Source organism: Nicotiana tabacum, chromosome 12, assembly GCF_000715075.1.
Source record: "Nicotiana tabacum cultivar K326 chromosome 12, ASM71507v2, whole genome shotgun sequence".
NCBI lineage: Eukaryota > Viridiplantae > Streptophyta > Magnoliopsida > Solanales > Solanaceae > Nicotiana > Nicotiana tabacum.
This window is the reverse complement of record NC_134091.1, coordinates 10,608,154-10,669,101: the sequence shown is the minus strand read 5'-3', so window position 1 is coordinate 10,669,101 and position 60,948 is coordinate 10,608,154. Positions and strand designations below refer to the sequence as shown.

The 60,948-nt window shown below is 36.9% G+C and overlaps 3 protein-coding genes across 8 annotated transcripts; 1 reads left to right on the top strand and 2 right to left on the bottom strand.

The window, feature by feature from the left end:
* The first annotated feature begins 10,848 nt into the window (after window positions 1-10,848).
* On the top strand, window positions 10,849-14,101 carry LOC107783559 (AAA-ATPase At3g50940-like). Its single transcript, XM_016604541.2, has 3 exons — window positions 10,849-11,401; window positions 12,042-12,678; window positions 13,351-14,101. The coding sequence occupies exons 1-3, from the start codon at window positions 11,076-11,078 to the stop codon at window positions 13,723-13,725; spliced, it is 1,338 nt and encodes a 445-aa protein (XP_016460027.2). The 5' UTR covers window positions 10,849-11,075; the 3' UTR covers window positions 13,726-14,101.
* Window positions 14,102-14,319: 218 nt separating this feature from the next.
* LOC107783560 (phosphatidylinositol/phosphatidylcholine transfer protein SFH1-like) lies at window positions 14,320-18,243 on the bottom strand. Of its 3 annotated transcripts, none has more exons than XM_016604544.2 (12): window positions 18,066-18,243; window positions 17,900-17,985; window positions 17,038-17,284; window positions 16,908-16,958; window positions 16,672-16,771; window positions 15,683-15,949; window positions 15,508-15,585; window positions 15,307-15,408; window positions 15,036-15,085; window positions 14,844-14,943; window positions 14,686-14,764; window positions 14,320-14,591 (listed from the first exon to the last, which is right to left on the bottom strand). In XM_016604544.2, the coding sequence occupies exons 2-12, from the start codon at window positions 17,904-17,906 to the stop codon at window positions 14,584-14,586; spliced, it is 1,089 nt and encodes a 362-aa protein (XP_016460030.1). In that variant the 5' UTR covers window positions 17,907-17,985; window positions 18,066-18,243; the 3' UTR covers window positions 14,320-14,583. The 3 variants fall into 3 exon arrangements, with proteins under 3 accessions (XP_016460030.1, XP_016460029.1, XP_016460031.1); XM_016604543.2 differs by having other exon boundaries at window positions 14,320-14,587; window positions 18,066-18,242; XM_016604545.2 differs by lacking the exon at window positions 16,908-16,958 and having other exon boundaries at window positions 14,320-14,587; window positions 18,066-18,239.
* Window positions 18,244-19,547: 1,304 nt separating this feature from the next.
* On the bottom strand, window positions 19,548-24,738 carry LOC107783561 (bifunctional nuclease 2). Of its 4 annotated transcripts, none has more exons than XM_016604547.2 (11): window positions 24,410-24,738; window positions 23,460-23,768; window positions 22,802-22,972; window positions 22,650-22,699; window positions 22,492-22,548; window positions 22,351-22,416; window positions 22,170-22,244; window positions 20,818-20,936; window positions 20,376-20,467; window positions 19,891-19,946; window positions 19,548-19,754 (listed from the first exon to the last, which is right to left on the bottom strand). In XM_016604547.2, exons 2-10 carry the CDS (start codon window positions 23,749-23,751, stop codon window positions 19,894-19,896), a joined length of 975 nt encoding a protein of 324 aa, XP_016460033.1. In that variant the 5' UTR covers window positions 23,752-23,768; window positions 24,410-24,738; the 3' UTR covers window positions 19,548-19,754; window positions 19,891-19,893. The 4 variants fall into 4 exon arrangements, with proteins under 4 accessions (XP_016460033.1, XP_016460034.1, XP_016460035.1 ...); XM_016604548.2 differs by having other exon boundaries at window positions 19,548-19,794; window positions 24,410-24,737; XM_016604549.2 differs by having other exon boundaries at window positions 19,548-19,710; window positions 24,410-24,737.
* Window positions 24,739-60,948: the final 36,210 nt, after the last annotated feature.

The following is a 60,948-nucleotide window of genomic DNA, read 5'->3' as shown; positions in this document are numbered from 1 at the left end:
TTTCTCCAAGTTCTTTCTAAATTGCCTTCAAATTGCTACTTTTTCCTTGTTAGAACACTACTATCCTTAACTAAAACTTACCCCACGAACTCTAGCATAGAATCACGCTTCCCTAAGGCATATAAGCCGCCGAATTCCCTTTTTATGTATTCCAAAGTTTCCACAACAAAATAAAATGCTTACTCCGAAGAGACTTTATGTGAACCTAAAACTGTTTCCTTCACCTTCTTGATACTGAAATGCATAATTCACAATGATATAAGATGCCACGAGTCTCAACACCGTTCAATGCAACTCCCAGTTTTCTAGCCATATTTATAAATCTTGAATCCATTGTAACCATTCTCGAATTAACCGGCCAAACGGACCGAAACGACCTGTGCCCCATTAGCACACCAACACCCAAGGGAATACAGAGTAACCCACACTCCTACGCAACCGAGCAAATTCTCGCTCCATGCACGCTACATTCTCTGTGAATACCCACTCAATTATTTTATGGTCCTCCTATAACCATAAGATGTAATACAACTTATGTCCAAAAATTCCTTTACCCGAGTCATCCTCGATCTCGATCTCTGCAAGTCATAACTGATTCACCGGCATACCCCGAACCGAAACTAATACGACCCATAACCGTACAATCAACTCGTCGATAGCAGACTCCCCCACTTAGCCTTAAGCTGTAATTATATAAAATTAGAACCCGTAAGGATTTCTCCTTCTCAATTACCAAGGTCTCGCACCATTAACCTGCCAGACTTCTCGAAGTCTTTTATTAAGCCTTTCATGAACATTCTGCATCTCCAGCCAAAATCACACACGCGACCTCCTACCGGCTAGTAAGTAATATTCCTCGCAAAAGCTTCATCAACATCACGCCACTGCTAGCTGCACACAGGAGATAACCCACATGTGGTATTCCTTACCAACATCTTGCAATGACACTGCACTGGGTGCAATAACCACTAAATCTGTAAATTCTCCTGAATTCATGATCGCCCACCATTTGTATAAGTCTGCACTTTCCCTATTAACATCAATTGTACGTCAACAATACCTTCCGAACTCAAGTCATATTGCACCTGACACGATAATCAGATCTTCATGCATTTATTCATTTCAAACACACTCCTTTCTGCCATTTTCAATTTTCCTTTGTACACTAACCATCACTCCAAATAGAGTCTGCAGGCCGATTCACATACTAACACGATTCCAAACCATTCTACACTTTCTCAAGGCGCACGACTACCCCACTAGTGAATTCATATGCTAATCTGCCACTCTTACTTCGGTTAAATCATCTCCTTTAAGAAACTTCTCAACCTCTACTTCTCCTACTTGACCTGCTAGTACTTCAACCACCGCGAAATATTTCCCGTCATGTCTTTCCTCATACTTTGCTACCCAACTGCTGCATCAAATCGAAATGTATCTCTGTTGCACTTGAACCAATAAAATGTTACCGACTCTAAGTCTCTTCGAAAACCATCTTTCTCGAGCCATCAACATCAAAAATACCCATTCGCAACCACAATTACTACACAATCACTTACTCTTCTTGAGTCCAAACTCATTGACAAGACATGAGAATTTAATTTGCCCCAAAAATTTAACAACGTGAAAGATCCTTCAAAACATTCACGCACGAGACCGTACGTCACATCAAAATGAAAATCAAGCGCCCAATGGCCTTCCTTTACATTTCAAGGAAGCACTTCTCGTCACATTCAAATCGTCTTAACATATCTCGCAGTTACATCATACTCATCACAAAGCCATTCCACCGCTCATTAAGCCACGAATGACACTTGTAGGGGCATTACCGGACATATGAGTCCAAATGTACAGGTTACAACTGAAGCTACCGAGCCAAAACTACAGTTTAAACCTGGCCTCAAGTCCTCCAGACTAGCCCATCACCAAAACACATAATACACACCTCGAACCTCGTTTATAGAATCATAAGCCGGCGATGCACAACTGATACTGAGCGTTCATGTGCGCATACGAGATGCATGGAAGGAATTCAAAGAGTTATGTCTAAAGCTGAATAAATTTCGCATGATAGAATACAACAAAGTGAAATTTTCCTAAGAGTTCTGCAGCCCCTCGAAGATAAGTACAGACGTCTCCGTACCGATCCGCAAGACTCTACTAAACCCGCTCATGACTCGTGAGACCTATGTAACCTAGGCTCTGATACCAATCTGTCACGACCCAAAACTAACCCTGTCGTGATGGCGCCTATCGTGGAACTAGGCAAGCCGACTCATTTCCAAAACAAACCGATATTTCATTTTAAACATAATTCCAAGGTTATTTAAAATAAAACCTCCATTTAAAAGAGTTCAAATCAAGAAAAAAACAGAATTTGCGGAAAAGAAAAGCCCGACATCGGGGTGTCACTAGTCATGAGCATCTACTATAATCTGTTTAACAATATCAAGGCTAACTTAGCCTAGAAAATAGCTAAATACAACTAGAGGAAGATAAGAGGGAGAAGAGAAGGGGCTGCGATCGCCAAATAACTACCTTACTTTCTTCGAGAAAACCTGCAACCAGAACACTCAATAATTGCTACTGTGTCCAGCTACACCTGAATCTACACACACGGTGCAGGGAGTAACGTGAGTACGCCAACTCAGTAAGTAACAACAATAAATAAAGACTGAGTAGTAGTGACGAGCAATAAAGAATATAACGTTCATATCATGAAATCTCAGTAAAGTACAACATGCTTAAAAATCAGTGTTTGAATCAAATCGTCTCGTTTAAACGCGATTCCAGTAAAAATCATTTAAAGATATTTTTCCAATAATTTTTCAAACAAAGGCTCAGCAAATATGAGTAAAAATGATAAAATCATAAACAGCCCCTCGGGCAAACCTCACAATCACTCTTGCCACTCGGGCATAACTCACAATCACTCTTGCCACTCGGGCATAACTCACAATCACTCTTGCCACTCGGGCATACCTCACAATCACTCTTGCGACTCGGGTATACCTCGCAATCACTCAGGACTCGAAACTCGGCACTCGCACTCAGTAGGTACCTGCGCTCACTGGGGGTGTGTACAGACTCCGAAGGGGATCCTTCATCCCAAGCGCTATAATCTGCACGGACAACTCACATGCGATAATAATAAAGTATGCTGCAGGCGGGCAGCCCCGATCCACACTCATCCTCACAAATCAGGCCCTCGGCCGCACTCTGTCATAAATATTTCAAGCCACTCGGGCATTTCAGTAAAACAGGGCATTCAGCCCAAAACATTTATATGCATAAAATAGAGTCATAAAATTGAGCTATGCGGTAAACAAGGACAAACATGACTGAGCATAGATTTTTCAATCGAAAACAATGAGAGGATGGTAAGAAACAACCCATAAGGGTCCAAACAACATTGGCGCTAGGCCCAAACATGGCATTCAGCCCAATTTACATGAATTCTTTCTAAAACATATGAGTATCAAATGGTTTCAACAAGTATGCAACTTTACAGTTACTACGGGACGGACCAAGTCATAAATTTCCAACAGTGCACGCCCACACGCCCGTTACCTAGCATGTGCATCACTTCAAAATAGTAGAATGATACAAAAATCCGGGGTTTCATACCCTGAGGACTAGATTTACAATCGTTACTTACCTCAAACCGGTCAAATCTCAACCTCGCAATGCTCTTGCCTCTGGATTCGGCCTCCATATGCTCCAAATCTATTCACAATCAGTATAATACCATCAATATACGCTAATGGAATGAATTCCATAAGAAAAGCTTCAAATTTAGACCAAAACCCGAAATTGGCTCAAAATTGCCTGCGGGGCCCACATCTCGGAACCCGACAAAAGTTATAAAATATGAAAGCTCTTTCAACCACGAGTCTATCCATACTAATTTTACCAAAATCCGACCTCAACTCGACCCTCAAATGTATAAATCTTATTTCTAAATTTCTAAGTTCCAATCTCCGATTTACACCTCAAAAATCATGTAATCTAGTCGGATTATTCGATGATAATTCAATATTATGGAGTAGAAATGATAACAAGGGACTTACCTCAAGTTTTTCTTGAAAATATACCAAAAACCGACTCTCCTCAAGCTCCAATTTGTTAAAAATGGTGAATGGGACGAAGTCCCTTTTTTATAGTTCTGCCCAGACATCCTCGGTCTTCGATCGAGGTCCTCGATCCTGGACCTCGATCCTGGCCCTCGATCCTGATTCTCGGTCCTAGGCCTTCGATCATGCCTTCGATCCTGGCCTTCGACCGTGACCCTCGACCCTGGGCTCGATCATATCTTCGATCGTGGCCCTCAATTCTAGGCTCGATCATGTCTTCGATCATGCCCCTCGATTCTGGGTTCGATCATGTCTTCGATCGTGCCCCTCGATTCTGGGCTCGATCATGTCTTCGATCGTGCCCCTTGATTCCGGGCTCGATCATGTCTTCGATCGTGCCCCTCGATTCTGGGCTCAATCATGTCTTCGATCGTGCCCCTCGATTCCGGGCTCGATTGCTGGCAAAAGAAATTTCCAGCAGAAGGAAATTGCAGCAGCTGTTGTAGTTCAATTTTTGATCCGTTAACCATCCGAAACTCACCCGAGGCCCTCGGGACCTCAACCAAATATACCAACAAATCCTAAAATATCATACGAACTTAGTCGAATCCTCAAATCACCTCAAACAACGCTAAAACCATGAATTATACCCCAATTCAAGCCTAATGAACTTTGAAATTTCTAATTTCGACAAACAACTCCGGAACCTATCAAATCACGTCCGATTGACCTCAAATTTTGCACACAAGTCCTAAATGAGACAATAGAGGTATTCTAATTTTCAGAATCGGATTCCGACTCCGATATCAAAAAGTCAACCCCCCGGTCAAACTTCTCAAAAATAAAACTTTCGGCATTTCAAGCCTAATTCCTCTACGGACTTTCAAATAATATTCCAGACACGCTCCTAAGTCCAAAACTACCATACAGAGCTATTGGAATCATCAAAATTTAAATCCGAGGTCGTTTACAAAATAGGTTCATATCTGGTCCACTTTTCTAACTTAAAATTTTCAATTATGAGACTAAGTGTCTCATTTCGCTCTGAGTTCCTTCCAGACCCGAACCAACTAACCCGATATAACATAATATAGTTGAATAATTCAAAAAGAAGTAAAAATAGGGAAAACGGGGCTATAACTCTCGAAACGACCGGGAAGGTCGTTACACATAGCAAAAGAAGTACAACAAACCTACAAACAATACAGACGTTTGAAGATTTCATTTTTATGTTTTGGATTTTGGATGCACTAAAAATACTTTGTATTTCACATAAAATAATATTGACGATCGTTCAATTTTTCACACTTTCGTAATTTTATCTTTGTTCCTTACATACACATTAGTTGCCACTTGCAAATGTTAGAGTACTATGGATAATAACTTGAAGCAGGAATTTGATGGGTTATGAAAGCTAATTAAGAAAATTAAGGAGGAGGAACAGTGGGCTAATTAAGAGATAGTATTAATGAAGTAACTGTTGATATATTAGGCAACAGAAAGAAGAAAAGAAAGTGACCGTTGAGTTCTTCGTAATAATATTGCATATGTGATAATAAATAAATAAATCATTAAGTAGAGGGTAATTTGGTCATTCAAATTTTGACAAATTTTGAAGGACATTTTAGTTAAATAATTTAACCTAAAAATTTTCACACTTATAATATAATATAGTATGGTGATTATCTTTTTAGATTTAGAACGGAGAAAAAGGAAATAGTGCCAGCATATTGAGGCCATAAAGAGGTAGTATAATTTTGTATAATTCGACAATATATGCATAGTTCAAATAAAAATCAATTCATACGTAGATGTATCAATCTACATATATACATGAAATAGTAAGGGACCTTCCTAGTTTAGGGATACTAGGGACGGTTCAACTTTTCGTAAAATCTCAGTTAAAAATGAATAGCACATTTTAATGCAAACTGATGCGAAATAATCAAGTGGAGGGAGTTGGGACATTGTCCTTCACATAATCTTTGGACAACAACAAAAATAACAACAAAAAACAACGCGCAGTATAATCCTACAAGTGGAATTTGAGGAGGGTAGTGTATACGCAAACCTTACCCCTACCCTGGGGCCTGGGGTAGAGAGCCTGTTTCCGATAGACCCTCGGCTCCCTCTCTCCAAGAACTCTCCACCTTGCTCTTAGGTGACTCGAACTCACAACTTTTTGGTTGGAAGTGGAGAGCTCTAACCACTAAAGCAATCACTCTTGGATAAGTCGTATATATATATATATATATACCTACAGAAATAACCAGACAACTAATGGTCAACATGTCTGTCTGGCCCAAAATTATCTTACAGCTTGCCATAGCACTTAATATCGAAGGAACACGTGTGAGTTTGCTGCAACACTAGGCTCCATTGAATTTGTAATTTACACGTCAAGCATGGTTAAAGGCTATTATGATCAATAATAATCCACATAAATTTGTCATTCCACACACTCTCTTCTGTACATATTTCTATTAGAATGATTATTATGGGAGCCCCACTTAAATAGCTACTATTAATGATTATCATCTCACATCCAACCCTCCCTCAAACGGCTATCCTAATTAAACATTACACTAACTATATAATTTTAAAGTGTGTTACACATTCTTTTCTCTTGATTTAATGTTTAGAAGCAAGTAAATACTTTTTGCCTTAACATTTTATTTTAAAAATAAGAATAAATTAAATAATTAACTATTATAACCAAGCAGAATATAAATTATTTACAAAATTTCTTTTCTTTAATAGTCTATTTTAAAAATAAGAAGAAACTGAATTATGAACTATTATAACCAAGCAGAATACAAAATTATTTATAAAATTTCTTTTACTTAATAATCTATTTTAAAAATTAGAACAAACTAAATAATTAACTATTATAACCAGGCAGAATACAATATTATTTACAAAAGGCTAATCTGTAAATATTACTATGCTATTTCAAACCAAAACCAAATAGATGAAATATTTATTATATTTTTACTCTTTTTTTTCTTTGATGTTTAATTCGAACAAATTAATTTTAAAATTAGATGACTAACTCGGAAATGCAATAATTTTTATCGAATAAAGATGCTTAAGAAGTTCTTATTTTTAAATATATTATTTAAATGAATATGAATGGTTTTACAAAACAATTGGAGTAATACAATTAAGGAAATATTTTTGTAATTACGTGTTGGGCTCATGCTCAGCATGGGCCATCCCTTGTCTAGTACATATATAGACACACACCATATGAAGCTCGATATTATCATAGGAGTAGTTTTTAAAAACGATTTGGTTTTATCAAATTCTGAATTTAATCTATTTATGGTAGTTTCCTGATGTTTATAAACGTCAGTATCAGAATAAGAAGTTATAAAGTTGTAGAAATTTACGAAAATATTTGAAATTCGACACTTCCATTATATATTAGAAAATATTCTCATGCAATTGTTCTTTTTGGTGAAAAAGATCTGTGTCTTTCTGACTTTCTATCACATGAAATTGTGTTTTGGGTGCCTCATGTTGAAATTCTTATGTCATAGTCCAGCGGCTGATTTATATTCCAATATATTAGGTGCGTGAACTCATGATCTCTCCGTTAAATTATTATATATATATATATATATATATATATATATATTTTAGAATATAAATAATATATTATCTGCTAAGAACGAGGCTATTCTAACAACGTGTTTCACATTAGGTTCGACATCTTATTTCTCTCAATCGATACGCCACGTTGATTTAAATTATGTTGTTTTTATTTTCAAAACAATACATTCTCAAGTTGATTCAAATAAAAAATATCAGGTTCTTTTGGTGAAAGAGATGTGTCTTTTCTTGCACACCCCATCGCATGAAATAGACTTTTTGGAATATGTCCATCGTACTATTCCTAGATACTCCTTGGCTTAATAACGAGGCAATTCCAATTTCCAACAATGTATTTCACATTAGGATTGAAGTTTCATATCTCTCAAACAAAACGTACGTTAATTTGAATTATCTTGCTTTCATTTTCAAGATAGCACATACTCAAGTTGATCAAATATCATGTATAGCATTTTTTCTATTTGCACAAACTTCTACAGAAAAAATGACGAGCTTAGAACCACAAGTTGGAAACACGTCACATCCAAAATATCTACAACATTTAATAGAAATTTGATTTTTCGATCAGCCAATATATTCGATGAAGAGATATTATAATCCACATATCCCTTTTTTCTTTCACGATAGTATTTTTTTTCCCTAACTAGAAATGATAGCTTCAGTATGCTACCTGGGCTGGCTATGGTCTATTTCCTCCCCTCGTTCATTTTTTTCACCCCCTCAATTCAATTCGATTTTGTATTATTCTGGCTACTTGGCCTTTCTTGAACTTAAATCAACAGGCCAAGCCCAGTAAAGAAAAATTAAAAGCCCAACAACATAAAAGGTACCCAAGCCCATAAAGAAACATATAATAGGAATCTTACAGAAATGTCTCAAATAAATCCTAAGTTATCAACATCTACCCATTAATTATATACTTATCAAAACTAGCAATCACATACAAAAATTGAAAACTCAAATAAATAAGGATTCTTTTTCCCCAAAAATCACACGCAAAAATCTCCTTTTATATTTTTAAGCGTGATAAGCACAATAGATGCAAGCCGAAAAGGAAATTTTATGGATGAGGTAGCAAACAAGGTGATGAAATTTAAAAAAAACATATAGACGAGTCAATATTCAAAATTTGAGGAAGGTTGGATATGATTTGGAATTATTTGCTATCAAAATTCGTAGTTAAAATCCACTTGAAAAGTTGGAGTGCACCCTTTAGCCGATTCAAGCGGAAGAAAAAAAATATTTTGAGATCGAATTTCAAATAGCATTTTTAGCTCCTAATTAAAGAATCGATGCTTTCTAATCCTCATTATAAAAAGCATCCGGTGTGACCCAAAAAGTTCATAAAAATTGCATTGGTCGGTCAAACGCAAACCTGCTCACTACAAGTTGAAGTGACTTTAGCTAATAGTCTTAACACTTATTCGCTAGGAATTTTGGCACGTTAAGTTACAGGATGCGTAAAGTTTTTCTCATAAAACAGTTGAAGACTTTGCAAATTGGAAGTCGAAAAGAAAAAGAAACATCTTTTAGCATGTGATTCTACTTTGATAGTCAACAAGCATCCGGCAATATTTTAAGTTGATTTTAAGGAATAACGTCTTTTAATTACTGTACAGTTGTTATAAACTATATTTGATATCTTTCGAGTTTATGAAATTTTCTGAAGTAGAAAAGAAAATTTACTGTTGAATTGAACCCATTGTATAGACATGAAATGCTTTCAAATTATATATATATAACAACTTGTCACATACAATGATGAAGACGTGTACCGTTTTCATGAAGATTTGCTATTCAAATGTTGAAACAGAGTGCTATATCATCTACAAAATCCAATCTCACTTAATAACATCTAATTTAACGTCAATATTTCGCTCCACTTTCTATTTTCACTGATACAATAAATAAACTCCTTTGTTCATAATGACTTTTGAACTAAATTTGTGAAAAATTACAATCTACTTGATATTTTTCTTGAGCCATAAAATAAGTGTGACGAATCACTCTCTGGTATAATGAGATGGTTGAAATTTTTCGTTCATTCATTAGTGATGCAAGATTTAAGCTTTTGTGAACGAAGAATTTTTCGAAGATCATGTTCTGAATATGAACTTATATAAACCGAGAGTCTAAAAAAATGTAACAATATATTTTGATCAACTTTATCAAATAACTTGCCTTACTTTACACATTACTTATCTCTCTCCTTTTTTTTGTATGTGTGGAATGTTACTTGTTATAGTCTTTTACACTACAATGTGTCAAAACTCAAAAAGTAAATTGTATCCCATTAATAGAAGAGAAATCAAGGTTAGCTAAACAGATGAGTTCTTTAATTTCTTATAGTGGAGAACATCCCGAATTTATATGCTTTTTTATTCGTCCTAATATTCATTTTATTCTTCTCTTTGATTCTTCCGCGAACAACTGTGATTTTGTTGTAGTAAACTGTTAAATGAATGAAAATGTGTTTTTTTTAACTGTAGATGAAAAGAGAAGATTCTAATATATGTAAGAATATGGAATTTCACCTTTTTCTTTTCGAAGGTACGTGAATATTGTTGTAGCTGGGATTTGAACTTAGCTATCCCTTTTGGGGACCAGACAAAGAGAAAATCTTATATAAAATAAATAAGAGACTGGAAATGTAAAATTTGCCTTGCTCGGACTTAAACAAGTTAATGGTGTAGTGTCAAATAAGAGTAGTAGATTATATACTCTTATTTCTGAACAAAGAGATAGTGAAAGGTTATTTACAGAAATAGGATATTTGGGTGCCGCTATTTAAAGTTTGACCCCGGTAAGAAAAGTCTTGGATAAAGACCTCGCGTCAGATTTTGAAAGTATGCTCATGTCAATTGCCAGCTTCTTAAGGTGATCAAAATCCTGGCTATCGCCATAAATATGCTTATGGTGATTGCAAGGATTTCTGGCCAAAATTCTAGTAATTATCAACATTTGCCACAAATTCTAGTAATCATCAGAATTCCTGGTGTTCCAAAATTTCGATGAACGTGCTTTAAATTCTGGCATGAGGCTATATTCCCTTTAACTTTTTTTAACATGGTCAAAATATAAATAGTAATTTTAAAATGGTCCATCCAGTGTAATTTGCACCACCGAAAGTAAAGGAACTAAAAATTATTCATATGGGCCTCAAAATCAATCCATCTAGCACCTTTCATTTTTGGGCCTCCAATTTCACTACACACGGCCCAAGAGTTTTCTAGACATCTTCGAATTTCTTCCACGAATGTCTTACAGTTTTCTTGCCCGCCAAGACATAATCCTATGTAAAACACTTTAACTCCACCCCCTCCCCAAACTCCCGCAGTTTTCCAACATCAGCAGAAGATCTTAGCAGAAAACAAAGTTAAAACAAATATGGAGTTGTTCGAATCCATGCCATCTTCTAAAGCAATTTTGACGGCGGCAACTTCTCTTACAGCTTCTGTAATTCTCTTCAGATCAATAGCTAGCGATCTTGTACCTGAAACACTTCAGCACTTCTTCTCTTCACGCTTTCAAAAAATATCAAACCGCCTTTCCTCACAGCTGATAGTTGTCATAGAAGAATCTGAAGGTCTCACTTCGAACCAGATGTTCGACGCCGCCAACGTTTATTTGGGTACAAAGGTTTCTCCTTGGACACAGAGGATCAAAGTCAATAAGCCCGACAAAGATGAAGAGCTCGCCGTCACTGTCGACAGGTTAACCTCGACTTGAACTATATGTAGTTTAACAAATAACAATTGAACAAGCATTATAGATTTGTGCTAAGTTCGTACAACTGAAAAAAGATGATAGTGAGTGCAGTAAATTTTAAAATTTAACTTATATACACCAATGATATAATCGTGCTTACATATATGCTTTAATTATTCTTAGTTGGTGGGATAAGAGGATTAGCTTAATTACACTCTTTTTTGATTGATGAGCAATTGATGAAATACTAGCACAGTTATCTGTATCTTTTAATCTCTTACAATAGATTATTTCATGTTATCATGTTAAATTTGCTAAGAATCGGTGGAGGAGCTGAGCGGAGGAAATCATTGAAAAATTATACAGTGAAAATATGCAAGTTACAATATTTTTTTTTGATTATGTATAAACAGCTGAATCCCTTATATAAGGAAAAAGTCTTGTGAAGCGGCAAAAGGGGATAAAAAATGCCTTAGCTCACTGGTTTAAATCCCTGATGTGACATTCTGTATGTTTCTGAATCTCTTTTTGTATAAATTCTTGGCACCACAAATACTAAGAAAGGTTACTCTTTATTGTAGGTAACTTAACCTGACAAAGGTACTTAAATTTTAAACGTACTGATTTAAAATCTTGGATCCGCAGGTACCAAGAAGTAACAGATTGTTATGAAAATGTGAATTTCACCTGGATTTTGAAGTCCAGGGGAATTAAACAGAGTGACAAGAGCTCCAATCCCAAGACAGAGCTTCGATATTTTGAGTTGAGTTTTCACAAGAAGAAAAAAGAGATGGTTTTAAAATCTTATTTACCATATATATTATTAAGTAGGGCCAAAGAGATTAAGGAAGAGAAAAAAGCAGTGCGGTTACATACGGTGGATTATAATGGGACTGATTATTGGAGTTCCGTGGTATTAAATCATCCTGCGACTTTTGATACAATGGCAATGGAACCAGAAATGAAGAAGGAGCTGATTGAGGATCTTGACATGTTTGTGAGTAGAAAAGATTACTATAGGAGAGTTGGCAAAGCTTGGAAACGCGGCTACTTGCTATATGGACCACCTGGTACAGGGAAATCGAGCTTAGTTGCAGCGATGGCTAATTACCTTAAGTTTGACGTTTATGACTTGGACTTGAGAGAGGTGCAGTGCAATTCGGATTTGAGAAGGTTGTTGATTGGTTCAGCAAATCGATCCATACTTGTGATAGAAGACATTGATTGCAATGTGGGGTTGCAGAATAGAGAAAATGAGAATGACACAAGTGAAGATGACAAGGTATTGTAATGCATTTATTTGACACAGTTTCAGTTTACAATGAACTATTCAATTCCTCTTAACCACACTGCATATAACTATAAGAATAGAGAAAATGGTCGGAGCACTCCTCCACGGCTATGTTGCTCGGACTCTTCAAAATTTCTCCAGATGTGTATCGGATCCTCCAAAAGTAGTGCATTTTTGGAGGATCCGACACGAATTTTAGAGAGTCCGCGCAACGTAGCTCCACGGTACGAGGTATCTTAAGTCTTCCATCTGTTATACTATGGGGCCATTCATTACTTGATGTTAGCAAATCGTCTAGTAATTTCTCTTGACTCTGATAAAACTCGATTCTGGACCCTAACTGAAGTTTGACGGAGGATAATTCTAAACCGTAATCAGAAGTAGAGGGGGTATATTTAGACCTTTTTTATGATGTATTTTGACACGAGAAATCCACTCATTTCATGCTATAACTCTGTTAAAGTTAAGGACAAATACGAGATGATTTGCTAACGATAAGGGTGTGAATGACCCCAAAGTATAATATAGGGTAAAATTAAAATATTGCATATAGTAAAGGAGTAAGCTTGATCCTTTTCCTTAAGAAATATCATTTGGTATCACTAGATATTGTGATAGTGTTATACTTTGACCATTGTTTTGCTAAAATTTCTACGAATGCAGATCACATTGTCTGGGCTGCTGAACTTTATTGATGGGTTGTGGTCGAGTTGTGGGGATGAGCGAATCATAGTGTTCACGACAAATCACAAGGACCGACTTGATCCAGCATTGTTGAGACCTGGCCGTATGGATGTGCACATTGAGATGTCGTATTGCACTTTCGGTGGTTTCAGGATACTAGCATCTAATTACCTAAAGATTGAGGAGCACAGCAAGTTTAGGGTAATTGAGGATCTGCTCCTGAAAGTTAAAGCAACTCCAGCTGAAGTTGCAGGAGAGCTGATGAAGAGCAACAACAGTGAAATTGCACTAGAAAACCTCATCAAATACCTTTCAAAACAAAATGCATTGCTGACTGAAACAGATGGACATTAGGGACTACGGCGGAGGACAAATAAATTCGGCATAGGGTGAGATATTCTTTGATCTTTTAAAGAGCAAGATTTTTATAGTTCATTAGCTTTTGTTAAACCTGGTAACATATTACGCTGATTCTTTGATTCTATTCATCATTGGACCTCCATCTATTTATAAGTTTGGCGTGTTGCTTTACAAAATCTACTTCAGTTAGTTGTGTCATTACATGGTTAGAAATATTTCTTTTCTGCCTTTCCTAGAATATTTTGCAGATGCAGAACTGAAGTACAGTCCATCAAATTACTTAACGCAACATACTAACAGGTATTTGCATGAATATAATTGTATTTAGTTATGTGGTGAGGTGGTTCCATTACGCCGCAAGTTCCGGTTTCTAACGTTGCAACATGACTCAGTTCTGATAATTCTATTTGGATACTTGTAAGTATATCTCTAGATCAATTCAAAATTTTGGCATATCTTAGCAAGGGATGTACTACTGAGAATGAAAAAATAACCACAACAACCACCAAAATGACAATAATTTATCAGCTTTCATTTTCTATACAAAGAGTAATATCCTTGAAGAAAAAGATATAATGAGAGACTTCATTTCCGATAATGTCATAATTTCAATAGAAATTCTAAGATGAAAGATGATTTATAGTGATTGTTACAAATGATAATGGTTAATCAGAGTCAGCTCTACCATTCCCAAATTTCATAAACTTGTGCAGTAAGTATCCTTGGACTCGTGAATTTGGGAATGCTTACTGCACAGTGAAACTGGACAGTGACATAAATATGAAGAAACATTGCTAGACGTACCTTCTTCACATTCAAATCCTGTTTCAGCAGTAAATGTCTCACAGCAACTTACCTGTCTTAGGGAACAAGCACTTGAGAAGCTAATTTTTAATAATTTAAACAAAGAAAAACATTCTACCATAGGAAAAGAAACAATCAAATGGAACATACCATCTGTGGCTGGTTTTCTCCTATTGGTCGGCGTTGCCTCTATGTTCTCTAAACACTCTGCTTCCTCTCCAAAACTCATCTTCATGTAGAAAGAATAAGTTGACATACAGTAACATAGCGATTTATGCAAAGAAAAGCTACTAATAATCCACATTCACCATTGATGTCTTGAGTCTTCTCCACGGCCCTTTATCTGACTTTAAACAACCACCATCATTCTCACACGTGCAGCTTCCACCTAGAAAATCTGGCAACTCACTGCGAATCACACAGTTTTTGACAAGATGGGTAATCGTCTAAGGAACACTATAACAGCTAGGATAGAGAAAAAAAGAATTTGAGATAATTACCATTCATCGATGATTTCGAGCAGTTTACCTTTATAATTGTTGCCAAGAACCTACAAATTTGAAAAGTTATAATTCTTGATATGTCCAATTGACTCATATATATCCCTCCATCTCAATCTAAGACCAATTCTGAAGTAGATTACAGGCATCGATAAATCTCTTTCTTCATTATAAGACTTAAAGATTCAGAAGCTTCTTAAACTAATGATTACCAACAGATGATAGAACTTAATAATATAAGCCTGGTCAAAGGGAAGAAAGCATGCCATACATGAATCTTGGAAGTGGTCTCAGGGTCAAGAAAAGGCTTGAGTATATTCCAGATAAGCCTAAATCCAGGTCCAGCATTTATGACAAACATTTCGCCAAGTGTCTGCAAAATTATTTTGTCAAGGTTAGATATTAGTTAGTAGTTTACATGACAGTAAAAGTCATTGATTGATAATGACTTAGATATTAGTTCGCGAATTACTTCAGGGTAAAAGTCATTATCAATCTTCTGCAGCTGCATAATGACTTCTCGTACAGGTTTTGAGAAATTCCTCAAACGCTACAATATAGAAAACAAATTATGAAACTGAACTATAAGAAGCACATTGTTGAAAATCCACCAGAAAAGACTAATAAATTAATGAATAGGAATATACCACTCCTTCAACATCCAAAATGGTAACACTTGTGTCTATATGTCTTTCTGCAGCTACAGTGCATGCAGGAAACCTGCAGGCAATAGACTTCTCGAACTCTTGAACATGGTATTTAACATATCGATCCAATGTAGTCACTTCCAATAGCTTTTCCACATTCATTAGCCCCAATCTTTCAATATAAACTGGTCTTCCTTCCTTATCCGTGCCATGATAACCCTGAGGGTAGTTTTGCAGGACTTCATCCCTTTCATGGAAGTCAAAATCCTGAGGAAAATATTGTATACGATCAAGCAACTAGAAATAGTGACTAGCATCGATGTTTTAGCATTAACAAGTGCAGACAGCAAGTTCAAACCATTCTAACTTCACGAATGTTGTTTCTTAGTGTTGCCAGAGCTAAAACAATAACAGATTTCTCGATAATTGTAGCTCAAGCCATGAGATTGTCTCTTTTCTTATGTCTTTTCATTAGTATTCAAGTTATTCATCCTCCTTTTTCTGTCCTGTTTAAACAATATCATTTTTTGAACATATAAAAAATATGAACTACTATGTTAATTAAAGATTTTAAACCATAATGTGGGCCGGATTATTCAGAAAAACACTTTCAAATGCATAAGAAGACTAGACATGTTGTCAACCTCGAGAAAATCCAGTATAGAACAAGCTAATAAGAAAATTCGAGAAAAAACTTATGGCATTTTAAAAGTAACATAGGCATAAAAAAGAAGGAAGTGGGAATATATAATCGATATGATTGTACTGATAAGATAAAAATATGATTGTATTGATAAAGGAAAAACATGTTTGTGCAAGGTTAAGAGAGAATTTCTGTATCTTGAAACCTCAAATTGGTGAATGACTTGTAATACCATAGTTACAACCTCAAAGAGTTGCTATCCCAAAACTCACATGACATTCTCAAGAAATATGGGCATTACGGGGGAAAAAGATAGAGCAGTAGCAGCTGAAAAAAGTATATCTACTTTGATAATAGTGTCAGTTCCAAAATCTCTCCTCCATTGAAGCATATCTGTCCACATGCGCTTAGCCTTCTCCATGTCAAACTTTCTAGCTTTTAGAAATCTGATCAAATATTGAACAGCTGAAAGTTAAGTTCATTTGTCTTCTATCTTTACATGAAATTTATGAACTCGTGCATAATACAGGTTACACTAGGTGATTTCTTCCCATCTATCCAAGCCTTGGTGGATAGAGTTACCTGTTGCTGGTGGGAGGTGTCAGGAAATAATCGAGGTGCGCGCAAGCTGACCTGGACACCACGATTATCAAAAAAAGAAATACAGGTTACAACACTTTGATCGCATGTGGTTAACAATTGGCAAGTGCACCTTAACAATTTGAGATTATCATCATGCATAGCAGGAATCAGGTTCTCCATGATCAGCACTTGTCGAAAAGCATTTACAAACTTCAACTCCTCACTGCCCAGAAATTTCTCTGTGGTAGAAGTAATTCCAATATCATTTCGTATCCTGATTATCTTCTCACGGGACAGCTTTCTCTCTTGTGTCTTAGATATACCAAGTTCATTCTTCGTTCCCTCGACGACTTCAGAATGTAATCGATCTTCACCACCTGTGCAAGTGCAAATATACAGGGTTAACCATATGAGTACTAAATCTTCAAGTAACAATGCTTCTTGATCGTATCAAAGTAAGTATAATACAGTGGAGTGAATAAAATATATAAAAGTTAAACATAACTCAATGACCAAAAAGGCAAAATCTGAGTATGATACAGGCAAAAAAACGACGAACTTACAAGCATCTTGTACACAACAAATAGCTAAAACACCAAAAGTTCAATCTTTCAATAGTCAAAGCCTGGGAGGAATTTTTCAAACGAATGCCTGATATTCTATCAAACGTCAATCAATCAACTAAGCCTCAATCCTAAATTAGTTGGTGTAGGCAATATCCATCCTACAAATCATAGTCTGACTAATTAACCTGGTATCAACCTACCAAAATCATGTTTTTCATCGGCTATATGGATCCTCCTTCCCAGTATTAGAATAGACTATATGTTTTGCAAACTCAACCAAATGACGAGCATAGAAACTTTGATCACATAAGATTGCGAATATATCGTGTTAACCAAAGAAATAAAGAGAAATTTTCAAACTCATAATAGAAAAATAAAAAAGAAAAAAAAGAGACACTTCCTACATCATTGATCAACCGCAGGTACCTGACATTTCCGAGGACTAAAAAACCTTGAAGTTAATCTAAACAGACTAAACTTATCGAAACCTTGTAAAAGTCAATCTCTTTACCCTGCAATAAAGGTTAAACATTAATTAAGCAATCGGAAATGTCGAAATGGGATTAACTAGTTTAACTTCATTCAAACTCACATGGAAACATATTTGGACTTTGGCTATGTCAAAGTCGAAGTGAAGAGAATAGGGGAGTTTCGTGAAGCAGTTAAGCGTTCCGTCTACTTTTTGATAGCGGTTGGTTTTGTGGGACCCCTACTTGCTATATGGGACCCTTTCTCTTAGTGGCGGGAATATGCCATTTATCGCTTTTGTATCTATATTTTATGCTCCGATCTTCTCCTTCATACAAAAAAAAAAAAGATAAAAATTTAACAGCAGCTTTGCTCAATAGTCTTGTTTGAGGTGGTGTAAAAAACATTTACAAAATTAATTATTAGAAGTTTTTTTGACACATAATAATCACTAATCTGATAAAGATTTAGTTTAAGAAAAGTTTTACATAAAGTTTATATAATTTAAATCCTCATTTTAATATCTTATTACCAAATTAAGTTTATAATTTAATACTAAAGTTAAGAAAACTCACATATTTCTTTTTTCCTTCTCTACTTCAAAAACAGTTCCAGTAGATAATTATATGGTGGGCATTCAAGTTCTTTTATGGTATTTCATTTTTTTCCTCAGTTCCCGATTGTGTGAATTTACAGACCAAATGAGATTAGATTACATTCGTGGAGTCTTTCCTTATTTAGATTTCGTTTTTGGATTTGTTTTGCCGTTGTCCTTAATTGGTTAATCGTTTTCAAATACAAAACTGTGTTCTGGATTGTGATTTTCTGATCAGTTACTGTCCCGCGGGACAAACTCTTTCTAGTCCTGATGAGACCGAAAACGACGCCAAGAAATTACGTATGAATAAAACTAAAGGCAAAGAACTATACTTTTCAGTAAATTTTATTACTACAATTACGTGCAAATTTTCCGATTAACTTGGTGAGAAATGCAGATACCAGTTGAAATGGGAATATACATATACCCACTAAGTGGCATCAACTGAACTTGTATTTTATTTCGTTGCTACGATTCCTGGTATATTTAGCATCTTCTCTCTTCTGTATTAGAATTTAGAAACCGTCGCTGTCAATACAACAGTGTACCTAACGTTTTTCTTTTTAATATCTCGAGCGATGTTTGATACTCGCTTTAAGTTATTTAAACTTAATAAATTCGACTAAACTCATAATTTTCTAAATATTTTTAATTTCTACACGGAGTACAGATATTGCATCTGCCTATTATACAGTACATCATATGTCGCTTTACTTGTTAAAAAGAGTACACTAAGCTGATTTCTCATAAGAGATCAATTAATTAAAACTTGATCGATTGAAGAGCTTAAATTTGAGCACCCCAGATGCCAGATGTCTACATACTTCTTCACATAGTTAAGAGCAAAATTCAACTAGACAACATTAACGGTCACATATTACAAGTTAAATTATACTAATAATATGCCTATTGAGCTGCCATTTTGTAACTACAAGGCCACACACGATGATATGCCATTTCTATAGACCTTAACAATTTGTAGGCGATGAAAGGCATGCAAGATAAACATGAAACTGAATGAAGTTCATGTCCAAGCACCAAAGTTTACCGGTCTGTTTTACATTAACATTATTACAGTCTATACAGATATTCACAAGTTTTTTTACATATTAACGGAGAGCTACAATTGATCTTTGAAGATGCTGACCACATTGGCTCTGATGAATGGCTCCTATATACACAGTAGTCCTTTGCTCAGACAACTTTAAAGCACATCTATGAAACAAACTTCTAATCAAAATCAACCGTCGTGCTCCTCCAGTTGTTTAAATTCAAATACATGTCAAAGGAAAGCAATGCAAAAAGCTTCGCAGATATTTGTAGGACTGAGGAAAATGATTGGACAATGTACCTGTTATATCCAGTTTCGCTTGGACCGCAGTTGAGTAAGCTTGTCCCTCCAGAGAGCTGTAGTTACCAATATACAAGTGAGAATAAAACATATGACCAGGGATATAAACTGGCAAAACAACAAAGAAAGGACAACACGGATTAGGAAAAAAAAAACGGAAAAAAAAGGCTAGCTAGGGAAGGGCCTGTCAGGAAAACCCAGTGTAGAAAGAAGGCTTGTCAATTCTAGCTGATAAGGTTACACTTCCAGAAAAAAAAAAAAAAAAAAAAAAAGGAACTCAAGTAAAATTAAAAGTTGATGCTTCAGCTTAGAAGAAAACGACCCTTCTTCTGCAGGTTCTCATTGATGCAATTTTCTGGACCCATATAGCAATAAATGACAGACAAAAGGATTTTCCACAGCATGGAAAGGAAGAGGTTCACAAAGCACACATAGTAGCAGAAAAACCATTCCGCGCAAAATCTGAACATGTTAACAAAGAGTACCTGCATCTCTATATCGTTCTTCAACTGCTGCAATCAGCATGTTCCGCACAAGAATAAACTCCTTTGTTTCAATGCATGGCCGGCCAGAAGGTCTGACCCACAAAACAAGTTGATTATGTATTTGATTGTTAAAACAAGTTAAGATTATATTTGTCACAACAGAATAAGTGGGTAACATGGTCAATGAGGATACATATAGCCGGCTACAACTTGTCTGGGAATGACGTTTAGTTGTTATAGAATAAGGTATTGTTAAGAATTTCAGCTAGTTTCAAATTTCGAACTACTACAATTTTCTCTCTCAAACAGGAAATAATGCTGTGTGTCATTTTTCATTAAAATATATACCATGTAAGAAAATTGGGCAATTTATTGAACTGCTTTTTCTGACAAAAACAAGATGTGGACAAAGTTTCACAAGGATTTTCTAAAAGAGCTTTACCTGTCAAGCTCAGTGAACAATAAACCATCCGAACCAGTAGTGTGCACTGCTGACTTCGGAGTTTCAACTATTCTCATACCATCACTGTAAGCCAAGTACTTGTTGACTTGTATTGGCACCTAGAACAATTAGAGAACAGAAGCTTTATTATGTTAGCATTCACTTGGCACAAGGGTAAGATAAAGTTGGATTACAATACCATCAGATTACAAGCGAGCAAATAGGACTATAGTGATGGGGACTAGACGAAAATGTGGATGGCCTCAGACACAGTTTCTACACTGTGCTCGATCCATTGATAGGTTTGGGATTAAATTTGGGATTGACTATAGTTGCATCCTTCAATTTGTCGTACTTGGTATGTAGGATGAAAGTGAGTGGGAATGAGTAGTGCTGGGAGGTATATGCCCAGATACGAAAAATGGTGGTTACAGTCAATTGAAAATTGGTTTATAATCCCTATAAGGGAGGAGCAATTGTAATCCTCTCTTCTCCATCATATATCGGGCACAATACAAACCCTTAGAAGTCATTTGGTTTACAGAGAGAGTATTGTGCAGTTGTAATCTCAAGATATTATAGTGACCAGATTATTAGTGGAGGGATCATGGACTAGATTGTACTTGTATCACTCGGTAGTGGGTGAATATAAGGTAAGACATATCATTGAATATGTTGGCAACAGGCTAATATTCTGAACATCATATCTAATCAGGTTATTATACAAAAGAATTCATCAATTTTTGTTTAGAAGTTAATTAAGCATTACAGAGCACTTAAAAAAAAGAAAAATAGAGAAAGGTTGCATAAACGGAAACGGAGGGTGGGAGGAAGTAATCAGCAAATTGAATCCAAGTTCAGTTGATGGATAATAATTGTATACCTTGACTACACAAAAAATGCCACTTAAAATTGAACGTTACTAATTTGAGCTTGGTTAATATGCAAAAGCTAAAGATGCGAGCAACACTGCCACCACGTTTCATGTTATAAAAAAAATGGAGCTTGTCGGAGATCAAGAAACATAGAGAATAAAGTTATTCTCCCAAATTTTATTTGTAATTCTTGGATAAAATAGCAGGAATTAAAGCATCAGATTCACATTACGTTTTGCTTTTCTATCAAACACCATAATCCACACCCCAAAAGGAGGACTAATAAAGAAAGCAGAGGATAAATCTTGAAATGGATGAACTGAGAATGAGCAGAAAACACAGGAGGAAGAGGAAAACTATCTAATGATTACAAAATTCTCTCTCAAGAGATTGTTTCAACATGTGGGTAAAATTCAAAATAATAAGGTACTATCATTAGCTCATGTATAAAACAGAAGTTGGAGACTAGTTATTCACCTTGCTTCTCACAGCAATGTTGATTGCATCAGAAGGACGAAGATCAAAGCTAATACACTCAGCATCATTATCTGACTGTAATGACAACCACACCAAAGGTGGTTAAGTTGTATCACCACATAAAGTGTACTGAAACTTGCGAATGTGATCAGTCAGAGCATAGTAACAGCATTTTACACACCTTTGTCAGGTATAACTGAGCATAATATGCCTCATGCACTCTCTTGGTAACTCGAACAAGTTTAACCTTCCAACAGGAAAACTGTCAGATTAAGCCTAAAAGCTAACGCAATTACTGGTAAAGCACAAATAACAAGCTTACTATGTAACCCATCTTCTCAACCATTTCCTTCACAACTTGATACATTGTTGGTCTGGCCTGAAACAGAGGCAATGTTTTTCTTCTTCAGTAACGGGAATAGAACAATGCTGCTAATTTTGGCAGGATGGATTTACCAGAACCTATATAAGGAAACTTACAATTTGGACATTGCGCACAGCTGCCATGAGCAGCGCACTTGGCATCTCCACTGTCATATAAACAGACACAGAAAAGATACAGCCTTATATTTTAATTATGCGTCTAAGAAACAATCTAGTCATTTAAACAAATGAACGAAATATCTACGTACAAACAATAATAGGGAGAAGAAGTCCTGTCCCATCTTCCATTCTTAAAACAATCGCTGGATGTGGAGCATAATCAGGTAGATGACCTCCTTGTGGATTATTATGGACACATTTCAAATGCCTGCCATCTCTCATCTTGATCATGAAACCATCCGGTCCACTTCGCACTTCAACTACACAGAAGAATAGGAAAGTTACATCACCCAAACAAAGGTTGCTACACTTTTATTTCTTTTTGTTTGGGCAAGTAGCATATCCACTTATTTTTTTTATTTTTTTTTTGACATATGAACTTAAAGAGGTTCTCATCCCTCAGTTTTTGAGGGATAAGATTGCCTTCAACTAAGGCGAAACAACAGATACCAAGGAGTAAGGTCTGCAACCAGACTCCAAAATTTGACACGTGAAGAGATGCAGAAAAAAAGATAGGAAAAATAATGGGAACATCATCACACTGTTTGGCAGAATCATCTCAATACTAAATTAGAAGGTTACACTTTATATGTAGTATCATTATTATTTGGTACAATGAATCCCAGCATGATCATAAGTGTATTTATTATTTGGTACAATGACTCCCAGCATGATCAATTGTTTTTTCTAATAAAGAACAAAGTATGACAATAAAGAATATAGCAGTTGAGAACAAAGATATCGTACCAGCTTCTACCACGCTAGAGTTCACATAATCTGCATCGTTTTCATTGGAATTTTCTGCCGTGCTACCATTTCCATTTGATGATGAACTAAAACTGCATCCAATCACCTTGCTTACTCGTGATCGTGGTTGACGAGCCACATTAACCCGGAAGCTAGAGATCCCATTGAGCCCCCAGAACCCACTCTTCAAAATTTTAGTCCTCACTACAGAAGATTTGACAGGAACAGCAAACTGACTTGTTTGCTTTCCACGAACCACAGGACAAATAACAGGCCCTTGTAGAGAGCTCATTCTGCCTACTCCGCAATCTACTTAGACAACAATAGATTAAAACCAAGGACATCATTTTTCCAACAAGATAACAATAGATTACAACTAGGGCTCAATCTCAAACTAGTACGGGTCACTTGTATGAATTCTCTATATCGATTCTATTCTATTTGGTCCTATTTCATTCCAATACCCAAAAATTTGTCGTCTAAAACAATGTTCTTTTTCTTTTTTATTTATTAAAAAGATTATGGTAAGTAATCTTTTAAGAGAAGTGCAGATCTCTATTTAGTTAAAGATGACAAATTAAATAGTTTGACAAACTACAAGTGAATCCTAATGTTCCTAAGAAACAGAGGATTACAAAGTATTTGACCAAATCAGTTCTCCAATTGAATTCAAAACTCAGTTTGGGAATAACATCAAAGTCAACCATTTGTCTGTGATCACTACTTCACAGTCTTTATTTTACTGTGTATCAAAACACAGTTAAGCTCCCATACACAGAAAAAAGATTAAATCTTTAAACTTGATTCTGCTTTTCCAAAATCATCAACAACAAGAAAAGATAAAAAAAAAATCAACTTTTCTTCACTTATTAAGTAGTATAATCCTTTGATCGATCCAAAAGAAAAAGAATAATTGCGTTAGGTGAGTATTTAACATCAGTACATCACACCTGGATTACAACCAACAGCTTCCGATCACCGATCGTAGCTTCAACAACAATAAAGTCTTCAACTTTCCTGTTAATTATCTCAATAAATCACAATATTCTATCAAGATTAAGGAAACCAAAGTAGTTTCACAAAATCAGATAAAATAAAGGATCAAACAAACAAGAAAAAAAGGAAGTAAGATATTTGTTGGAAGAAACAGAAATGGATAATTTAAGGCCGACAAAGAGGAATGGATAAAGGAGAAGAGAATTGGTGTGAGTGAGAGAAGATAAGAGAGACTTTTTCTGTGTGTAATTGAATTTTTCGAAGAAAGAGAAATAGAGAAGATTAGTAAAGTCAGTACTCAGTAGTAGATATTTTAATCCCATTGGGGACACACTGTGACAAGGAAACTACTTTGTCATTATGCTTTAAGATTTATTCGGAATGACATTTATGCCCTCTTACCTAATGCCCGAGGAAAAGAGTCTTGAAATCAAAATGTGATTCTTTTGGACTCAAATAACCAAAATGTGTGAAAAAAATTAGCAGTGACCATAATATATATAATGTCCTTTTAAAGAGCGTTATACCTTAATGGCCGTTTGCTCTCTCTCTATATATATATATATATATATATATATATATATATATATATATATATATATATATATATATATATATATATATATATATATATATATATATATATATATATATATATATATATATATATATATATATATATGTGTGTGTGTGTGTGTGTGTGTGTGTGTGTGTGTGTGTGTGTGTGTGTGTGTGTGTGTGTGTGTGTGTGTGTGTGTGTGTGTGTGTGTGTGTGTGTGTGAGATCCTATATAGTTATGAAAATTAATTATTTAATTTTATTATAATCAAAAATAAGTGAGTAACAAACAAACATATAAAATAATAAAACTAACATATTAAAGTAACATATAAAATATAAAATTATAATACTGAAAATGTATCAACCTAATTAACAAATTAATTATAATATCAAATATAATTAATATTGTTCAATTTACAGTAGTCGTCGTGGAGGTTTCGCCTTTGCATCCCGGACCTGCCTCGCTAGAGCTACTGTTGCTACAAGCCGAGCATAGGTCTTCCTACATATGGGAGGGACAGTTATTGGCCCACACGTTCTGCGCCAGAAGAGTAGACGATATGTGAGACTTTCTTAGGGCCCACCATCTCCATCCCCGTATAGTCAGACGCCTCCAGGATACGGGTTTTTATAGGATTGTTGAGATCGGCCGGCTGCAGCTCGATTGGCGTTGATCACGGCTTTGATAGAGCAGTGGCGACCGGAGACGCACACATTCCATTTGCCCATTGGCAAGGCCACTATCACGCTTCAGGACATGGAGGTTCTGTATGGGCTGCCAGTTGATGGACATCTTGTTGCTTTGCTACATGCCATCAGAGAGTATACGGGTTTGCAGTACCTGGAGATGTTGCAGCGGCTCACCGATTTCCAGCCAACGGATGAGGCTGTATTGATTAGGGCTAGTCGGCTGTATTGACGCCCATCCGGCTGCATCTGGAGGCACTGACATCACGGATGATACACCGAATCTTCATATTAACCGGTACACGAGGTTGTTGTTGCTTCTTATGTTTGGAGGGGGTTTTGTTCCCGAACACTTCGGGAAACCTAGTCAGCTTGAGATTTCTTCATCATCTTGAGCGGCTAGATGATTTACATGATTACAGCTGGGGTGTTGCTGTTCTCAGTTACTTATACAGGCAGATGTGTCGGGCGAGCATGGGCACCCATCGAGACGTTGCCGTATTTTTGTCGTTGCTGCAGGTGAAAACATAGTCGAATACTCTCTTCATTAAAACATGCCTAGTAAAAATATACCATAAATTTTATGTCCATATTGTATATTAGGTTTGGGCTGGGAGCGATTCTTGCAATTGCAGCCACCTCTACCACCCTTCGCTCCGGATGCACCACCTCTGTTTCTCCCTTTAGCTAGGAGATAGGTTGATAGGCGAGGATATGGACGGGAATACGAGGCTCGACATAATCTCTCTTATTGCAGGAATTTGTTGGATTTGCTGGAGGGCGCACAGGTAAATGTATACTTAAGTTTACTTGGCCTGGCTTTATATGTGATGCGTATACTTACGGTTCCTATTTTTACTTAATAGTTCATTTGGATGCCATATAGCGACGAGCTAATAGCTGGTTTTCCCGATTATTGCTCGACCGGCCGAATTATGTGGAGCTCTTCCGTCCCGTTGATGTGTCTCGATATTGTCGAGCATCATGCCACCGAGCGAGTCCTTCGCCAGTTTGGTCGACCACAGCTTGTACCCCCACCGTCCGCTTGGCATATGACACATTACCAGCGGGATAATCGTTCCAGGATGGACCAGACATATGTGGCATGGCTAGAGGCGCAGATCGATACTTGGGACCAACGGCATGACCTGATTCTGCCCCCTCCACCTGACCGAATGGATGGTAAGCATGACTATATGGGCTCGTACAGCAGCGTTACCTGACTTTTTGTCGGGAATCCCATTCATCGCGTTGGCGGTCGGTACGTTCCATACGCCGGGAGGCACAAAGCACTGGTATGTTATTTGGTATACTTACTTATAACGTTAACCTAGCATTCCATAATTAATATTTTACATGTTGTGTATGCTATTGGCCTACATTTGTTCTACCAGTTGAGACTGTAGATGCAGCAGCATATCGGCGAGGGAGCGTCTGCTTTGCACGAGTATGGCCGGCAAGTTACATATCTGGCTTCCTGGATATTGAGGCGAGCCCGAGATGATGAGCGTTTAGGATACGAGACTGATTATGTGGCGCCAAAACAGTACCATCATGGGCCAACAGTGGAGCCGGAATGTGGTCGACGTGGCAGGCATGCCCAAAGAGGTAGGAGTGTCCCACAAGGTAGGGGTGTCCCACGAGGTCGTGGGGGTCGGCGAGGAGGTGGTCCCCAGTAAGGGGGCGTTGAGGCACATGTTGAGGATGTTGGAGTTGATCAGCCGGGTGACCACCATGAGGCAGACCATGCTCCTAGTGATATGCTGTCATTCAGCCTTCAACTTACTCCAGGGACTTCGCAGGTGACCCCGTCAGCTCCATTGTTGATCGCAGGCACGGTCATTACGTGATAGGAGTGGGATCAGTATTTCCCTGGTCCTCCAGAGCCATCGACAGTTGCTGATGATCGTCCGACACGAGATATGGATAGTGGGCGCCGACTGAGTTATGGCTCATCATCGAGGGATGCTGAGGATCTTTCACATGCGCAGGTTTGTTTCTATTACTATTATTTATATTTATTTTTTTCTCATTGATTAGTCGTAAATATCTAACACCTTTTTTAAGGCAGCATCCTCGCCCGTCACGGAGGCCACTTTGTGCGATACTGACATGGCTGAGACGGATGATTATATTTAGGATCCTGACGAGACCATGGTAAGACAATTTAATTTTTTGTGACTTAACACGTATATTACTAATATATATTTCATATACAAAAATATCTTATTGTTTTGTACGTTACTGCTGGACAGACGGCCCTTTCTACCGAGCTTGCCAGTCCTACTGACAATCATATTGCATCGCATCCTCCGATAAAGAGGCGACGTGATGAGGATGATCCTGATAGTATAACCAGGCGGGATTGGATGCGCCTCAGGCCAACGACTGCTTTAAAGCATACATGATGTGGGACACATTGACTTTTTTTTTTAATTTTATGTACATATGACATTCAGTAAATAATAACAATAATTTTTATTGTTTACATTATATATGCATTATGTTTTTATTTTTCGGGTTCTTCGTTATTTCAATACTACAACACAAACACAAATATAGCAACTTAACATAATTTAAATTCAGTACAACTAATGAAAATACATGACACGAAAAACATAAAGATAAAATACTACACTCAACACATACATGTGTTTGTTTAGTCACCATCGCCCATTATTCTCTGCTTCAACCACTTAAATTTCTCTTCCAACCTATTTTTTCTTCTTTCGCCTCTTTTAGTTTCTCCTGCACCGCCACAATTTGTCGTTGCATTTTAAAGATCTGGAGTTCGTATTCACCGGTCATATTCCAAACATACTGCAAACATGATTTGTAGTATTCCTGGTTAATGGGTTCATCATACCATTCTTCAAATCTACATTGATTTTCGTCCTACCAATGGGGATTATAACACAACACTACTAGTTAACATTTTATATAAAAAAATATTAACAAACATTTTTTTCAAAACAATATCTTACAAGTTGTTGACATATCCAGCGTCTGCGCCCAATATTACTATTTGACCAACATGGCTTCAAAATCGCACGTTTGTCACAATAACACATTGGTACGTCATTGCTTCTAGACCTTTGTTAATGCAAGAAAAATAAAAAATTTATGGAAAGTTTTTCTATTTTTTTTTGGTTAAGCGCAGATAATAACTAAAATGCGCTAGTTATTTATGACAAAATGCAAAACAACTTAACGAAGAAATATTTCAGAAGACTTGAGAATATTTATGAATGGATTTTTACAAAATCCTTAACCTCTTTAAATAAGGCAAAAATCAGTTTGGGGTATAATTATTTGAGGTATAGCGCCTTAAATATGGGTGTTATACCCAGTTGAATTATTGTTATATCAGTTAAGCCTAGAAGAATTATTGGTGGGCCCATATAATATATATAGCATTTTCAAAAGGGCTTTATATATAACGCCTTTTAAAAGGGCGCTATACTTAACTGGGCAAACGACCGTTAAGGTATAGCGCCCTTTAATAGGGCGATATATATATTATGGTCACTGCTCATTTTTTCCATACATTTTGGCTCTTTGAGTCCAAAAGAACCACATTTTGGTTCCGGACACCAAGGAAAAGCATGTTGCTTCGGGTAGTATAGAAAATAATTTTTTAATTTTTAATTGCTTCCAAAAAGAACATGTTTCAATAGTTATATTTTTTTGAAGCTTTGTGAGTATTTATAACTAGAAAAATATGTTTTCTTCAAAAAATGCCTTTTGTTCCGTGAAAACTGACTTAAATTATATATTTCTTATATTTTTTATTATCTAAAATTAGTGGCGAATCTAGAGTGTTGCATATGGGTTCTCGGGATTTCTATTGTTGTATTACTATTAAGAAATTTATTAAATATTTTTAAATATCTAACTATGAATCCAATTATTATTATATATTAATTTGAGATTACACTAGAAATGTATAAACTTCAAATTCTGAATATGCATCTGTCTGAAATCATAATAATATTTTGAAGATATGTTAGGTATGACTAAAATATATTTTCTGAATTATATCCATTCTTACTATTCATATTTTTAAAATTGTTAATTATTGCACAACTACTGCAACACTTGTTTTACAACTCCGGTTTGGATTGATTGCCCGACCTCATATAAAAATCTCTCAATTCTTATAGGGATTTTTCCAATACAATATTTGAAACTTATTTATCAAAATTGTTATAGTTTTGTATATTATCCGTCCTAAGCAAGGATTGCTTTCAAATTATATATAATCCATTATTACTGTCTTAAATTAGGGGGTTTATTTACACATTTTTCCTTTTCTCTCTCTTCTCCTCTTTCCCTATTCTCTGCCGCCTCTCTCCATATATAATTCATTATTAGTTACTTAAATTAGGGGATTCAGTTACACCATTTTTTTCCTCCTCTCCTCTTTCCCATAGTGCCTTAACTATAGCATTTTATGTAAAATGAAAAGGAGGAAAGTATTATTTAAGAATCACTTCCCCTATATATAGACGATAATGAAAGGAATGAATCACAAATAAGGTTTGGCTTTTCTGAAACAGGGGAAAAGTCGAAACAATTTGTTTTAAATGCTCAAAAATATTCTTGTATCCTAAACTATTCCCACGAATTAATGCAAGGGTGCGATCATAACTCATGGTCATAGTGATTTCCCCCCCACAGTAATCATTGCAATTATCGAATATTTATTTGGATTTGGAGGGTATATCTGCCTTCAAAACTATACAAGGAATTCCGAATGCCGGAATATGTAATTTTTCTAATACAAATTTGATACATCTATAACAATATATAAACTAAAAATAAATTTTATACGACTAATTATATAGTATATAACTTTTTTATAACTTATCTACAACTTTCATACATTATTTTTACCCGGTTAAATACAATTACAACATCATACAACTTAAATATAATTTTTATATAAATTTTATACAATATGTCTTTTGTATGTATTTTGTATATGATTTGTATATATTTTATATGTGGTGTATTCTTCTTCCTGTCGGAAATTTCAATCAAAAATTCTCTTCTTAATACAATTTTGATACATACCAACAACTTTATGTAAAAAGATAGTATTTATAACTTAAAGAAATTTCATATAATGATTCATACATTATACAACTATTTTTCAACATCCAAAGTTTCGGAGCTTTTTAATGGCTGTCAATGGTGGAGAATAAAATACTTTCAAAATTTATTGATTGACAATTTCAATTCGAACACCAATTGCACAACATAAAAAGAAAATTGCTAAGTTACAAGTCTATATTGTAACAATTGAAATTCATTGATGAATTTTCTAGAAAAAAAGGATGAAAAACAGAGAAAAAGACAGAAGAAAAGGAGAGAAAGAGAGAAAGAGAGAGAGAGAAAGAGAGATGCAGAGAGATAGTGTAGGAATGAGTATTCTCTATTCAATTTTTAATATAAAAAGATACTCATTTAAAACTATTTTGTATTTAAGTGGTAATTTGTATATGTCCATAAAATTAAGTTAAAACTTGATTATGGAGAATAATAAAATTTCGATATAGGAATGTAAAAATTCATTATATGCACTACTTTTTCGTTCTCTTTAAATGATAAATGATTGATAGTTCTTTTGTATTGAACTTTTTTAAATTTTTAACATTTTAATATTGTCAATCACGGTACTTTTATAGGAGTTGACATTAACATGATATATTAAATATACCACTTGAGACTAAACACATATTATTTGTGTTTGGTATAGTGTATTAAAATATTTTTCTCATTTCTTAAATACTTCTAATTAGGCGTCCTTGTATAGATTGAAAGGGATATTTACTTTAGCTTTGTTGCAAATATCTTAGCATGGAAAAGGGTAGTCCAGGCAATTCAGAAAAATACAGGTTTGATTGCATTGGATGACGTCATTATCAAGCTACAGACAGATACCTTAATGCCGCCAAAATTAACAACTGCCTTGGAAGTGCCACGTGTACTTACACCGGATAAGGCTCCTTCTGTTGTCAATTTCGTAAAATTAGGGCCCTCGTTTGCAAATATTCTATGGGCCTCTATCTAGGATACTGGAATCTAGAATTTAGGGGTGCTTGTCGGGCGGATCGGGCGGATAATTACGTTTAATTGTTCGGTTTATCGGTTATCGGATTATAAATATAGTAATCCGTTAGGCATCCAATAAGATAATGAGTGAATTGGTATCGGATTAACGATTATCGGACAGTTTATTCTTTATTGACTAAACCAAATAAATTTTTTTTGAATAATCAACAAATCATTTAACATAAACATGCAGTTTAATTTAGGGGTGTCAATGCTTCGGTTCGGCCGGTTATTTTATAAAATTTGTATCATACCAATTTTTTGGTTATTTTATTATGTATAACCAAAATTAAACTTTTTAAAACCGTCCCAATTATGTTGGTTTTTTTTCGGTATTGGTACGATTCGGTTAATTTTCGGTATTTTTTTAAATGTCATGTAAAAATCATTAGTAAAAGTAGAATGCAATAACGTACATACTTTTATAGGACTTAGCAAAACTCTCTAGACAGTTTTATTGTTTAAATAGTGATGAATTATGAAAACATGAAAGATGACCAGAGTAAAGATTCATCAACTAGTCTACTGCTGCGTAAAAAAATCACGCAAAGACAAAGAAAAGATAAATCACACAAGTCAAAAGATTTAACCAAGTTGGGACTCAAGAATAAAGTTTATAGAATATTAAATACTCAAAAAGATAAATCTAAATCATACAAAAGAAAATATATTCAATACAATATAGTTTGCTACTCAAAATCGTTGGAATACTTTGTGTCTTGCTAATGAATATGCTGGAAATAATTTAGTTTCAGTAGGAGTAGTATAATAGGTTTGGAAATTAGGATTTTGATCTTAATTACTTGTTGGCTTGTAACCATTTTCATAATTCCAAGACCCAAGAAAAAATGTAGTACTTTATTATTTTTAACTTAATATATTTTCCATATGTAAATTTATTCGGTACGGTTCGATATTTTTTTGATTTATTTTCATAAAATAAAAAATCTTCCCTAATTATCGGTACAATTGTAGATTTATATAAAAGCCCATGGTTTTATTAAAAAAAATCTAAATATCGATTCAGTGTGGAATGATTCGGTCGGTTTAATCGATTTTTAATTATCCATTGACACCCCTAGTTTAATTCACCCAACACTTTCAATTAAAATGTTACACACGACTTGTCACTTTTAAAAAACTTAAAAAGATATATGTGAACTCGTGATCAAATTTAAAAAAATGGCTTTTAAAATATTATATGATAATTAATGGAACAATAGTTAGCTGGCATGATGTGCTATGGACCAATTAAAATAATATCCATTTAATGATATGGGCAAGGTGGGGAGTTCTTGGAGGGAAGGATGTGGAGGGTCATTTGGAAATAGTTTTTCTACCCCAGGGTAGGGGTAAGGTCTGTGTACATACTACCCTCCCCAGACTCCACTAGTAAAATTATACTGGATTGTTGTTGTTGTTGTTGCTGTCGCTGTTGTTAATGATACGGGCAATTCAACGTACTGCGGCGGCTTTTATTAGTAGCCAAGCAATGTGTTGGATATTTTTTCTTGATTTCTACTTATTTACAGCTTAGATGCCTTTGAGTTTTACTTGGATTTCATATTCAATTCATTGGCTACGAAGTTGTGTACTCAAAGTATCTTTCACTTAAGAAAAAGATTAGAAAGAGTAGGCAACCTATTAGGAAAGATAACGAGGGAATCAATTGAATTGAATATCAAGCAAGACATTTACAACTAATTTATGTATTAAAAGCTGAAAGCATTTGGTAATTATTAGACCACCTTAATCATGTGTAAAATACAAATATTATTAACAATACTTATCTCGTACACTATATTATATATATTTCATATGAAATGTAATATATTTCTGGAATTTCCAATCATCTTGTATTTGTTTTGTTTCGATTATCCTATTATCTTATTGTTACTACTGCTTCTTTTTCATCTTCCCTTGAACCGATGGTCTGTTGAAAACAACCTCTTTACCTTCACAAGGTAGTGCAAGGTCTGCGTATACACTAACTTTTTTCAGAATACACTTATGGAATTATACAAGATTTATTATTATTGTTGTTGTTATTGTTATTGTTGTTATTGTTCTTGGGTTTCTGATCACCATGTCTCAACCGTGTTCTAGCTTTGACGCGGTAAATGAAGCCGAACTAATTGAGTGGCGGATTTAAGAATACTTAAAATATAATTAATAATGTCCATATCATTAAGCTTAGGCATTTTAAAATCCCTTTTATTTACGTTGGTTTTCGGTTAATTTTGTCACAAACGTCATATATTTTTTAACAAAGAATCTCTTAAAAAACCAAAAACGAATTTCGACGGGAAAAATAGCGAGCCCAACCCCTTTGGGCCTGTAGCCTGTACTTCAAGCCCATAATCTATCCCTTCACAGTTGTAATGGAACGATCCGTAGTTTCATTTTAGAGAAATTTTCAAAAACAACTATTGTTTAGTGGCTATTAATTTTCTATAGCTACCATATCCATAATTACTTCATATATCTATTATTTAGTTGTTATGAGATTGTATTCGCGATGAATACAGTAGCGAATTTCGCCTAAAAAATAGGGGAATCCAGCTGTGCGACTGTATTTGTTGTATTCGCCCTACTGTATTCATGAATACAATAGCAGAATTCGCCTAAAAAAATAGGGAAATCCGGCTGTTTAATGATGGAAAGAGGATCAATTAACATGTATCACTCTTAATTTAACTCAACAAAATTAATTCTACATAAATTTCGCTGCTACTGTGCTGTATTCCATGTATCCGTGCGATGTATTTATAAATACAGTAAGGTAATCAAGAAATAAGGTATATACCATTTTATTTAATTCGACTGTATATATTGTATTTCAGTACATATCACCAAACAAGAGTCACATATATCCATTATTCACTATTATACAGTATATTCAATTCACCGTATTCATTTCGATTGTATTCAAACAATAAAAAATCACAAAACACAGTGATATTCGGTTGTATTCAAAAAATACAGATCTTCAAAATACATAAATACATGCGAAAAATAATATATTTATACAAAAATATAATATATTTGAGTGTATTTGTACAGAATACAATATATTTGTATCATTGCATGTGACTAAATAGCAAAGAAGAGAATAAAGTTCGTCAGAGATGGCGTTTTCCGGACAAGCAAAATACTGTATATATTGTATTAAAACTAAAAATAGAGACGAACAAAAATCCAGCCCTCAAATCTTCCCTGGCGTAGCCATGGGCCTCAAATATCTGTTGACTAGAGTAATGCTTCTTCTGCTAAAATTATTAATAACATACATAGCTTACAACATTTTAGTTTGAATATTCCCAAGATGAAGCCAAAACGTATTGCAACAGCATGTCATTGCAGCAGCATGTGCTCCTTACTAACCAAATATCTCTGATCCGAAATCACCACTCTTCCGCTGCAGCTCTACCGCTACCTACTTCTCCGAATTACTGGAGAAATCGAATCTTCGGATGACGCCGACGATTCTGCTGATTTGAGAGTGAAGAGAGAGAGAGAGAGAGAGAGAGAGAGAGAGAGAGAGAGAGAGAGAGAGAGAACATAATTAGCGTATTTCATACCTCAATGGTAGGGTATAAAATAAATGCCTATTTTGTTATAAAATAAAAAAGGTAGCTATAAGTAATAATATTTTGAAATTATTTTGGTTTATAATAAATAAGGTGTAATATTTTGCTATTGGAGGTAAAATTTTCTTCATTTTATATAGGAAATTTTACCTCTTATAGCAAACTTTTACACCTTATTTATTATAAAATAAATAAATACCCTTTTAAAATATTATTTTCTATAGCTACCTTTTAGTTTTTATAGCAAAATATGTACTTATGGTCACTTCCTACCGTTAAGCCATTAAATACGCTGTGTAATATTTTTCACTCTCCTACTTTATGTTCTTTCTCTCACAAGATCACCGTATAGTATCCAACTTCTCTCCATGATCTCTCTCCCCACTATCTCTCTCTCACAACACCAGTCTCTTCCCCATTTTATATCCACAATTCTCCACTGATTCATCTCCACCGTCTCTCTCAATTTTTAATATTTTTTGCTCTAAAAAGTTATGGTAAGTGTTAAAGTTGTTAGATTTTTGCTGGTACTGTGCTTCTTCTGTTTCTCTTTACTAATTTTTTTATAAATAATCACCATTGTTATGCTTTCACGAAAAAACTCGAAATTTCATCTCCAATGGCTGATTCAACAACTCGGAAGAGGGTTACCCGAGGTATACCCACCAAAGCACTCAATTTCGAAGGGCCATCTTTCGATTTATAAATCACTCAAGCGGAACATGTATTTGTAGGTTCAGCAGCAAATACATACAGCAGAATACAGTTGGCTTGAGAATACAGATGAAAACACTTGGTTGGAATGCATAACTAAAACTAGAACAACTAGTGCATTTTAAAAAATTGTTGAATAAAATAAAATACATCTAAATACAACAGTCAAAAGTCACTGTAATAAGTATAATTTAGTTTGTTGAGTTATATTAGGAGTCTATCATGTTAATTGATTCACTTACCGTTTTTAAACAGCTGAAGAGACCTTTTTTTCGTAGATTTCCGTTACTGTATTCACGAATACAGCTCGCGAATACATATGAATACAGTCTATGTTAGCTGGGCTTCCCTGTTTTTCGCCGAGTTTTGCTATTGACTTGAGAATACAGATGAAAACACTTAGTTAGAATACATAACTAAAACTAGAACGACTAGTATATTTTAAAAAGTTGTTGAATGAAATAAAATACATCTAAATACATCTAAATACAACAGTCAAAAGTCATTGTAATTAGTATAATTGAGTTTGTTGAGTTATATTAGGAGTCTATCACGTTAATTGATTCACTTACCGTTTTTAAACAGCTGGAGAGACCTTTTTTAGATTTCCGTTACTGTATTCATGAATACAGCTCGCGAATACATATGAATACAGTCTATGTTAGCTGGACTTCCCTATTTTTCACCGAGTTTTGCTACTGTATTCATGAATACAGTAGCTTGAATACACCGAATATACTCTATAACAACTGAAAAGATAGCTATAGGAAGTAATTAAGTAAATGGTAGCTATAGCAAGTTAATAACCACTAAACAATAGTGGTTTCTGAAAATTTCTCCTTTATATATGTCCATTAGTCTACACTCTATTGGTGTTTAAATTTGAGGAATTTTCATAAATCACTATTGTTTAGTGGCTATTAACTTCATATAACTACCATATACATAATTACTTCCTATAGCTACTATTCAGTTGTTACGCGACTATATTTGTTGTATTCGCGCTACTGTATTTATGAATACAGTAGCAGAAATTGCCTAAAAAATAGGATAATCTAGTTGTTTAATAACGGAAAGAGAGACCAATTAGCGTGTATCACTCATAATTTAACTCAACAAAATCAATTCTAATACTTTTTTGCTACTACTGTGTTGTATTCCATGTATTCACACGACTGTATTTATAAATACATTGAAGTAAAAAACAAGGATTACAAATATTTAATTATGTATGCCATATATTCGTGCGAATGTATTTATAAATACAGTGAGGTAGTCCGCCTAAAAATAGTGATTACGAGAGTTTAATAAAGGAAAGCGCAATATTGAATTGTATTCAATTTCACTATATTGAATTTAGTTGTATTCAAACAACAAAAAATCAAGAAAATATGGTGTATATCGTTCTATTCAATTTGACTGTATACATTGTATTCAATTTACAGATATTCACTATTATACATTGTATTCAATTCACTGTATTCAATTCGACTGTATTCAAACAACAAAAAATTACAAAACACAGTGATATTCGGCTGTATTAAAAAAATACAAACCTTAGGAATACATAAATGCAGGCACAAAAATAATGTATTTATACAAAAATATAATATATTTGAGTAAATTTGTACAGAATACAATACTTGTATTATTGTATGTGACTAAATAGCAAAGAAGAGAAGAAAGTTCGCCGAATATGGCATTTTTCGGCCAAGTAAAATACTGTATACATTGTATTAAAACTAAAAATGAAGACGAACAAAAATCCGGTCCTCAAATCTTCTCCGGTGTAGCCATGGCCAGATCTGTTCACCTAAGAGGATGAGCCAATAGTGGATGACGATGTCGCCGATGATTCTATCTGACTCATAGTTATGTAGAAATTGATGATTGATCGTTTTAAGAACTTCTGCCCTATTATTCATTCAATGTTCATGTTGATGTACACATTGTAGATTGACTGAACCTGTAGAAATATTTTTAATTGCAGTAACCCTAAAAGATTAGGCTAGAGAATTCACGATTAGAAGCAGGTATTTTGCTCGAAGAGAGAGAGAAGGAAGAGAGAGAGAGAGAGAGAGAGAGAGAGAGAGAGAGAGAGAGAAGAAGAAAATTTTTGCTGAGATTTCGAGAGAGAATCGTGTGTTAACTGAAAGAAAGAGAGAGAGAGAGAGAGAGAAAACATAAATAGCGTATTTCACGCCTCAATGGTAGTGTATACCATAAATACCTATTATGTTATAAAATATAAAAGGTAGCTATAGAAAATAATATTTTAAAATAATTTTGGTTTATAATAAATAAGATGTATACCTTTGCTATGGAGGTAAAATTTCCTTTAAATTTTTTGTTAACATCAAAACTAGAGAGAATTAAAATGATTCAAGTTACAATTTAATAATAGCAACTCTACGTAAATTTTTTAAATGCAGAGTTCCTCCCAAAAAAGAAAATCTTCCCTTATTTAGTTTTACCTTTTCTTATTTGTATTTACTATTTAGTGGTGGGATAATGGATAAAAACTAATTATTCATCTATACTATCCACTAAAAGTTTGATTGAATAATAAACTTTTTAAAACTGGTCAAATATCGATAAAATCCATATTATCCATTTGAAAATGGATACTTAAATAGGTTTTGCTTTACATTTGAAAAGACCCAAATTGACGGTTCTTCAAATTTGGAAGACTAAAAATTCTCCCAATGGTGATCACTAGGGGTGTTAAATGGACGGGTTAACCCGATTTTGAGCGGTTCAGAATGGGATGAGTTAGCAAATTGGTGGGTCAAATGACCCGCCCAAAAGTTACTTGGGCTGAGATGGGCTGGCTTAAGATGGGTTAAAATTTGGGTCGTAACCCAAACCGTCAAACTCTTACCAAGCTTTAATTAATATCTGTTATTTTATTATCAATTGTATAATTACTAAATAAGATTTTTTTCCTTTTGTTATGGTCATATATAACATATCAAATTTTTTCTAAGATATTTTGGCAAAGTTACTGAGGGATCAATTTGGTAGCCTAACTTTAAATGAGTTGAAATAGGTTAGGTCAAGATGGACTGAGTTCAATAAATAAGCGGGTTAATAACCAACCCATCCTTGGGTGGGTCATTTGGACTTGGCCCAAATTTGACAGCATTAGTGATCATATGGACAGTTAACTCATTTTCTATCCGTATTAAATATGGACGGGTAGGATATGTTATTCGTTTTTGACTCGCCTATATCCGACCCGATCCTCCCGTTTGCCACCCTTATTTGTAGGAAAACTACCAGTTATGTCCATTTATAAGTAGCCCATTACCAAATTGTCCAATTCATAAAATATTATTAATATTAGCCAAATATTACTAATATTAGCCAATCAGCTATTTGTAGGAACAAAAGGTCAAATATTTGCTTTTTTTTGAGTGGGTGTTATTAGAATAGATTGTGTACATCTTAAGGAGCTTGAATCTTAGTTTTGGGATGATTTGGTGAAGTTTTGAGGTGGTTTGAATTGAAAATTCGAAGTAAAAATTGAACATAAAAAATGATATGTGTATCACACAGTGTATCATTTGTGAATCACATATGTATCATAATTATATCAATTGTGTATCACATGTATACCTGTGTGTGAGATACATGCGTGATACATGTTTGATACAAGATGTGAGCACGTAATTTTGCCCTATGCATAGTTTACTCCTAAAATATTCACAAAAAATAGTTTTCTAGTTGTCTTTGATTTTTATAGAATTTCTAAGGATATCGTTATATTTTCTTGTGTGCATTTTATGGCATTTAGTTGCATTTTTCATAATTAGAAATACTTTAAATCATGAAAACGTCAAAAATATTTTTTTATCTTTCATTTTTATTACGTTTCTAGGTCATTTGCATCACTGCATTATTAGGAACATTTTAAACCATAATTTTTTGATATTTCACTCATTGCATTTTTAGCTTTAGAACTACATGCTAGATGCATTGGTAAAAATATAAAAATCACAAATTACATTTAGCTATTCTTCTTTTCTTTTTACATTTGTAGTTAATTAGTCAATTAGTTATTTCTATATTTTAATTAGCTTAATTTTGAATTAAAATAAATGAATAGGTTAATTTTGCAAATTAGATTTGATATATGAATTAAAAGTGGCCATTTATAACAAAGTGAAGGCAAGAAACTGAAGGAAGCATTCTGCTGGGCCAAATGGGCCAAAAAATTATTCAAATTCGCCCGACCCAGGCCTAAGTCTGGTTTATGAAGGGTATGGAAAGAGCCATTTTGGCAAAAGAAAGTAGGGGTCGGGGTTTTTGGAAAGAACTAAAAATAAAAGAAAAAGAGGATAAGGGAAAAGAATTAACGGCGAAAGGGCAGTTGGCATCTTTTCAGTTAAAAATATTCCCTTTCCCTCTCACATTCCCTGATTTCACGCTGACAAATTCCCTCTCCTTACAGACCCTCTCTCATTTTTAGTATAGCATATATACACTCATTTGAGAGAATTTAGGGGGATTCACGGATACACACTCAATTCTGTGAAAAATTCACAATCCTCTCTTCATTTCTACACTGATTTTACACTCATTTTTCTTTGCAGAAAATACACTGTTTTCAGTTGAAGCTTCACATTCTTTCTTGTCCACACAGATTTCTTTTTTAAAAACAAACACCCGAAGTCCAAAAATAGATATAGAAAACAAAAAAAGAAGAAGAAGGAAGATAAAAGTTGTTCTGTTCTTCCATTCTTACTGGCTTGCTTCATCTTCTTATTGGGATTTTATATAGCTCCCAAGCTGTTGGAATTGTTCCATTGGTGGTATTTAAGTGGTAGGACTATTGGTTTAGCTGCTGATTTCATTGTTGTTTCCTGCTGCTGGATTCCATTTCCTGTCTCGACCTTTATTTGGTCAAATTTCTGCTATTACTTTGCACTCTAGGTATGTACAAGCTCAAATTTTAACTCTCTATTGCCTTCTTAAATAAAAGTCTGAATCATCCTGCCATACTTTATGTTAACTTTATAGATCTAGCATGTTTAAGCCTTTAAAGTTGATTGGAGTATTTATTCCTTTAATCCTTAACGCCTCTGTTGTTTTTAATTTAAAATGCTCAACTTGCTGACTTCTCTAGATTAGTTCAACATTTCTAGTAATACACTACTGTCAAAATGAGTATTAGTTTGCCATTAGAACTTTAGAGATCAAGTTATGGTCTGCTGTTATTAATTACAGAAGTGAGGTTAAAAGGCCTCTGCTAGTTCGAATACCTTTATTAGTCTAATTCAATGTAAAAACATGTAATTAAAATAGATGTTACTGTCAAAATTAGTCCAAAATTAGTCCGCGTCTATCTAATGCATTCTCTGAATTTGGATAACACGTGTGCTAGTTTTGGTTTAATTGTTGTGGTTATTTTTGTTCCTTTGTAATGATGTATGAAAATTATTACCAAATTGAGTGTACAAACTACCAAGCCTTTTGTTTCTAAAGGCTGTTGGGCCTAAAGGTTTGGTCCAACAGAAGAGGCACACAAATTTGAAGTCACAAAGATTCTGAAATTTTAGCTGGTTCGAGTTTTGGGCCCATTCAGAGGCCTCCAATGTGGCCTGATCCTCAAAAGGCTCAATTGATATCTCAGGCTTCAATTTGAAGCCTATTGAATCAAGCGTATAACTTGTAATATCCCAAATTATTTTTTAATCAGTGTATGCGAAAGCTGAAAAGGTTGCTCGACTCTTTTCTTTTAAATTGGTCATTTTCTAATGCTTTGTGCCTAACTCCCAAATGAATTTTAGTGCATCAAAAATCCAAAGTAGTGCTGATTAATCCTTGTACATTTAGCCACAAATAAATTCCATACTATGAGAACCTCCACAATAATCCTAAATTAGTTTTAGGAAAATCATGAACATTGTAGTTTGCTTTAGGCGCGATTAATAAATTATCGCGGCCATGGGTACGATTCCCGTGGCATGGTCGCGATAAGTAATTCCCAATTTGGGTGTGCATGTCATGCGACTTGACCATAACTTCAAATAATAATAATAATAATAATAATAATAATAATAATAATAATAATAATAATAATAATAATAATAAGCATTTAAGTCGCGAGTGTGTTTCACGTGGCGCGGTTTGCAATGTGTACCAAAACGACAAGTGTACGATATCATAACTTGTTCAAAAAATAACCCCATAAATACTAAAAATGATTAAATGAATAATAAAAGCGGTTAGAAGGTAAAAATGCATATAAGTCTTCAAACATGTAATAATTCACATATTTAAACCAGGTATTAATTGTTAAGCGACCGTGCTAAACCCACGGAACTCGGGAGTGCCTCACACCTTCTCCTGGGTTAACAAAATTTCTTACATAGTCTTCTGTGTTCGTGGACCATAAATGGAGTCAATTTCCTCGATTTGGGATCTTAAAATAAACCGGTGACTTGGCACAATATCTTAATTATCCTAAGTGGCGACTCTAATTAAATAAATAATTCTATTTCGAATAAGGTCACTTTAATTGAAAAAACTTCCCTACCCCTATCTCTCGGAAAAAAGGAGGTGTGACAGCTCTGCAAATTTGCTGGGGATCGAACCCAGAATCTCTGGTTTCGCAGACCAGAGTTCAGAATTCGAGTTTAGAATAACTTTTATACTTGGCCTTTTGTGATTGTATGCTATTACTAGTTTGAGCCTAATGTGCTAAATGCTGCTCTTTACCGATTTGATATTGTCGTGAACTGTATATAAAACTGTTACGACACCCTTCTTCTCTTTGAGTCTTCTAAATCTTCTGGGAAGCGTGCGCCTCGCGTGGCTTCTTTTCTGGTAGAGTCATAACCCTAATTTTAGAATGAGGATCAGACAAGTTACAAAGCCGGTGAAGTTTATGTATTCAGGGTACGCTGCCCCCCCTCCCCCACGGCTCGAGTTGTCCGCTCGAGTAAGCCTTGTCTAGAACTCCACATCGTAGGTTTAAACTTAGAAGAACAAAGCCTCATGCCGGATCTCTAGTAGGTACGCTTGTTTGCATTACGTGCATTTGTCTTTGGGGATTCAACATAGGGGTTGGGTCCGTCTAGGACAGGTATACCCCAAAATAAAAAGACCATCCTGATGCATCTTACGTGCTATTTGTTATATTTGTTTGTTCTGGTTTGCATGTTGACTGGCTTATAGAATATGGAAAAAAAATCAAGAAAAAATAGGAGAGAGAAAATTGACCCGATTCCTGAAAATCCCGGTACTTGAAAAAAAGTTCCTAAAACCCTGTCAAATTTTTAGAAGGTTGTCACAAATGAGTCCGAATTTTCAAAAATGACATTTTTCTCGGTCCTCAAAACCTACCGAACTACGCGGGTCTGATTCTCACCGGGTGTGAGATACGTAGGCAAACCTCATCGGTTCCAGCCCCAATTTTCCAAAAAATCAAAATTATTTTCCCTTTCCTTAATTTTCTCTTTAGAATTCTTTCCTTACAAAATCCAAAAAAAAAAATTAAATCCAAAAATATTTTCCTTCTTTTCCGAAGTCTTTCATTCGATTAAAAAAAAGAAAAAAAAAGTTTCAGAAAAAATCCACAATATTTTCTTCCTTCGTTACAATTCCTTCTTTAATTTGTTTTTCAAAATTCCATAAAAAGAAAAGAAACTCAAAAAAATAATAATTAAAAGTCTTTATATAAAAAAGAAAAAGAAAAATGGGTCAGTTTATTCCTGATCTTCCCGAACTACGCAAGATTTGATTCATGCGTCGTCATGATGCGTAGGCAATCCCCCATCGGATTCGATCATAGCCATAAACAAATTGAGTAAAAAATAAACTGAAAAAAAAAGAAAGAAAGAGAGAAAAATTGAGTGAAAAGGAAAGAAAAGAGTAACAAAAATAACAGAGAAAAACCAAGAGCGAAAAAAAAGTAAAAGAGAAAAAACTCAAGATGTCAAAGATTTTAAAAAAAAAGGAGCGTAGAATGAAAAGAAAAGAAGTACATATTGAAAAAGGGTTAGTTAAAGCCGGGATAAAATACACAATCGTTCAAACACATGGTAGAAGCATTTAACTGTTTAGGTGCGTTGCATCCCAATGTGCAATTTTCTATCTGTTAAATGTCTCAAAACTAACAAGGTTGTTGTGTGTCCAAGTTGACCAGGTTTTGTTGAGGTGGTTGATTTTTGTTGGTAACCTGGCTTCCAATTCTTACTTCATAAGATCCAAAGGCAGGGTTCCTATGGCCTCCGAAAGTCATCTATCAATTATCAATCTTGAGGATAGCCCGGCACCGGCTATTCCACAAGCAGAATCAGCAACTACTGAAGAGAATAGGATATTGCGTCTCTACATGTTGGAAATATGGGACGCCTGGTCTAATGGTAGGGAACCGCCGAGTGCAATTACTGGGTTCCCCGAGTTGATCCCAAGGTTAGGTGGGGCTACTAACATTCTTGTGTCCAACCCGCTCATCCCATGCGGGCATCCTCCAATGTCGTCTAACGGTCCTAGCATGTCTTATGTGGTTCGCCCCAGGCACCAGTTTCCAGGGCACCTCCAGCATTATTCTCCGTAGCGCCTGTCTTCACCACGGGGCAGCCAACTGTTCCCAGGTCATGTTTTGAACCCCCAACATTCAGCTTACAAGGTCCGCAATTTTAGCATGATATGACTGATGTCACCCCGGACTCTATGCCCAACAACCATAATATGAGTTTCCAATTGAACGACAAAGAGCAGTTAAAAATCCCGAGCAGGAAGAAATGGATCGAAAAATGAAAAACTTGGAACAGAGTTTGAAGAACATGCAAGGCCTAAGTGGCCAAAGAAGTGTCTCCTACTCGGACTTGTGCATATTTCCAAATATTCATTTGAAGATGCCAAAATTTGAAAATTACGACGGGCATGGAGACCCGATCGCTCACCTAAAATGATACTGTAACCAGTTGAGGGGCGCTGGTGGGAAGGAGGAGTTGTTAATGGCCTACTTCGGAGAAAGTGTCACAGGAATTGCTTTCGAGTGGTACATGGATCAAGAGATCGCCCATTGGCATATTTGGGATGATCTGGATCGAGATTTCGTCCGCTAGTTCCAGTATAATGTGGACATCGCTCCCGATAGAAACTCTTTGTCCAATTTGATAAAGAAAACTGCGGAAAGTTTCCGTGAGTATGCAATCAGGTGGCGGGAGCAGGCCGCTAGGGTAAAGCCTCCAATGGATAAAGCGGAGATGGTTACGGTCTTTCTGCAGGCTTAAGAGGCGGACTACTTCTAGAATATGATGTCTGCCATGGGAAAGTCGTTCGCTGAGGCCATCAAAATTGGGGAGATGGTAGAAAATGGGTTAAAAACGGGCCGAATCTTGAGTCAAGATGCTTTTAAGGCCACAACAAAGGCCGTTCAGAATGGTTCGTAGGGTTTGATGAATAGAAACGTGAGAGAAGAGGAAGTCATGATGACTTCGAGCTCGAGGGGGCCCCGCAGGCCATTCAACCAATCATATGTGCCGCCAAGAACCCCCCAACATTATTACTACCATCAAGATGCTTCTTATGTCGTGGCACCGCCTCACTATGCGGTAGTGAATGCGCAACCTTACCCACAACCACAACATTATTCACAAAATCGAGCTTCACCTCCCAGAAATGCCCGTCCCTACCAAGCTCCATATAATCCCTAACAAAATATACTCCAATACAACCCTCATCCAAGAGAGGCCCTCACAAGAAATCAGTTCACCCCTATTGGTGAATCATATTTAAGTTTGCTCCAAAAGCTAACCAGATTAGGTCTGCTGCAGCCAGTGGCCCCGAACCGGCCAAACCTCTAGTCTCCAGTGCATTGAGCTGATACTAGATGTGAATACCACTATGGAGCAGTGGGACACGATACAGAGGACCGTTGGACTCTCAAGAGGGCAGTTGAAGACCTGATAGAAGCAAAAAGAATCGTTCTTAGGGATGAAAAGGCTCCCAATGTGACGAACAATCCTTTTCCTACTCACAGCAATGGGCCGGTCGTTGGAATGATCTGTGATGATGGAGAATTTGATTTGGCACTGAAAGCCATAGTCCCAATCGCCGCAACAGAGCAAAAACCTGGAAACGGGTGCCAAACCTGAAAAGTTCCTTGTCAGACGGGAATCTCGGTGGCCGGTCTTGCCGTTTTTTCCGCGTCTAGATTATTTCATGGTGTAATCCGGATGTTTTAATTTATTATCTTAATTTCTGATGTAAACCCTTCTATCTTTAATTTTTTTAAAAAAAAAAAATCAAAAAGTCAAATAAAAGTAATATTTTATCGTCCATGTCTCTTTTCTTGACTTTATCACTCCTCTTGTTCTTTTATTTTTTATTTTTTTTAAGTTCTGTTAAATATAGATTTTAATGACATGACATGCTTGCGAACTTTATGCCCATGTCCTAAAACGCTGTCACACTTTGAAATAATGAATCAAGAATCAGAATGCAATGAAGATAAGTTTAAGGAAATAAAATAAAGAATTGGAACAACTAAAAGAAAATTGGCTCCAAATTGGAAAGGTCCATACGTTGTAACGAAAGTACTGCCAAAAAAGAGCGTTGTACCTGGAAAACATCGAAGGAAATATCCCTGAAATAGTTGTCAACGCGGGTGAAGTCAAAAGGTACTATGTTGGATCCTCTATATAGCATTATTGTTCTCCGGTTGGGATGGCGAAGGCTTTCATTCTTGCTACCCAAACATATTAACCCTTTATCCAACCCTTTGAGCTGGTTACCTTTCTTTGTTTACCCTCTTTGGAACCTGAAAGTGTTATTGAAAAAAACAAAAAAAAAACAAAAACAAAATGAAATGACAATTGAAAAAAAAAGAGGAAAAAAGAAAGATAAAAGAAAACAAAACAGAAAAGAAAAGGAAAACAAAACAAAAATCCAAATAAGTTCATGTTGTTTGAACTACGTTTGACTTCATTCCGAAAGGATACGTAGGCAGCCTCTCTCTAGAGTTCAGTCACACCAAAAAAACAAATCCAAATTCCCCCAAAAGTGAAACTGGGGCAGATGTTATGATGGTTCGCCGATGTTTTCGCCTGAAAGGTTTCAAAGTTGTAATTCAATCCAAATCCCTTTTACCCAAATCCTTTTCAAGTCCTTCCGATCAATCAATGAGAATGTTCAAGAATTGGAGGATACATTCAGTTGGATCTGATGCCACCAAAGTTAGAGAAATAAAATGAGAGTCTTATTGGCGAAACCCTCAAGGGCACCATAGGGCGATGACGAGCAAAGAAAATGAAAATAAGAGAGTCTTGTTAGTGAAAACCCGCAAAGGGCACTATAAGGCGATGGTGAGAAGAGAAATGAGAGAGGTCAACTGGTAAAAACCCGCAAAGGGCACTACTGATCGAAAAGATGATCTTCACAGCCATTGGTATTGACACTCTTGGGCAAGGTTTCTCGGTTTCGAGGAAAAAAGTTGTGATGAATTTCTGAGAGTCGGACGGTTTACACAGATCAGGCATCCAGTCCAAAAGGCATATCATGTTCATTAAAGTCCGCAGGTACTTCAGGTAAGTCCTTCGTTCCTTTCCCCGAAAGGGATACCTCTTGTCTAACTTCGTTGTCCATTCCATTGTTTGTTTTTCCTTGAATCCCTTTCGGTCTAATTTTGTTCCAAAACTAAGGCAAAGAAGGGACAACAAGACTGATTTACATGGTTCTCGTTTGATACAAGCTAATATGCAAAAAAGGCACCCAGTATTGGCGGAGGTGTCAAGTCGATCCCGATTGGCCATGGCGGCCGATGCTTCAAAATCAAAAACTCTTGGAAGGAGGAGATCAAATTGAAGTGCCTACAAGTGTAAAATGAAATCGAAAAGGTTTAGTCCCACGTGTCTAACCATCTTGGCAAGGTTTGAAAAGCCAAGGGTTCCCCAAATGCTCTGAAATCAAAATTGGGAGAAAGAAATCAGTAGTGAAATGCCCACAAAGGTAAAATAAAGTTGAAAAAGGTTAAGTCCCACGTGACCAACCATCAAGGTAAAGTTTGAAAAAGCCAAAGGTTCTCCGGGGACAGAAGTGCAATCGATATTCAGGAAACTAGCAGTTGCAGGTAAAATTATCATCAGAGAAGCCGGCCAAGATCGAGCAACTGAAACACTCAAGGTTGCAAAACCAACCACCGTTTCAAACTAACAATTGTTCTTTGTTTGAAAGATAGGAAACAAGTGCAACCCAAAAGCAACCTTGCAAGAAGTAGGGGCAACCAAAAAAAAAGAAGGAGAAGAAACCGCGCTGGAGTTAGAAATAGCTCTGCAGTAGCAACAACTCCAAAAGGGAAGTCTACTTCAAATTCTTTCCCGTATTTACTCATTCTCTAAAGAATCTCTTAAAAAAAGAAAGAAAAAAAATTAAAATGATGAAAAAGAAAGAAAAAAAGAAAGTTCAAAATCATGTTAGTATAGGGTACATCAACTCCCTAGTCGTTTTTCCAACATAGGGTCTCCACTTCCTAGTTGATTTTATTTTAGAGATAGGGTCTCCACTCCCTAGTTGCTTTTCCAACATAGGGTCTCCACTCCCTAGTCTATTTTCCAACATAGGGTCTCCACTCCCTAGTTGATGATATTTTAGACATAGGGTATGGTGTCGCCCAAACTCACACCACTAATTTAGGTTGCGAGGCGGTCGATGCAATAATAAAAACCAAATGCTAATGCTTGTAATTGTAAAGCTAAGAGACAATATTTTTGGTTTTGGTTGTTTTTCAAGTTATAAAAGATCTAGGGTTGCGACTTCCGCCTAGTTGGTTACCTAACAGATTTATAGCTTTAGGGCATGTTTGGTTGATTGGGATACAATATAGCAATCACACGTAATTACTCACTCTATACCTCTCGGTAGTTTGAGTGATTTTTGCCAATTCGGCTTTCTCAAGTCCAAATGGGTATCTCACGAAACAAGTGATAAATGCTCAAGTCGGGTCTTGCTATCTCTAGATTCAACCCTTTAGTTGGGGCTTTCAATTTCTTGAGTTCACCCTAATTTCTTGTTAGCCAAGTTTTCCTAGACTTAGTCTCACTTTCTCAAGTATAGACTAAGTCAATTAGGTATGAATCAATGTTTGCCACCATCAATTCTCAAATTCAAGCAAGAACTAGGCTAAAATTCATATACCCAATCACAAATAAGACCTAAATCAATCACCCTTTAAGTACCCATAGTAGGATTGGGTCACAACCCTAGCTAAGGGTTTAGATACTCATAGAAAATGAAGAAATTAAAGAAGAAACTAAGATAAAATGGATAATAATTGATTAAGGAAAGAAAATCTAATGTTTAAATGCTAAACTAGTGCAAAGTTACCCAATACAGTAAATAAAAATGGCTCTAAGTGTTCAGGTGCACCCAACTTAACCTAAAAATAATAAAAAGATTTATTTATACCCCGTTAAAAATATCTGACAAAATTGCCCCTGCGAAGGTTTTGCGGCTGCACAATTATGTGTGCGGTCCGCACTTTGAGATTGACTGGTCAGGTTGGCTTTCTGCGGTCTCATAAAAGTGAGATGCGGTCGCACTTCCTCTAATTATGCGGATCGCACATTTCTGAGTGCGGCCACACTCTTGCTCTTGGACTGGATCTGGGCTTCATTCTGTGGACCGCACATTTATGAGTGCGGCCACACAATAATAGTGCGGTCCTCATATCTTCAAGCTCCCAAACTACAAGTCTCTGAATCTAGTCTTCTACGGCCGCACAAGAATTATGCGGTCCACATTCTGTGAAGAAATTCTATCAGTGCATCTTCAGAGTTTGCGGGCGCACATAGTATTGTGCGGTCCGCAGTGTAGCCATTTTTGCCTTCTTTTGGTTCTTGTCCAATTTTACTCCTTTTTGAGTTGATTTTTACTTCTTTGGCTCGTTTTCTAATATTCCTGCAAGAAAGCATATTTTATTAGTTCTTGGGAATACCTTTAAGCATTTTTGAGCTAAAATATAAGTAAAAGAGAGCAAATAAGCGGTAAAAATTCCTATTTATCAACTCCCCCAAACTTAAGCTTTTGCTTGTCCTCAAGCAATTAAGGCAATTTCCCACCTCCACTAGAAAAGGGCTATTTCAGCTGGCCTAAGTTGAATCAAACATAAATCAATTGGGACCAACAATTACCCACACGCTCATGAATCATTAACAAGCTTATGATTTGAATGTTAAAGCACAAATGGATCTAATGTGATGCTTGAGCATCAAGGGTTGACTTTGTTCACCAAGGAAGCTCGCACTTTCATGTAGGTCACTGTGGATTCCAAACTTTTCCTCCTATACTCTCCGGAAGCTCATCCCACTTACGAATGAAGAATTCAATTCAATGACTCAAGAAAGATTCGCTCATCACTCTCAAAAATATGTCACAAGCCCGGCTCTAAGTACCATATGCTTTCCCCTCATGTAGATCACCACTAATGTAAGCTCGCTCGGTTTGAAATCACGCAGGGCTTTTTCGGCATATGATGAAGGCTTTTGGACTAAGTAGGGAAATATCGGAATGGAATTGGTTCATATTTACTTTAGCACTTCATATTCTCTTTTTGGCTCTTACTTTGCCAACTCTTTGAGTCATTTTCTTTTCCCTTAGGGGGATTAGAGAGACTTGACATCACTCTTTCTTTGTCATGCTATTCATACTTTCCTTCCTTCTTATCTCCATGCTTTGAACTTTTGCTTTATTTTGCATCTTTTCAACCCTTTCACATTATTCACTTTCTTTTTGTGTTTTACTTTTGTTCTTCCTTTATTTTGCTTTGCCTTTCCTCTTCTTCATTTCTTTTCTCTTTTTGTGCCTTGAGACCATCTTTAAACTTCTCGTCTCTCCCCCAAACTTATGTTTTTGCCATTTGAATCACATGAGTGCTAAAGAAAGTTCGGGTGCCAAGAGAGAGTCACTATAAAATGGGTAAAGGCTTGTAATGTGGTTATCGAATAAAAAGGCTTTAGGCTCAAAAGGGTTTACTAAGGATGATATCATCGGTGGGCTATGGAAGGTTTCAAAACGGGTCAAGAAAAGCCTACAATCACTTCTCAAGCCAGGATAACTTAAAATTTCGCCTAGAAACACATTCGGGGCAAGTTCTAGACCACTCGCACGGGTACTTGGACTTGTAATAAAATACGTCACCTCTCACATGACCGGATTGTCAAAAAGAATAGAGTCGAGGGCCCATAACAACCTCATTCAAGATTAAAAATCGCTAATGGTTCAACTAAACCACCCGATGATTGCCTAAGTCAACACAAGAGTCACAAGGTCACTAACTAGGGCTATTTCTTCACAAAAACTTATTTTTGACCATAAGCGCGTAGTTAAGTGTGTTGGTACCAAGTGAAGCATGCTTGACCCTTATTTATTCATTAATGCTACTTGTTTTTACCTAATCATCAAAAACTGACTCGATCCCTTAAAAAGGTTATCACGCCATCCATCGTTGGGAAGAGTCACCCGGTTCATACAAGACCCACCTTTGGAAAGAACCGTAGCATTAAGAAAACCAAAGGCTTATTTTTCACTAAAATATAAAAAGAAGCTAACAAATCAAAAAGAAGCTAATAAAGTAACTAAGAAGCTATACTGTTAAGAAAACAAAATGAAGAAGCTATGAAATAAACTATTGAAAGTAAGGCAAATGAATATATAAACCGAGAGGAATAGAATATACACAAGAGGGATGAATATATACATAATGAGGGAGAAAATAAAAATAAAAGAAAAAGAGTATTAAAGTTATTACAGGCCCAACAGTAATCAAATGTCATCCAAAATGAACCGAAATAGACCACCCCCCAGAATAAGAACAAGCATTGTCCTCAATGCTTAGCAAAATCAAAACAAAAGAGGGTAGAGAGTAAAGAAAACTCCCTATGTGGTCTCAGGGTGACTGGCAGCATCACCACCCTCAGTCTCCTCCAACTGTATCTCATCATCACCGGGTTGAGGGACAACAGGGTTGGTGAGCATCTAAAGCATCTCCTCAGCAGTGGGGGCAGTGAGATTTGGCTCGTCAGACTGGCCAGCTGGTGCCTCTGTTGATGGTGCCGCTGGGTCAGCTGGTACTGATGGATCTGTCTCCATCAGTAGGTCAAAAGGCAAATCACCTACTGTTGCTATCTTCGTCACCTCCTTTCTCAAACTCTCCACTGCTTTCTTTGAAGCCTGGGATTTCCTCATCTTCTTCACCTGCTTGGTCAACTCCTTAATTTTACGCCCGTGAGCCACCAGTGTATCCATAATAGTCTTCTGGTTGTCCAGAATCTTCTTCAATATTTCCTCCACTAACAGAGGGACCTGTGGTGCTGCTGGGGCAAATGAGTGTGATGCAACAGTACTGGATATGTCAGATAGCTTAGAAGTGGTTGTCTGCATCCAGTTGTTGAGGCTCGCCAAAGTCTGAGAGACTCGCAGCGCAGTGAGAGGATAAGTGGATGAGGCTGGCACTGGTACTGCAACTGATGGCCTAGAAGATGAAGGTGGTGGCATTTCGGTTGTCACGATGGAAGGCCTGGCTGCTGTGGAAGGCGTGGGAGCTGTAGATGGCTCAGCAGCAGCCTCGGAGCCCACCACCGATGGCTCGTCAGATTGGCCAACGGTGGTAGTGACCTTACCCTTGAATTTTGGGTTGTCAGCACCCTGCAGGTGGTACCATGAGAAAGGCTTCTTGGCCTTTACTTTTGTGTCATATGGCCTCGGCTCCACCTTGGCATCATTGAAATATTCTATGAGGGTGTTTGGATAAGGGTAGAACTTTTCACTTTTTCGGACCGTCAATGTGATGTTGGTTGACATGATGGCACCCACATTGATCGGGTACCCCACCATAATAGAAGCCACCAGAACTGCGCGGGGAAGTGGGAGGTTGTTCTCATTCAAACTCGGATCCATCCGGCTACATACAAAGGGTTGCCACCCTTTATCTTCAAAATTGAGGGTGGCTCGGAGGATAGGAACTCCTGCTGTAATCCATGGTGGTGATGGTCCTCAGGCGGCCAACATTTCAGGTAGCTAAGGGCTAGCTGCATCACCCAGAGCCAACTTCTCTAGGTACTGAACTGCCTACACTTCTTCGAATCCCACATAAGTGTTTAAAGAGCAGGCGTCGAAGCGGACTTTCAAATTTCTCACCTTTGTCACTTTTGTCTCCTTCTTAATGTGAGCCACATTGGCGTAGAACTCCCTGACCAAGTGCTCATTTGCATCGATGACACTGTGGGTGAACCATTTTCACCCCTTGCGCTTGTGAAACTGTCTAAGGACATTTGGATTATAAATATCCAAATCCTTCATTAAGAGCTGTCGCTCAAGTGTGAGCGACCTCTGGGGCCACAATTCCCGGAACCTGTTGAAGGCTATCAAGCTCACGAACCGATCCTCCCATATTTCCTTTTTCTTCGACCTCTCAAGGCCGCCCACTTGAGTGTCCCCCCCTACCATCATCTGGCATTATCTGGGACATTATCACCATCGATATCAATAGCTACTGGTGCTGGAGGAGTAGGTATAGAGGAGGGCTCGGAACCCTGGCTTCCCACATCAGAACCCCTAGAAGAACTAGATGTAGGTTCGTCGTGCAATTGATAACGCCCAGTGGGTTGGGATGGTTGGGACTGGGCCTCAGGTTGGACCTCTATTGAATGACCCTCGGAGGCTTCCCTGGATGGGGCATAGGAACTAGATTCTGAGGGATTTGTGGCCCTTCCTCTCCCGGTGGTCGGTTTTTTAGCAATAGGCTTTGATTGGACTCGTAGAGGGTGAGTGCCTTTTCCTCTGCCTCGGGAGGATTCACCTCTCTCTTTTGATGTATCGCCTCCACCACATGATCTAACCATTATCTGCAATACAAGGTACATAGGTCAGTTGAGTTCAAAACAATTCAAATATTTGCAGAACAATTACAACACAACAGTTATCAAAGGAGACAGTGCGGACCGCACAATTCTGAGTGCGGCCGCAAACTGTCTAGTGCGGACTGCATAATTTTGAAGTGCGGTCGCACCCCCTGAAGTGTCGACTGCATAATTGTGTGTGCGGCCGCACATCCTGAAGTGCGGACCACACAATTTTGAGTACGGCCGCACAAGTCCAATCCTGAGATAATGATTCTATGAAGTTCAAAATTGCGGTCGCACACATTTTTATGTGGTCGCACAATTTTACTTCGGACCGTACAATTTTGAGTGCGGTCCGCACTTTTCAAGCACAATATTTTCCCTAATCAAGTGGCCTGCGGACAACACAAATTTGTGTGCGGCCGCACAATTTGAACATTTATGACAGTAAGGTTAGGGTTCATGCAATGTTTTCAAAATTAGATATGGCATGCATAAATTAACATGATTAGTGGTCTACCCAGTCCCTAATGAACATATATGAAACTGCCCACATGATATTAAGCATCCATGACTAACAATTGACATTTTAGGTCTAACAATAACTCTACCACAAAAGAACAAAAACTAAAAGAAATTGAAAAATCTAAAGATGTAATGAACATACTAGTTATGAAGGATGCAGGTAAGAATCTACACTGATGAAATGAAGGACGATTGTGAACTAATTGATCGTGCACTGTGTTTGCTTAGGGTTCAAGAACTTAGAGTGGTAAAATTGTGAATAGTGCCTTGAGGTTTTATTTATAGGTTGACCAAGTTGCCCCAAACCTAAGGCGAGTGCGGCCGTACAATTTTGAGTGCGGACCGCACTCTTTACCTGGACCTTGAAGCAACTCTGCGGTCCGCATAAAAGTGAGTGCGGCCGTAAAATTTGTGTGGACTGCACAATTTTGTGTGCGCCCATAGATTGGCTATGAATTTTGACAGGCCAACTTCAGAGAACTTGCAATTTTGGTCTTACCAGTTGTGCGACCGCACACAGAATTGTGCAGCCGCAGAGTGATTTCTGTTGCTGCCTTTAGAATTGTGCGGTCTGCACAGTTAATGTGTGGTCCACACTCTTTCAACACTTAGCCAAATCTTTTTATGACACAGTCCTTGCAATGCACATCCATTCATGTATACACTTCAAAACTAGTTAGCAAAAAACAAAGCCTATCTAATGAAAAAGAAAAAGAAAAAGATACATGAGTTGTCTCCCAAGAAGCACCTGATTTAACGTCGCAGCACGACGCAGGTTACCATCAATCACTTGAAATGAATTAACGCCACAACGTGGCCATCATCAATTTTGTCAAGATAATATTTTACCCGGTGACCATTGACTCTAAACACTTCATCATTCTTATTCTTCAAGTCTAATGCACCAAAGGGTGTCACATGCACAACCTCAAATGGACCACACCATTTGGATTTCAACTTTCTCGAAAACATCCGCAACCGAGAATTGAACAATAACACAAGATCGCCTTCTTTGAACTTCTTATTCTGGATATACTTGTCATGGAGGTACTTCATCTTGTCCTTGTACAAGGACGAACTTGAATATGCATGGAACCGGAATTCATCAAGCTCATTCAATTGTGCAACCCTTAAGTTGGCGGCAACATCTCATTCAAGATTAAGCTTCTTGAATTCCCACATAGCCTTGTGCTCAAGTTCCACCGGTAGGTGACAAGCTTTCTCGAACACTAACCGATACAGAGACATACCAATCGGTGTTTTGTAAGACGTCCTATAAGCCCAAAGAGCATCATCAAGTTTCTTTGACCAATCCGTCCGGTTGGCATTCACGGTCTTTGACAAAATACTCTTGATCTCCCGGTTGGAAACTTCTACTTGCCCGCTTGCTCGAGGATGATAGGTGGTCGACACTTTGTAAGTAACACCATACTTTGTAAGTAAGGTATCAAAATCTTTATTGCAAAAGTGCGATCCCCCATCACTAATAATGGCCCTTGGAGTACCAAACCTTGTGAAGATGTTCTTTTTCAAAAATGCCACCACACTCCGAGTTTCATTGTTGGGTAAAACCACGACTTCAACCCACTTTGATACATAATCCACAGCTACCAATATGTAAGTGTTCCCACAAGATCTCACGAACGGACCCATGAAATCAATGCCCCATACATCAAAAATGTCAATATCCAAGATGGTGGTTAGGGCATCTCATTTTTCTTAAAAATTCCACCGTCCCTTTAACATTCATCACAACGCTTGATGAGATCGCTAGCGTCCTTGTAAAGAGTAGGACAATAGAATCCACAACTCAACGCTTGTGTTGTTGTTCTAGCTCCACCATGGTGACCGCTATATGTCGAAGAGTGGAAAGCCTCAAGAATTTCCATTTATTCCTCCTCCAGTACACATCGTCGAATCACACCATCGGTACAAATTCGGAAGAGATAAGGCTCATCCCAATAATAGTCAAGGCAATCCCGTTTGCGCTTATTCCTTTGGTTTGAAGAGAACTCATTCGGTACAATGCCACTCATAAGATAATTGGAAAAGTCGGCAAACCATGGCAAACCGGTCATAGAAACGACTAGGAGTTTCTCATCGGAAAATGAATCATTTATCTCAAGGCCATCATGTGGCCTCCCCTCCTTCTCCAAACGAGACAAGTGGTCCACCACTTGGTTTTCACTACCTTTGCGTTCTTGAATCTCTAGATCAAACTCTTGCAAAAGAAGCACTCACCGCATTAGTCTTGCTTTAGAATCTTTCTTGCTCATCAATTATCGAAGCGTCGCATGGTCAGTATGAACAATCACCTTTGTACCCATCAAGTACGGGCGAAACTTCTCCATAGAAAAAATAATAGCAAATAGCTCTTTTTCGGTCACTGTGTAGTTGACTTGGGCATCATTCATGGTCTTACTAGCATAGTAGACCGGATGGAAGTTTTGTTGAAACGTTGTCCTAACACCGCTCCAACCGCCACATCACTTGCATCGCACATGAGCTCAAAAGGTAAGCTCCAATTCGATGCGGTGATAATAGGAGTAGTAGTCAACTTAAACTTAAAGCAATTCGAATGCCTTCATACAATCTTCATTGAAATGGAACTTGGCATCTTTCTCCAAAGGTTTGTACAATGGATTTACCACCTTAGAAAAGTCCTTGATGAATCGACAATAGAACCCTGCATGACCCAAAAAGCTCCTCACTCCCTTCATGGATGTAAGGGGAGAGAGTTTGGAGATCATCTCAATTTTGGCCTTATCGACCTCAATACCATGCTTTGAAATTTTGTGGCCGAGGACTATGCCTTCATCGATAATGAAATGACATTTCTCCAAATTAAAAACTAAGTTTGTTTCCTCACACCTTGCCAAAACCTTGTCCAAGCACTCATTAAAAGAATTCCCCACCACGGAAAAGTCATCCATGAAGACCTCAAGAAAATCCTCCACCATATCTGTGAAGATGGCCATCATACACCGTTGAAAAGTTGTCGGTGCATTGCATAACCCAAATGGCATCCGCGAGAATGTGAAAGTACCATAGGGACAAGTAAAAGTAGTCTTCTCTTGGTCCTCAAGAGAAATAAAAATTTAATTGTAGCCGGAGTATCCATCAAGGAAATAATAAAAAGCACGTCCGGCAAACCAATAAAGCATTTGATCAAGAAATGGAAGTGGAAAATGATCTTTCCGAGTGACTTTGTTGAGCTTCCTATAGTCCATGCACACTCTCCTCCCAGTGACCATCCTTATGGGGATCAACTCGTTCTTGTCAATTGTTACCATAGTCATGCCCCATTTCTTTGGGACATATTGCACCAGAGAGGTCCACAAGCTATCGAAAATAGGGTAGATAACCCCATCCGCCAATGTCCATCCTATAGCTTTTTTCCTCTTTTGGAGCACTGCCAAAGTAGAATATACCTGCATGTTAGTTAAGCAAGAGGAAAGAATAACAAGTAAAGTAGAACATGGGCCAAAAAACTCATACCTGAGATGTGAAGGCAGTGGCTTTAACTCCAAAGTGGAAGGCTCCTCGATTGAGGGCTTTGTTGGAGGAGTCTTCCGGTTCTCAAGATGTAAGGACAATTTTCGGGGTTCATAAGTATACGACCCCATTACTTGTAATGCATTTACACATTTCACATAGCCATCCTTCTCATCATTATCATGATTAAGCAATACGGCCTCCAAAGTATCATCAACATTCATCATTGCACTAGCATCATCAACAATTACCTCGATCACTAAGTCCACAAATGAACAAATTTCGTTGTTATTCGGTTGCCTCATAGATTTGCACACATGGAAAACCATTTTTTCATCGCCCACCCGAAAGGTGAGTTCACCGGCTTCCACATCAACAAGAGCCTTCCCCGTATCAAGGAAAGGTCTACCCAAGATAATAGGTACCTCATAGTCCACTTCGCAATCAAGAATCACAAAGTTCGCCGGAAGAATAAACTTATCAACACAAACTAACACATCATAAATAATACCCAATGGTCTCTTCATAGTACGATCCGCCATTTGTAACCTCATAGATGTGGGTCTTGGTTTCCCAATTCCCAAAGTTTTGAACACCGAGTATGGCATCAAGTTGATACTCATCCCTAGATCATATAGAGCTTTGGCAAAGTCGGCGCTTCCAATAGTGCAAGGGATGGTGAAAGCGTCGGGATCTTCCAATTTTGGAGCCATTGAGTGCAGAATAACACTCACTTGATGTGTCATCTTGATAGTCTTACAATTCATTGATCTTTTCTTTGTCACCAAATCTTTTATGAACTTTGCATAACCGAGAATTTGTTCCAACGCCTCAACCAATGGCACATTAATGGATAAGCTCTTCATCATGTCAATAAACTTCTTGAATTGGTTCTTACTATTTTGCTTGGCGAGCCTTTGAGGGGATGAAGAAGGAGGCCTTGGCATTGGTGCCTTGGCCTTTGGCACTACCGGTTTCCGTATGTCAATCACGTGTTCCCTAGACGGGTTCACTTCTTCTTGGGTATCCTCCACATTCTCATCAATATCAATTCTCACTTCTTCATTAGCTTGAACCACATTGCTTGGAATCTCATCTTCTTAAACCACTGCATCATCATCTACAATTCTTCTTTGATTTGAGGTGGTTGCATCTCCACCTCTTCCACTCCTTGTTGTTACGGTCATGGTATGTCCCGTGTTGTTCCCACCCTTCGGGTTCACCACCGTATCACTAGGTAGTACCCCCTTAGGATGAGTGTTTAAAGCTTGCGAGATTTGCCCCAATTGAACTTCCAAATTGCGGATTAAAGTGTTGTGAGAGGCTAATTGAGCATCGGAGTCGGCATTTTTCTCCATCATTTGTTTGAACATATTTTCGATACGTCCCATCTCATTGTTGGAAGAACTAGAACCTTGATACGGATAAGGAGGCGAGTTGTTTGGTAGTTGATACATCGGGGGCCTTTGAGATCCCGGCCCCTGATTCCCTTGGTTACCGTTCCAACCCCCTTGATTATTGCCTCCCCAATATTCTTGATTGTTGCCACCCCAATTGCCTTGGTTGCCTTGATTGTTCCAATTGCCTTGATTATTGTTATTGTTCCAATTACCTTGATTGTTGGTACCACCACTCCAATTGCCTTGGTGGTTTTGATTGTTCTAATTTCCTTGATTTTCTTGAGATTGCCATTGTTGATTCGGGCCTTGAGAGTTGTTCCTTTGCCCTTGGTAATTATTCACATATTGTACTTCTTCCTCTTGCTAATTGTATGATTCGTCTTGGTCGAACCAACTATCATCTTGCACAAATTGTTCCACACGATTTTGTACTTGTTGACCCTTTTGCCTTCGCTTGTTCACCATCATATTGACACATTCCATTGTATTTACTTGCTTAGGATCTTGAACCTGTTGAAGTTGAGCTTTGGCCAATTGATTCATTGTAGTGGTCAACTTGGTAATTGTTTGCCCATGATCGTGCAATTCTTTGTGTAGGTGAATCACATTTGGATCACCTTGAGGAACATTTGCTCTACTTTGCCATGCCGATGAAGTTTCCGCCATTTCATCTAAGATTTTACAAGCTTCGGCATATGGTGTTGTCATGCAATTTCCACCGGCAAGTTGGTTGACCACGCATTGATTGGTAGTATTGATCCCCATGTAGAAGGTTTGTTGAATCATAGCCTCGGTTATGTCATTATTCGGGCAATCTTTCACCATAATGCGATACCTTTCCCATATCTCATGCAAAGGCTCATTGGATTCTTGTTTGAATGCTAGAATCTCGTCTCTAAGAGTAGCCATATGCCCGGGAGAAAAGAACTTGGCAATGAATTTTTCCGCCAATTCATCCTATGTATGGATAGAATGGTTTGGCAATCTTTCTAACAAGTCCAAGGCTTTCCCCCTAGAGAAAAGGGAAATAGTCTCAACCTTAAAGCATCCTCGAAAATGTTGGTCTGTTTACTTCCCCAGTAGGTTTCCACAAATCCTTTCAAGTGCTTGTACGCATTTTGATTCGGAGCCCCGGTGAAGCATCCCCGTTGCTCAAGCAATATAAGCATAACATTTGTGATTTGAAAGTTTCCCACCCTAATGCGGGGCGGGATTATGGCACTTGTGTACCTTCATTCGGCAACACCCGGTGTGGATCCACTCTTGGTGTATTTGGGGGAGGAACGGGAATGTTGTCTTGAGACGGTCGGCCTCGTCTATTTGCTTGAGATTCAAGAGAAACCTCTTCAACTGGGTCATCCCACATCTACATCCCCCAAAGGCATGTTTCCGAGAGGATCATTGTTGAGAGCTACTTATTTGTACATACAATCGATTTACAAAAAGGTTAGTAACCCGGAAGGAAAAGAAGACAAGTCATACACAAACCCAAATATATAGCTAAATCCATTTTTAGCTCCCCGGCAGCGGCGCCAAAAATTGATGTCGCCCA

What these genes read in the sequence shown, in the direction of transcription:
- LOC107783559 (XM_016604541.2), top strand. Translation starts at nt 11,076, where the DNA reads ATGGAGTTGTTCGAATCCATGCCATCTTCTAAAGCAATTTTGACGGCG. An exon ending in CTCGCCGTCACTGTCGACAG is followed by an intron (nt 11,402 to 12,041) that starts GTTAACCTCGAC and finishes TTGGATCCGCAG; the next exon opens with GTACCAAGAAGTAACAGATT. An exon ending in ACACAAGTGAAGATGACAAG is followed by an intron (nt 12,679 to 13,350) that starts GTATTGTAATGC and finishes CTACGAATGCAG; the next exon opens with ATCACATTGTCTGGGCTGCT.
- LOC107783560 (XM_016604543.2), bottom strand. An exon ending in GATAATCTCAAATTGTTAAG is followed by an intron (nt 16,959 to 17,037) that starts GTGCACTTGCCA and finishes CGTGGTGTCCAG; the next exon opens with GTCAGCTTGCGCGCACCTCG. An exon ending in ATAATGACTTTTACCCTGAA is followed by an intron (nt 15,409 to 15,507) that starts GTAATTCGCGAA and finishes ATAATTTTGCAG; the next exon opens with ACACTTGGCGAAATGTTTGT.
- LOC107783561 (XM_016604547.2), bottom strand. Translation starts at nt 23,751, where the DNA reads ATGAGCTCTCTACAAGGGCCTGTTATTTGTCCTGTGGTTCGTGGAAAG. An exon ending in TCTTCTCCCTATTATTGTTT is followed by an intron (nt 22,700 to 22,801) that starts GTACGTAGATAT and finishes TTTATATGACAG; the next exon opens with TGGAGATGCCAAGTGCGCTG. An exon ending in TTGTTCACTGAGCTTGACAG is followed by an intron (nt 20,468 to 20,817) that starts GTAAAGCTCTTT and finishes TTTGTGGGTCAG; the next exon opens with ACCTTCTGGCCGGCCATGCA.